Source organism: Erigeron canadensis, chromosome 1, assembly GCF_010389155.1.
Source record: "Erigeron canadensis isolate Cc75 chromosome 1, C_canadensis_v1, whole genome shotgun sequence".
Lineage (NCBI taxonomy): Eukaryota > Viridiplantae > Streptophyta > Magnoliopsida > Asterales > Asteraceae > Erigeron > Erigeron canadensis.
The window spans coordinates 2,213,567-2,274,015 of NC_057761.1; the positions used below are offsets into that span (position 1 = coordinate 2,213,567).

General features: G+C 33.7%; 6 protein-coding genes, 1 long non-coding RNA gene and 1 pseudogene across 7 annotated transcripts; 4 read left to right on the plus strand and 4 right to left on the minus strand.

Annotated features, from left to right (window-relative positions):
* The first annotated feature begins 3,761 nt into the window (after positions 1-3,761).
* Positions 3,762-6,662, plus strand: LOC122604901 (probable pectate lyase 5). Its single transcript, XM_043777762.1, has 4 exons — positions 3,762-3,913; positions 4,745-5,485; positions 5,985-6,123; positions 6,203-6,662. The coding sequence occupies exons 1-4, from the start codon at positions 3,810-3,812 to the stop codon at positions 6,422-6,424; spliced, it is 1,206 nt and encodes a 401-aa protein (XP_043633697.1). The 5' UTR covers positions 3,762-3,809; the 3' UTR covers positions 6,425-6,662.
* Positions 6,663-17,025: 10,363 nt separating this feature from the next.
* Positions 17,026-18,144, plus strand: LOC122585343. The gene is made up of 2 exons (XM_043757472.1): positions 17,026-17,413; positions 17,573-18,144. The coding sequence occupies exons 1-2, from the start codon at positions 17,026-17,028 to the stop codon at positions 18,142-18,144; spliced, it is 960 nt and encodes a 319-aa protein (XP_043613407.1).
* Positions 18,145-26,148: 8,004 nt separating this feature from the next.
* On the minus strand, positions 26,149-27,308 carry LOC122586003. Its single transcript, XM_043758118.1, has 2 exons — positions 27,180-27,308; positions 26,149-27,098 (listed from the first exon to the last, which is right to left on the minus strand). Exons 1-2 carry the CDS (start codon positions 27,186-27,188, stop codon positions 26,604-26,606), a joined length of 504 nt encoding a protein of 167 aa, XP_043614053.1. The 5' UTR covers positions 27,189-27,308; the 3' UTR covers positions 26,149-26,603.
* LOC122585353 (TMV resistance protein N-like) lies at positions 27,301-29,193 on the minus strand. Its single transcript, XM_043757480.1, has 3 exons — positions 28,986-29,193; positions 27,433-28,052; positions 27,301-27,319 (listed from the first exon to the last, which is right to left on the minus strand). The coding sequence occupies exons 2-3, from the start codon at positions 28,029-28,031 to the stop codon at positions 27,301-27,303; spliced, it is 618 nt and encodes a 205-aa protein (XP_043613415.1). The 5' UTR covers positions 28,032-28,052; positions 28,986-29,193.
* A 3,707-nt stretch (positions 29,194-32,900) lies between these two features.
* Positions 32,901-33,509, minus strand: LOC122585363 (disease resistance protein Roq1-like). The gene is made up of 2 exons (XM_043757494.1): positions 33,050-33,509; positions 32,901-32,936 (listed from the first exon to the last, which is right to left on the minus strand). The coding sequence occupies exons 1-2, from the start codon at positions 33,452-33,454 to the stop codon at positions 32,901-32,903; spliced, it is 441 nt and encodes a 146-aa protein (XP_043613429.1). The 5' UTR covers positions 33,455-33,509.
* A 7,409-nt stretch (positions 33,510-40,918) lies between these two features.
* LOC122585823 lies at positions 40,919-45,812 on the plus strand (annotated as a pseudogene).
* A 1,286-nt stretch (positions 45,813-47,098) lies between these two features.
* LOC122600079 lies at positions 47,099-47,921 on the minus strand. Its single transcript, XR_006324005.1, has 2 exons — positions 47,792-47,921; positions 47,099-47,687 (listed from the first exon to the last, which is right to left on the minus strand). It is a non-coding gene; the product is annotated as an uncharacterized LOC122600079 (long non-coding RNA).
* A 9,574-nt stretch (positions 47,922-57,495) lies between these two features.
* Positions 57,496-57,951, plus strand: LOC122585392 (prostatic spermine-binding protein-like). The gene is made up of 2 exons (XM_043757524.1): positions 57,496-57,724; positions 57,824-57,951. Exons 1-2 carry the CDS (start codon positions 57,496-57,498, stop codon positions 57,949-57,951), a joined length of 357 nt encoding a protein of 118 aa, XP_043613459.1.
* The last annotated feature ends 2,498 nt before the right edge of the window (positions 57,952-60,449 follow it).

Sequence of the window (60,449 nt, forward strand, 5' to 3'; positions counted from 1 at the left end):
ACATATTGATATCTAGCCTATAATATAAAAAGAATAATTCTTACGTTGAAAGTTACATTTTGAAAAATGTCTAAAATATCGTTGATGATTATATTATACTACCAGTCAATTATCTTTCAAAATATCTTCATTAATCGTTTACATCAATTATACACATCACTCGATGCCGCCTCTATCACCAACAGTCGTCCCCCACAATCAAATCGTTGCCGCCACGAACACCGCCGCATTGTGCAGATACCGTGCTAGTTCAAAGTAAATGATATATTGTTATTTCATTATATAGTATTTGTTTAATATTTATTGATTTTGTAGACTTGTTTATAGCACATTGCATGCTCGTGCGGTCGTGGGTTAAAAAAAATACGAAATTTCAAAACGAATTGGTCTGTGCCTATGCCCTCATCTTTAGACTTTAGTGTAATTCGAGCAGTTGGTATGATTTTGATTTGAACTTAAGTTGCATAGTGTTTACTTTTAACATTTAGTACTCTGTTTTTTTGCCATGAATTACTTATAAATGTCAGAAGATCTAACATACATTGTTTTAATCAGATTTGTTTTAAAGAACACATTCGATTAACAAATCTCCATTAAAAGCTTCCAAAAAAGAAAAACTTACTTTGTCAAGGCTCGACTATGAGACCTTGAAAAATAATACTCTTACATGACTCATTTTAAAACAATGTAATGTCTAATCCACCTGAATGATTTGGTTTATAAGTTACTGATTGAATCTATTTTTCCATTTGTACGGAGTATATCAAACAATTAAGCATATATATATATATATATATATATATATCTCAAAATCTATGATTATTTATGCAAGTTAAGTATATAAAATAGTAGTATTAATATTTGGAAAATGATAATGACAACCCTAAGGGCTGTCACTAACAACATATTATATGCTTAAAAACTTGTACATTATATATTAAAAACCGCCCTCTGATTTTTCTAACAGCAATGTACAAATTTTAATGCACCCAATTAGTTTTTACTGATAACCCTAAGGGCTGTCACTAACAAAACCCTTAATAGTTTGGTTTTTAGGTACGATTCGTCGATGTTTTGGTTTGGGAAATTTTTTTAACACCCCTAATGTGAACCTACATAAAGTCTTACAAGGTCGTTTTCAGTTAAAGATACCATGGCCCCTCTGCCTCTAAATTTATTACATTTACAGTTCGCCTATTTAGAAATTGTTCGTTATTTACCTTTTTTACAATTTTTTATTTTGGCGCTTTCATATGTTAATGCCAAATCGCCAATCAACCATTAAACAGTAGTTTCGCTTTTATAATATTTCATGTTTATTGTCAATTCATGGTCTAATTAGTTAATTTGAAGAGAAATTAATAGTGTGTATATGTTTGATGGGGAATTGATTGGTGCTATAGTACCACTATTGCACATGGGTTTTGTTGTTAATTTTTTTAGGGATAAGTACTCAGAAATGCAGTCAACTAATGCTCAAAAGTTATTGTGTGCACGAACTTTAGATAAACTTTATTGTATTCAGAAAATTTGTTCAATAATCCTATAGCATGCAAAAGTGACCGGGTCAAAAGTTAGCCGGTCACCGCTTTCATGTTGACCCGTTGACTGCTTATGTGAAATGCACACAATAACTTTTTGGGATTAGTTTATGCACACAATAACTTTTTGGGATTAGTTTATGCACATAATTAAAAAAAAAACAGATTATTTTTTTCAAACTCGCCGGAAACTGTAAATACTCGCCGAAAAAACTTAAAAATCCGATTAAACCTTCGTTTCTTCGAATTATAGAACGAAATTGGCACCAAAATACTCAAAAATCAGTCGCGAACAAACCCTCGACAAAAGTTAAACCAATTGAGACTCACTGGATAATTCATCAACTCTGCGGAAAATTTAAAATCACCATAACTTTGTTGTTTCTTTGAGTTTCGGACAACAATTTTGAGCAGTTTGGTGTTGGTTTCAAGTCGAAACTCGAATAAACAACAAAGTTATGGTGATTTTAATTTTTCCGGCGAGTCGGTGAATTTTTCGACGAGTCTCAATCGGTTTAACTTTTGTTGAGGGTTTGTTCGCGGCTAATTTTTGAGTATTTTGATGCGAATTTCGTGGTCTAATTCTAAGAAACGAAGGTTTAATTGGATTGTTAAGTTTTCCGGCGAGTATTTGCAGTTTCCGGCGAGTTTGAAAAAAAATAATATGTTTTTTTTTAATTGTATGCATAAACTAATCCCAAAAAGTTATTGTGTGCATGCCACGTAAGCAGTCAACGTGAAAGTAAGTGGTCCCATATAGCCATAATCCCGTTTTATGTTCACAATAACCAAAACTTCAAGTTTTGTGAACACAATAAAGCTAACCTGGAGTTCGTGCACACAATAACTTTTGAACATTAGTTGACTGCATTTTTAGGCACTTATCCTATTTTTTTATTACATAAATTTTCGTTTGTCTCTTAACGTTTGTTAAGTTGATGTATATATGTTTGATTAAGGGGGAAATTGATCGGTGTTATAGCATCTGTTTCAATTCCAAAAATTTTTGTTTGTCTTTTAAAGTTTATTAAATCTTCAAGAAATTCTACAATTACAAATAAATATTTACAAATAAAATTTACAAACTCATGTGGATCAATTAAATAAGAAAAGAAAATGAAAAAAGAAAAAAGCAAAACAATTCTACTAGTTTTGATTGGTCAACATGAGTTTGTAAATTTTGTTTATAAAGATTAGTTTATCATTGTAGAATTTCTCTAAATCTTCCTTGTGAGGCAGCAACACCTCTGCCAGGTGCTGTTGCAGATCAGACGATTTCCCGTTGATTTGAGAGACGATGGTTTAACAGGCCTTAGAAAATTTAACATTTACTTAGACCAATAGTCTAATAATTACTTAACTTCTCCTAAAACTAACAAACCAAAAGTCTAATAATTAATCATATCAAAATGATTGATGTCAAATTTAATTCGACACTAAAGATATTGACATGATACTTAAGCAAAATGACATGCAAAAATAATGACATGATACAAAAAGGAAATTTGTTTAACTACCTCAATTTGTTGGCATCTTGTCTATGTGACCAAAAACCCGCACACACCACGAAAATAACGAACTAATCAACTGTCAAGTTGTTTGATACTCCCATATCTTCCAAGAAGTTAAGAAACAAATATATTGCATCCCACAAGTCCACAACTATATACCACGTACACTTGATCGAATCGGCATAAAATTCCCTTCAATTAGTATATCAGCGTTTCGTTGTAAGCATCCGAAATCGGCCCACCTTCCATTCGATGACAAACATTACATATGTGTCACTTATCTTGAACGCTAAAACTTTTACCAAAATCTCAACATTAATTGTCTACACTCTATCTACAACCAATTAAGTTCATGAAAAGGCTGTTTTATACTTTATTGTCTTTAATACACACATGAAAAATTAAAAGATGCAACATAAGTGTGTCACAACTAAAACAATTCGGAAAAGTTGCAAATCTTTCACCCCATTTTCCCAATAAATACGCACAATTCAGATAAAAAACAGTTATGACTGAAATCCACATATAGCTAGTACTACTACTACTATGGTAATTTCCAATTTTTATTGGGATTATTTAATTTTTTACATAAAAATTTATGATGATCTTGAATGAGTTATGATTGCATGAGTGAAGTACCATGTGCCTTTGTATGTACTCTCAAAATCTAGTATTAATAATCTCATTCACTACACACTTTTGACACACATTCTTTTCTTTTTTTCTTTTTCTCATTTCTAAAGAGAGAAAAAAAACAATGGCATTGCCAATATTTTTTCTACTTGTTGCTTTTCTTGCTCCTATATCAACTCTCTCTTCACAAACACAAGATCCCAATCTTGTTGTAGAACATGTCCACAGGTACATTGGCTATCCCATTTCTTTTTCATATATAAATTCTTCTTTTATATATTTTTTTCATTCATTATAAAAGAACGTTGAATATTATGGATATAAATCACTCTTAAAACAAATGTGTTTATAATAAGTTAGTAACAATTAATTTCTAATCTCGTTAGAGAAATAAATGCGTGTATGTGTGATTGTGTATGAATATTTGTGCCTTTAAAAAAAGAAAATGTTGGCACAAATATATTTGAAACATCATTAGTGTAATATAGCATAGTTTTCGATCAATAATAATTAAGGGTATATTCTTATGTCATAATCGAGTGATTTCTTAAGTCACGTTTAGTGTCTTAATTTTTAATCATTATTATTTTGTGGGACCCTATTTACATTTCTCTCAAACAAAGAAAACTTTTTATAAAGCTTTTCGTTACATCACCTAAAAACTTTTTTGCCCGATAGATCGGAGTACTTTTAAAAATAGCTTTTCGATCTAAAGCTCTTTTAACAAGAATCATTTTCACTAGAGATGATATGTACAATCAAGCATTATTCGATCTCTTATTTTAAAAGGGTTGGATCCTTACCTTATATAAAGATGACCGGGGCTTTTTTTTTTTTTTATTAAGTGTTAAATATATTAAGTGGCCGAATGTATAAATAATGTACCTATATATTAAATAAAAAAATAGGTAATTAACGATTATTTTTATTTATTAAGTTATTAAATCTATTAAGTAAAAAAGGAACGGAAAGTCCTCCCTCTCTAAATATTATGTAGTAGCTAAAGTTAATTATTGTTGCAATAATCCAAATAAGTTAGTCTTTTAATTGGCAATGCAGGAAATTAAATGAATCTAGGAGGAACATGGGATTTTTGTCATGCGGGACCGGAAATCCGATCGATGATTGTTGGAGATGTGACAAAAGTTGGGAAAAGAATCGTCAGCGATTAGCAGATTGCGCAATCGGGTTTGGCAAACACGCAATTGGTGGACGCGATGGTAAAATATACGTCGTGACAGATTCCAAAAATGATGACCCCGTTAATCCTAAGCCAGGAACTTTACGATATGGTGTGATACAAAATGAACCACTATGGATCATTTTCGCACATGACATGACCATTAAACTAAAAGAAGAACTAATGATGAACTCATTCAAGACTATTGATGGCCGCGGTGCCGATGTTCATATCGCGGGTGGGCCATGTATAACAATCCAATATGTCACAAATATTATAATTCATGGTATAAATATACATGATTGTAAACAAGGAGGAAATACTGATGTTCGCGACTCGCCTGACCATTACGGGTATAGGACGATATCGGATGGCGATGGGATCTCGATTTTTGGGGGAAGTCATGTATGGGTTGACCATTGTTCGTTGGCTAATTGTCATGATGGGCTAATTGATGCAATACATGGTTCCACAGCCATTACTATATCTAACAATTATATGACACACCATGATAAGGTTATGTTGTTGGGACATAGTGATACCTTGACTCAAGACAAGAATATGCAAGTCACAATTGCATTTAATCATTTTGGTGAAGGCCTTGTACAAAGGATGCCAAGGTAAGATCTCACATTATTATTTTATCTTATCTTATAATAAATTTATAAAATTGTATTATATATAGCTATAATAATAATAATGATAATCAGTATTACATTATCATACACAATATACATGTTTTTCAAGAAGTAATTATTTTGGAGTTACTATTCTAGGTTATATAGTTGTTGAAGGTTTTCATTCTTTTCTATATTATATGCAAGAGAATATTTACCTTAAATTGTTTTTTCTCTTGCGGTTTTCAACATACCGTTGATTGGAAACTTTTTAAAATGTAGTAAAATTATTTCCAAGTATAGATAAGCAAGAAGAAAATGATTCCTTTTATTATTGAACTTGATATACTTTAGTGGATATAGTGTAACTAATTATTTAGTTGTATGCACATGTACAACTATTGTACAAACCATTGTGGTATGAAAAATATTAAATTAATAGTAGAAATAATTTTTGGTCTTTTTTTTTAAGTAATACTGAATTACTCTCTGATATATGTAGATGTAGGCATGGGTATTTCCATGTGGTGAACAATGACTATACTCATTGGGAAATGTATGCAATTGGAGGAAGTGCATCTCCAACCATCAATAGCCAAGGAAATAGATTTCTTGCTCCAAATGATCATGAAAACAAAGAAGTAAGTCTTCGAAAACATAAAATTTAAGAGTATTATAGTTATTTTACTTGGCTAATATTTTTTCCCGTTCTGTTTTTAGGTGACAAAACGTGAGGAGGCAGGGGAGGACGAGTGGAGGAGTTGGAATTGGCGTTCGGAAGGAGACCTAATGTTAAACGGTGCATATTTTACACCATCGGGTCAAGGGGCATCCAAGAGCTATGCAAGAGCATCGAGCCTGAGTGCAAGACCATCTTCGATTGTGGGCTCAATCACGGCTAATGCAGGTGTGCTCGGATGCAGGAGAGGTTCACGGTGCTAGTCATGAACCCCCACAAAGTCATTTTGTTCTTTTTAAGTTAACAAAAAAGCGATATCGTGTTTATAATTATATAATTAAGTTACTTTTATAAGCAAAGAATTTTGCAGCTTATAGTTAGCCTGTTTCTCTGTATCTATGTAACAAATTGCCACTTTAGGGAGTTCAATTTATGAACCCTTACTGAAGCAGATGAATCAAGAGCTAAATTTGCTATGTCTTGGTAGCTTTAATTGGTAAATTATGTTCCAGCTGTTATACTAAACAATCACTTAATGCAAGCATCACTTAGGCCTTTTTTTTTTTTTTTACTTAATAATTAGGAACGTAATTATTCAATCAAATATTAAGTTTATTACTGACTTTAATAAACAAAAATAACCGTTAATTATGAATATTTTACTTAATATTATTTGTTAGTTAAGCCACTTAATATGCTCAACACATAATGACTTAAAAAAAAAATAGACCCTTAATTAAATTGGTGGGATGCAAATGTATTGTGGGTTTGTATACGGTTACAGGCAAAGTGTGTTTTTGGGTTTCCGAGCGAATACGTTTGGAATTTTGGATAGGGTTCAAAGTTTTGGGTCTTTCGGTTGTTGGGTTTTGATTTGTGTTTGTAATTTTGTTTTGGTTAAAGTTTTTCACTTTTTAGATTAAGTATTATGTGATTTAGTATAAGTATTTTGATTGATATATTGATCTACGTACGCTTTTTCGTTGACATTTTCGGCCGGTTGTTGATTTAGGTTATGAAACCAACTTTTCCGGGCACATTTTCGGCCATACATTAACGTAGGGGCCAATAATACAATAGATGAAATTACGTAATTACAGGTCACGTGCCGTTCACGCAATCCGCTTAATGAACTAAATTTGGACCAACCATGAAGCCACTTAACTAGTATTGGTGGCGGCTTAAGGTTTTTGGATACCTTAAGCGAGGTCACTTTTAAATGCCTACTTCATTAACATATAAATAAAAAAAAAAGAAGGTAGTTTGACTTATGTTATTGAGATAATACTAATGAAAAGATACAGATATTGATGCAAAAACTAGTAAGAGTGTTACTGTAATTTAAATTATATAATGATACTTCATCCAAAATATCGAGACCCTTATATTTTAGGGGCCTAAAGCGATCGCCTAGTCATACGATACTGTTGAGCCACCTATGACTAGTATAGTAGCCTTCAGAGCGAGAGCCTTTGGGATCTCTTGTAAACAAACCCTTTCAGCTGGGGGATGTCTTAGTATGATAAGATCAATCTCTTTTTATATGCTCTTTTATGACACAGTTTGGTAAGGGGCTTTTGAGTGATTTTTGGAACTTAAAGCCCCAACTTTTTAAAAACAAGTCCGTTTTATAATAACAGATTTAGTAGCTTTGTTTCTAAAGATAGTATGAGGAAAAATCTACGGTCCAAAAAGCTTTTAAAAATCTGTAAAATCCTTTCAAATATATAAAAGATTATGTATGAAAAGTTGAAAAATATAACACTTCCCAGCCCAAACTCCACTATAACTAAAAAAAATGGATATATATTTGTCAAAACGAGAAAAAGTATCCGCGTGTTACGATGGTGAGATGTTCGGAGTGATAAGTCATAGGAGGTGATAAGTCATAGAGTGATAGCAAATGTTTTAGCCATACGGGCTTCGCCATCAGATTTAAAAATACATCGAAAGTATAACGAATGACATATCTAATGAAAGAGCATGAAATTTTAAGAACACCCATACAATTTTTATAATCTATCGATATACGGTTTTTGAGATAAAGGAATTTGAATAAATTAGAGGAATAAAATGATTTATGGATGAGAGAAAAAAAAATGAGTAGTTGAGATTTGATGAGAGAGAAAACAAAATGAGTGGTTGAGTTTTAAGAGTATTTTATATATATTAGGTAGAGATGTTTAAATTTGTAAATAAAGAAGAAAGGTGATTTCGATAGTTTAAATTACCTTTTGAGATTTTTTTAAAAAAGTACAAAATGCATTATAAAATAGTAAAATAAAAAGAATAAGGATTCTCACAAGTTACTTTCCTAACTTGAATCAATTTAGGAAAATTTTAATTTTTTATTAAAATTAAGGGTAAAGATTCATAAAATCCAATAAAAAAAAACCCTCATAAAACTATTCATAAAATTTATAAAAAAAAAAAACCACGTGACTTCACAGGATAAATTCTCCGATGAATCACAATCACATAAAAGTGATGACACTAAAATTTCCATGGATAGTTGTGTTCTATTATTTATTATCTTCATTATTTATGTTCTTACGATATAATTGTAAGAATATACACATATTAAATGGTAAAATTACATGATATGTTACTATAATCTATTTATGGATAGACTATTTTTTGTTTTTCTAAAAATCTTTTCTGTTATCAAACGGTGACCCCATGTGGGAGCTTAAACAATCACTAAACTACACAAAAACAACATAATAATTCCCAAATCCTCACATGAAAATTGGATAATATGGTACAAAAAAGGTACTCAATAATTGAAAATGAAAAACTCACCGACTCATGATTTGAACAACAGGAAACGCATTTTAGAAGTACAACTTAAGAAACACAAAGTTACAACCATTTAATGCACCAGAAAAATGCATTCATTTTCAGTCATAAAGACCCCTTCGTATCGGTAGACGTAAATTATGACCAAAACCAATCAACAAAAACAAGAAAAAATAAATTGATGTTGATATGAAATGAAGTACAATTTTAGGAGCCCAAGGGACATCCGTATATTGCATAAGGAATGCATTCAATTCTATCATAAAGAAGAGCCCATGAGTTTGGTAGACCTAAGTTTTAACTACCAACAAGATAACTGTTATAACATTGACAGAATGAACTAAAAGCAATTTTGCGTTATCTAAGATGGTGATGTAGATTTCAACTTACACTTAGACCATTCATAGCGTTTATATTCGTACCGGTGAATTAGGTCCAACACACCAAGACCCATGTTGTTATTAGGCCATTGCTTATAAACGTCCCCATGGTGCGTCCCAAGCACCAAGGACACAAGACATTAACGGCATGGAGCGTTTGTAGAGCATCTTCAAGGGAGAGTCCTCCCGAGGACTATTAAGAACAACGAAAGTGGGGTTGCTGCAGGGCCTTTTTTTTTATATGTGTGTAGTGTGTATATATATATATGTGTGTGTGTGTATATTTGTGTATATGTGAGATAAATTATAAAATAATTGATGGTGTGGAAAAAAAGTTCCAAGAAGCTTGTCTTATAGACAGGGGAAGTTCTGAGGGGAGTCAAAAGTGATGTGATACTGAAGTGGCAGTAAAGAAGTCCTGAGGACAGAGTCCTTATAAGGAAAGGCCTTATGAGTTAGTTATGACATAGAATATGCTAACGGGTGTGTTGGGCCCAGTGACGAAGCCACTTACGAATTTTAGAGAGCCATGGCCCGTCCAAAAAATTGTTAAACTCTTACGAGTCATGAGTCAACTCTTACGAATCGGGTCGATTTATACCAAAAATGAGTCGACTTGTTAAGTGACTCGTTTTTGTCCAGAATTTTACGAGTCGTCGTGTGAACTTAGACCGAGTCACGAGTTGTAAACTTATAAATATTGTAATTTGATATTTTGGTTATATATTATATATTATACTTAACTTGCTACATTATTTTGTGTGTTATCTATATAGTTTTGATCATTTTATTGCGAATTTAAAGATAAATTGTAAGTTTATGTTTCAAAACTATTAATTATGTAATATTTTGGTAAATTTAATAAGATAACGAACTTATATTTTGTTTCTAAGGACGTCACATATTATAATTATACTATATTATGTAGTATTAAAAATGTCCTGACTCTTACGAGTCGACTCACGTTTCAAGTCACAAGTAAAAAAATCATCTTTTCGAGTCGAGTCAAAAGTTACGAGTTGACAACGACGAATATAGCCGTTTAATACGTACTACTTAAGTTAGTTTTGATCCAATTGAAACATTTGTCTCATAGAAAAAAAATCAAAAGATGACTTATAAAAAGTAAGGTTTTATTTTTTTTTATCTTACAAGTAAGACTTATAAAAATTCAAAGTTTCTAACTGAAAAAACGACTATCAACTTTTAAAAAAAAAACAAATTTTTTATGTTATCTTACTCAGGGCCGACAAGTGAATTTCGATGTCCGTGTGCAATATCGAATTTAAAAAATGGGGACCAGTATAAAAAAAAAAGATATATATATATATTATGATAATTACTATAAGTGTAAAAAAAAATATTAATTGCTTATAAAATTCTTTAAGCACAAAATGTTCATATCATAAAGGTAGTTAGAATTATCATTGAATATCATTCTTGGTTTAACAATGTCTTTCTTCGAGTCGTTTTTGAAGCAAAATCATTGATTAAACTTTTATAATCATCAATACTATTTAATAAATCATTCTCAATTGCTATTATTGACAATCCATTCAACCTCTCTTATGACATTGTCGATCGCAAGTATGACTTTAATAACTTAAGTTTTGAAAAACTTTTTACCACAGTTGCCACAGTCACCAAAATAATCAACAAAACTTTATATTGCAATATATGCATTAGGAAAACAAACCACCCGTTTTATATAGAACAATAATTTTATAATATATATTTAAATTATATTAATATAAAAATAAGAATTTTTAAAAATGGAGGCCCGTCTTAAAAAATTGGGTCCGCTTTAAAGTTGGGGCCCTCTGCGCTGCCCTACATACACATGCCAAGATCCTCCATTCATCTTCCTCGCCAAAACTATATACTTACAACTATCATTTTAATCACAACAATCTTAAAACTTTAACATTTACATTTTACAAGTCAAACAAAAACACATTTACAATAACACGATGGGTTAAAAATTATCTGCTCATACGATAAAGAGATAGACATCACGATCTTCGAAAAGATCTTGCACAACACGTCTAAGAGTGACATAATCTTAATAGTCATTCCAGTTTGTAAGTTTTTTAACTTTTTTTTTTCTTTTTTTAAATTTTGTAGTGGTTTTTATTTTTCTATATTTATCATATGAGTTTTTCATTAATGTAATTGTACTTATTTTTAGTATTAAAGAAATGTATATTTTAAATGATGATATGATGACAATAAATAATAATGTCATTCAATGGGTTGGTGGCCTATTAAAAAGGTATTAGACCTTATAGAATTCCACTAGGGTTGAGATTTATCTCAGACATACATGACTTGAACTCCGCATACTGTCTAATTGGATATCTTGATGTCTCGAATGCAAAATATTATTTACTGACTCGCTGTTCAAAATTAGAGAATAAAAATAATGCCCGAAATGATCCGGGAAGGATGGTCAAAAGTTTAAATGCCTTTCTACCCCACATGCCCACAAGGCCACAAGACGAGACAAGTAACATGGCTTAAGAAAGAAGCCCATGAAAAATCAATGAGAAAAACTAATTAACCTGTATCCTGTTTCCACATCATTTTTATTTTATTTTATTTTTCCTAAAAGGCAGTGATATACGTACATTAATGAGAGACTACTAGCCAAGACGCAAAGTAGTCCAAAGAGTACATATACAAACAAGAAAGCGAAGAATCCACATTTGATACACCCATTTTGTCTGGACTTTAATAAGTGTGAAAGAATTAAAATGGATGAGAAAAACTTAGAGGACACTAGGAAAAAATCTCAAGACGAACATAAATACATAAAACTATTAGTTTTAGTAGTCTAGTTGTTGGTGACTTGGTTAGCTCGTTTTTGATTGCTCTCCAAGCAAGCCCGAACCAACATTATACTATACCCCAAAAGCAAGAAAGAAACAAAGTAAGTCTGATGTAGCCCATTTAACTTCCATATAACTATTAGTTTTATTCTATTTATAAAAGAAATAAAGTAAATCTGATTAACGGGGGATTAGTGTAACAAATGGTACCATATGGTACCATGCTTTTATCTTGTGCACCGTTCCCTCTCTGATAGCGAGTCCATTGTTCTATTCATATATTTCATGCCTCGAAATAAAAGTGTTGAGAAGGTGATCGCGTTTCTTTCAATCTTAGCTTTAGCTCGATACCTAAAGATAGCGTGTTTTATTGAGATAATCAAGTTGAAGGCATAAAGTGTATTTTCTATGTAGATGAGGGATCAAAGTAGTATGGGTTATAACTTCATTATACCCGTTAGTTGTACTGGATTTGAGGTAACGGGTCTTTTCTTCCCCCTTTATCAAGACATAGTAGCAGAACAAAAGAACACACCTTTTTTATTCACTCTTTTTTGTATTCAAGAAAAATAGATAGCAATGTAGATCGTTTATGTATTGTGTGTTCACAATCTGATTTACTATTCTCAGATTTGTGTTTTTTGTATTAAAACCTTTATAACTCAATCATTCAATTTTTTCATTATCAACTTTCATTATATGTATTCATCATATGATCTGCTCGTTAAAAGAATGCTACCATTGTTTTGTTTTCCTTTCAAAAAGACACATATTCATGTATTCTAAAGGAATTAACGGAGAAGCTTTTCTTATTTCAAGCCATTAATTAGTGGACAACTTTTTGACTTTTTTTTTTGGAGTTATGTCAAAAGTAACATATACTTGTATGATATATGTACGAAATTTAAGTGTTACATAGTCATATATATAAATGAAGAGAAATCTCATAACATATATAACTACGTAAAAACTGAGATATTCGTAAATGTTTTTGTCTTAAAATCTCTTAGTATCGATATGATAGAATTAAATTTGAACCTCAACATGAATGTTTAAAAGCGTTTGTTGAATTAATGAATTTGACGTTAAAAGAAATAACAAACTACAAAGGAAGTTTGTCGTTGCAAGTTTTTCTAGTCCCAATAAATGAGAACGAACGGGTAGATATAAATGTGTCACAACTCTCTTACCACATGCTCCCTGGTCACTCTTCAAATAACCGGTTACTTAATGAAATCCTCTTCTTTCTTTCCATGTGACTCTACTGCCATGTCAGGAAGGTTTCAAAGTTTTCTTTTTATCATTAATGAATTCAATATATACATAGTTACATACATATATCATGTAACATAAACAGTTGGACCCAGTGCCGATCCTGAGTTATCTAATGCTCAGGACGAGATAAGCAAATTATGCCCATACCAGATGGATCAATGATTTTGTCAAAGTTTATAATGACAAATATGTTACTCTATATTAAGTTGGTATATTATTATCTTACAAAATTTTAAACTTTAAAATAACACACTTATACATCATATTCTTAATTTATTATTGGTTTTTTATTTGACAAAAACTTATAAACGGAGTTTTACATAATTTTAAGGGTAAAAACAAATACATATATGTCTTAATAACTATGTAGTATGTTTTAGAATGTGAATATTTTCGTTAAATAAAATCTTGATATGAATTTATAAAGTACTGGAAATTTTATTTGTGTTCCATTGTTATATTAATTTGGATTGTGTTTAAAAATGTTGTTTTCATTTTATTTTATAATTAATGAATATTCAAATATAATTTATTTTAAGATAAATTTGATTGTTTTAAATTTTTAAATTTCAGGACACGTGGTGTATGGTTTATAAAAAAGCATAGATGACAAAATATTTAAGTTATTCTAAAAACATATTAAAACATATAAGGTTAAAATGGAAAAGCTTTTAAATGTGAAGGGTTAAGTTTAACAAACTAAATAATATAGGATTGTAAGTGAAAATTTAAAGAAAGAAGCATCATATTTGCCTTTGTCTTCCTCGAACTAACACCCTGACCTGCAACAATTTCCGCCATTAAAGCTCCGAGACCTTTTTTTTAGCAGCATCTTTTTATCATGTCTAAATGGATCTTATATGAAAAGTTTTGATGCTTGATTAACCTAGCATAATATAATTTCGATATAATTTTTTATACCCATAATTCTTTCGTTTTTTTGTTGCTCCGGGTTGTCGCTCTCTTCGCCGGATAGCAGGGCCGGCTCTAGTTGGAGTTATATAATCTCAAAGATAAGTTAAAGATGGTAAACTACACATAAATCATAGAGGCAAGAAAAGCTTAATTCTACATAGTGATCGAACAACCTAATATAAATTTATGCCAATGTCATTTCAATATAGTATGAAAATGATCAATGTCATTTCCTTATTCCTTTTCTTTCAACTACTCTGTTTTCTGTCGAACCTCTTTAGTTCTATTTTTTACTTCCTTCATACATCGAAGCATTTGTATTTTCAGACATATATAACCGATTTATCCTCAAATAAAAGTATGATAGTTTACTTCATACTTTCGTGATACACCGTCTTTGACAAAATTCATTATCATTGTTGCATTGAAGCCTATATATCAAGTTATACTTCTTTTGAGTTATTAGCCAAAATGGTGTTTTTATAAAAAATATTTACTAAAATGGTGTGTTTTGAAAAATATCTACCAAAAGGGTGTTTTTTTAAAAAAATATTTACAAAAATGGTCTTTTTATAAGTTTTTGTATAATTTGTTTAAAAACTCAACTTCTTAACCACCTTTCTTTCTGTCTCGCTATATTCTAATTGATACTTATAAATTCTAAATAGTATTTTATGGATTCTAGTTCTAACCAAAGGTATACTAGAAAAATATCGTGCAACAATAAGTGTATCATAGAAAAATATCGTGCAACAATATGTATTTTACTGGACTTGGAAAAGGGGCAAAGACGATTTTCAAAGGAATTATTTTTGTCTCATGTTGGTGCATTTGACGGGCAAGAAACAATAGAAGATTCAAGGAAGAGAAGACTTGTGCCGAAAAGGTTTTTCATGAGATCAAGACGACTAGTTTCTTATGGTTCAAACATAGATCAATAAATTGTACTATTAGTTGGGAAGATTGGAATAACTTCAATGTGTATACATAACTTATAATTATCCGCGCCGCTCCTGTTTTTTTGTGTGAGTTGGGCGCTTTTTTGAATAAAAGTTAACTATAAAAAAAAAATAAATCGCGAAGGCATGAAATAATGGAGCAAACGAAATCCTTTTACTGGTTACATAAACCAAAAGTAGTCAACTAAATTTAGCTTATAATAATCACTACAAATTATGTTGCATTTGTCTACACTTTTAGTTAGTGAGAACAAATAAAAAATTTTGTCACGCTTTTAGGTGTGTAAAGTTATAAAGAACTAGTGTGTAGAAATTTCTTTACACTAAAAAGTGTGTAGAACTAAAAGTTCACACTTTTTAGTGTAGACTTTCATAATTATTTTGTTGCATTCCATTTGTGCATGCTAACTTTTTAGTTAATGTGGACAAATGAGGTGTTACAATTTAACTATGAAAGTTCATACTATAAAGTGTGAATTTTTAATTCTACACACATTTTAGTGTGGTGACATTTTTACACACGTTTAGTTATATATATTTTTACACAAAATTTTTAATTTGTTCACACTAGCTAAATTAAAAGTGTGAACAAATGAAACATTATTTTAGTGAATGTTTAACCGAAAGTTCTATTGAAATAAAAACACCATTTTTAAGTATTTAGTATATAGGTTTTAGGTAAAATAAAACAACTATTAAAGTAAAACAAATAAAACAATAGGTTTTTCTTCAGTGATAATCACCTTGCATCATGAAAATCATTTTACATCAATTTCTTCGTGACTCTTCGTGCATCAATTTAACCATGATCTAAGAGTTAAGATCTTGTCTTATTTGTTTTACTTTAATACTTGTTTTACAATACCTAACCTCTTAGTATATGTTATGCGTGCTTCATTCTTTAGATGAAATGCATAGCCAGAGCTCTAATTCAATGTTATATTTGGAGCTTGGCATATCGCATATGGCACAAAGGCAGTCCTCTATACAAACAAATACATTGTTTCTAGCCCAAAGAGATAAATCTATCGACGGTTTTTAGTTGGTGTCTTTTTAACTTTTTCACATCCTAAGTTTTTGGTTGGCTATTATAACATGGTTAGCAGGCATAGTATACCATTTAGGGGGAGGGAGCCAAAAGCGAGTTGGTTGGCAAGATGGAACGGGCTGCAGCGAGGTCGGCGAGCTTCGGTTGTCATGGGAGGGAGATGGCAGCGAGTTGGGACCGGCGAGTTCATTGCTCGCGGAGAGCTTAAGGAGACAGGGAGCAAGGGTGAAATATTTCAAACGGTCACATGACCGTTGGGAGGACCAAAGTTGTAAACTGACACACTCCGGGGACTAAAAGTGTTAAGTCTGCCAACCTTTTTTTTTTTTTTTTTTGAATTTCTACATATATGGCCGAACCTATTATACCAAAAACACAACTAAACCCCATTTTTACTCTATATTTCTCAATTCAAACACAAGTATTAACATATTTTCATCATATGAATCCATTATCTTCATCATCTTCATCATCATCGTCGTCCGAGATATTTCTTTGGCTTTGGAATTTTCAATTCTTTTGTCGTTTCCGAATTTGTCCACGGGTAGTAGCCTACCTTTTTTGCAAAGTGTTATTGACGCGGTTGAAGACGACACGACAAGCTCAACCGAAACCCGCGCCTACATCGAGCGGTTTCGGGAACGAGCTCACGAAACGATTATGCGTGCCTACTTTGTTGAAAACTCGAAGTTTGCCCCGGTTTGGTTTCGTGAAAGATTTCGAATGAGTCAAAGGTTGTTTTTAAAGATAGTTAGTGATATTGAGCAACGTTTTGTTTACTTTCAAGAGCGTGTAGATCGGTCGGGGAGAAAGAGTTTTGCTGCCATACAAAAATGCACATCTGGGGTGGAACAACTCGGAACGGGTAACCCTCCAGATAACTTTGATGACTACTTGTGCATGGCAATGAGAATTTCTCGCGAAAGCCTTGATCATTTTTGCAGCGCGGTCATTGAGTTATATCGTGACGAGTACTTACGTAGGCCGACTAGTCATGATGTTGCCGGTTGTATGAAGCGCATGAACGGAGACACAAGATTCCGGGAAGGCTAGGAAGTCTTGATTGTACGCATTTTGTTTGGAGAAATTGTCCCACAGCGTTGAAGGGACAATACAAGAGAGGTGATCATCCATACCCCCACGGTTACGCTTGAAGCTGTTGCTTCACAAGACTTGTGGATTTAGCATGTTTTTTTTGGTCCTCCAGGGTCGCTCAACGATATCAATGTCTTGAATCAATCGACATTGTATATGAGGGAGCAAAATTCGACGGCTCCTGACGCATCTTTTACCGTAAACAACGGTCGTTACAAACGGGGATACTATCTTACCGATGGAATCTATCCTAGGTGGGCGACTCATGTCAAGGCAATGCCATATCCGACTGAAACAAATGACAAGAAGTTTAAGAAAGCTCAAGAATCAGCAAGAAAGGATGTAGAGCGAGCTTTTGGTGTTTTGAAAGGAAAATGGGGTATTTTGAGTCAGTCAATGCGAGCGATGACGGTCGACAAGATTACTAACATCATGCACGCGTGTATTTCATTGCACAACATGATTATAAAGTATGATGGAAGGGCAATATCACCGGTTCGTATTGTGGATACGGGAGTTCAAGTGGTTTATAACCACGATGCAGTGGATGAGATAGAAGATGAAGATGAAGATGTTCATCATCGTCTTCGATATGATCTTACAGCGCACGTTGGGAGACAAAATTTATTCCATCTCGACGACCCAACGGCTCAACTTACACCGATTGCCGATTTGTTTTTGTAGTTTTTTTTATTCGTAATAAAATGTATGTGTTTTATTTTAATTTATGTCTTGTATCTTTAAATTTTTAATCGCTAAATGAAATGTATGTGTTTTCTTTATATATTTGGTTGGTTATATTTAAAAGGGTTAATTATGTAAGTTTATAATGTTAAGGATAAATTATTAAAATGTGAAGAAATGATTGATAGTGATGGTTGCCACTAAAAAAAGGTTGAAAATAAGATTAAAGGGTTGAAATGATGTGTAGTAATTTAATTGGATAGTTAGAGAGAGATGAGAGGGATGAACGTCCCTCTACACCCTCCACCGTTAGAATCTATAAGATTCCATTAAATATAGGGAGAGAGAAAGAAAGGTGGTTAATAAGTTGATTTTTAGCCAAAGTATACGAAACTCATTATAACACCATTTTTGTAATTTTTTTATTTAAAAAAAAAACAATATTTTGGTAAATACTTTTCAAAACACACCATTTTGGTAAATACTTTTTATAAAAACACTGGCATTCAAAATATAATTTATCATAAAGTTTTTCTCCCATTTTATATAAAAATGAGATTAATTTCCGGGAATGTAAGAAACTTTGAACAAATGTCTATAGTAGAAAATAACTAAAGTTGTGTGTATTGGATGTAAGCAACTCGAAAAAATGTTTATTGTATGTAAGAATTTTGTTTCAACTAATTAAAATCTGACAAGTGACACATGTAGATGATTGCCACGTATGTTTTCTTACATACAATAAACATGTTTTCGAGTTGCTTACATACAATACACACAACTTTAGTTATTTCCTATTATAGATATTTGGTCAAAGATACATTTCAAGATACTAATCCCTGTAAAAATTATTAGCTCTGCCATCTAAACTTTTACATATTCATCACGTTTAAAGATCCAAACTATAACTGCTGAAGAAGTTTTTATAATTTGGTCACTTAGCCAATAAAGGGTAAGTCGATCAGGCCGTTAGATAAAGTTTATAGTTTGACAAAGCAAGTGTATTGAGTTCAGATTTCAGAATTATTGACAGGCAAAAATGTCCACCGCCACAAGCACATGCGTAAACACACACCATCCAGTGCCTTTTCCAGCAAAAAATGTGAGCAAAAACATAAAAAGGTACAAAACCAATTCTTTAAACACACCACAATCCCAATTATTAAGGGGACGTTTGGTTGTAGAAAACAACCTCTGTTTTCCATTTCTGTTTTCTAAGAAAACATGAAAAACAGAAAACGCGTTCTAATGATAGTTTTCTAAGAATGTTTTCTAAGAAAACAAAAATAATGTTTTCCATTTTTTCATAGATAACTTGAAAACATCTTTTTCTTGTTTTTCATTTTTTATTTCATTTTCCATTTCATTCCTCCCCTCCCCTCACATTTCTAACATGTTTTCTAATTTTCTAATTAGAACGCGTTTTCAAATTTTTTATTTGTTTTATAGGAAATAAAAACTCCTTTCATTTTCTAAAAAATTATAAATGAAAAACTAGAAAACATTTTTTACAACCAAACGTGCCCTAAGTTTCTTTAAGTGTTAAACCGCTACATCATTAGAGCTAGCATTAACCACCAGCATAGTCAAGATGTTTTTCAAACCCCATTCAACCATACACTTCTCAATTGCTCTTCCAATTAGCACCCCCAAATGATGGATTATACATTATCGATCGTTAGGGATGTCCAAAATCAGAAAATTAATGAGATTAAGTGAAGTTACTTAATTTTTAAATTCACGGCTTTTAGAGTGGTCGAAAAAAACCTTTTTTATAACCTTTAAAACAATTTTTAAAAATGTATTTGTGTACATTGTACTAACAATCAATGAGCCATGCACCAGGTTTCAAAGCGTATGGTGTTTACTTTTCAAACTTAAAAGAAGAGAATGGAACTTAGTTAAGTTGATCAACACATATCCAATCTCCATCTCTTGGGCACACATTATGGTTATTTCTAAGAATAGCATAACATCTGAAGCTAGTGTGACGATGTTGAGTCTGCTCAATCCGAAGCACTAAAAATGAGTAATGATATATCAACCTAAAAATCAACCTAATAATCAACCTTAAGCCTTTATTACATGACTAGTGTATTCCACGCATTCTCTCTTTCAACCTTTTCTTTTAATTATGTCAAGTGTCATCATTATGTTATTAGATTGATTTGGTTAGATTGATAAATCAATTTCCATTATTTATCCATGAGTAAGCTAACTATAAAATACTATAAATACATACATAAAGATACACAAAAATACCAAAAACTAAAAATATGAAGATGATTATAAGCCGTTGCAATATCACAAGCTTCTTTGGTTCTCTTAATGAAGCTTCTACACCCAATATCTGGATCTATTCACAAAAACATAAGCTTGAAACCCCGGCCAGGTCATGGTTTGGACCATAGATTTCAGTCTAATAAGATGTACATTAATCAAGTAAATGTGTTTCCTTTTTTCCTTTCAGTTCACTAATATTAATTGGTGATAGTTTCCGGATTGAGTTATACTTAGACAAAGACCAACATCACAAAGACCAGCTTGCATGAAGAAGCGAATACAAGAACAATTCGTTTTAGATGACTTTTTTGCGAGGAGATTCTTATCTCTCCACAAAGTTTTGAACCTTTTAATGACACTCACCTATCCAATAATCTGTCCTTCACGTGATGCCAGCCCTTGTCTAAGTATAACTCAATCCACACACAATCTCTAAATGTATCCTTCTTTAGTGAAATTGAAAGGAAAAAGTGAAACATGCTTTACAAGAAAAGATTAATGGAGATGTACATGATATTGGATTCAAAATCAATTGTCCAAACCAATGATCCAAGACGTAAAATAAAGCGGAAATAAAGCAAGCACTACACTGTCCAACGATTACTTCCTTAAGAATCTCCTCGCAAAACATGTCACAAAAATCGACTTGTCCTTGATAAAAGAGTGTATTTGCGTCTTCTTGTGAGGTGATGACCTCTATATGATTGTCTTTTCAAAACTGAGAATTGGAAAAAATTTGGGAAGATTACAAAGATGTTAGATCCAAGAGACAAGTCGCATATGTTGGTTTTGGCTATTCCTACAAGGGGAAGGAAGACCGGAAACAGATAAATAAGCTTAATTATGAGACCATGATTGATGTGTTCCAAAGTCCAAACATTAATGAACTTTGATAAAAAATGCAAAAGTGTGAGACAATGATGATAGTGGAAGCTACAAGAAATGACGGGATGGCAAGTAGAATAACCAACGTCATGAATGAAACATCCATTCTATCGAAAATTTTTTTGAAATAGTAATTTATGGAGGGTGTTTTGTCAAACAAATTTTTAAATTTTTTTTTTTATAGAACCAGGTAAACCGGCTTTTGAAAAGCCGAGTTCAAAAAATTAGGCTCGAAACCGGCTTTCCAAAAGCCGGGTTCAAAAAAGTACAATCGAAATCGGCTTTTCAAAAGCCGGGTTCAGATGGAGCTGACAAGTTGCAGGCAATCTTTGACCGAACAAGAGGACGTGATGGTGTGACTAAAGCACTCGAACCCGGTTTTTCAAAAGCCGGGTTCGGCCTAACCATAACACGTGTCAGAAGCTCACGAAACCCTAATACCACCTTGTAAACCTAATTCATTATTTATCTATATATAGTATATGTGATGTATCTTGAATGATTATCAGTATTTCAACAAATATTTTCAGATAACATTTCAAATACTTTCATAGTTATATTTTAGAAAAATGGCATCTTCATCATTATTCAACCCAATTGTAGTTCAGTTAATATGGGGTGACTGTGTATCATTCGTAAATGGGATCCTTCAAAATAGAGATCCATCGTAAATGGGATCCTTCAAATATTTTGCTTGTGTGCGTGAACATCTCAGAATATATGCATGTATATATATAAACGAAGACCTCAAAAAGCGTTGCATGCTTTTTTGTCCTTTTCTAAACCGGGTTTTTCAAAAGCCGGGTTCGAGTGTCAAGTCACATCAACGTCGACATCGTCCTGCAGCTTCACTGTTCCAGTCAAAGAGCTCAGAACCCGGCTTTTGAGAAGCCGGTTTCGAATGTACTTTTTTGAACCCGGCTTTTCAAAAGCCGGTTTACCCGGTTCCATAATTTTTTTTTTTTTTATAACTTGTTTGACAAAACACCCTCTATAAATTAATATTTCAAAAAAAAATTCCATTCTATCCGCCACCCAGTATTTTTTGCGACTTCTACTACGAATAAGAAAAAGATCTCCGTTGCATTTTTCACATATTGTCTCATGCTTTTGCATTTTTTTTTATCGAAGTCCTTTAATGTTTTGAATGCATCAATCACGGTCTGGTACTAAACTTATCCATATGTTTCCATTCTTGCTTTCCAGTGGTAGGAATACCCAAAGCCAATATACGCAACTGAATTGTCATCTGGATCCACATCTTAATCTTCCATATTTTTTTTCCATTCTCACTAGCTAGCTTGTTGAAAGGGCGATCATATAGAGGTCATCGCCTTGCATGAAGAAGCGAATACACTCTTTTCAAGAACAAGTTGATTTTGGTGACATGTTTTGTGAGGAGCTGAGATTCTTATCTCCCGACATTGACGTATATTCTATCCACATTCGATCTGTATGTCCTTCAAGTGATGTCGATAACTGTCTAAGTGTAACTCATTTTAGACACTATCTCCATAAGTATCCCCCGTTATCAAACTTGAAAGAAAAAATGAAACACCATACAAGAAAAGATTATTGATGTAGATGTACCTCAGTGCATGTTAATAAATCTAGATACTGGTGTAGAAGCTTCTTTACAACACTTTCATTATTGGAAACAATTCTTCGAACAGATCTTACGACAGGGGAGTCTACAAAATTTAAACTGCCATCATTGAATGAGCTTTCGATCAAAAAAATTGTGCACTTTTAAACACCTGTGACGGCAAATGAAAGGATCTTACGAATGATGTATCTGAAAGACGAGAGATAGTACCCGTGCGTTGCGGTAGCGAGATGATGGGGATGATAGGTCAAGTCATAAAGTATACGGGCTCTGCCCTCGGATTTAAAAATTCGTCGAAAGTATATATCAAATGAAATCTCTAATAAAAAAACATGAAATTTTAAGGAAACTAATGCAGTTTTTATAATTTATCGATATATGGTTTTTGAGATAAAAGATTTTGAATGAATTAGAGGAATAAAATGATTTATGGAGGGGAGAGAAAATATGAGTGGTTGAGATTTAAGGAGAAAAAGAAAAATAAATTATTAAAATTTAAGGGTATTATAGGTATATTAGTTAGAGATCTTTACATTAGTGAATAAAAAAGAAAGATAATTTAGATAATTTAATTACTTAATTGAGATTTGAAAAAAAGGGCAAAATGCTTTATTAGATACTACTAGATAGATAAAGACTTCGACCATGACGGAAATGTAAGTTTTTAATATAATCAACAACTAGCGTCACCCACTCACCTAAGAAAACACCAAAAAAGTTTATTAAGCATGGTAAACAAACAGAGAATGCTTGTAAGCAAGGTTGAGAAACTCGTAACTCGGGATTGGATCGGTGAGTGGGAGAGTCGTGAGTTTTTAAAAACTCGGATCGGAATCGGGGAGAACTCGGATCAGGTTTGTATATAGAAAATTTATATTTTTTAAAATTATATGGAATAAACTTCAAACTTAAAACATAATTGTTTAAAAACTTTAATATAATTCTTCAAAGTTCAAACTTCATGCATTAGAATCAAAAACTTAAACCAATTTAGGATTTTTTTTATTTAAAAAAAAAATAAAATTTGACCAAAGTTGACCCGAGTTTTGACCCGATTTGGCCGATTCTTGACCGATCTACCCAATTTTTTGACCGATCCGGGCGAGTTTGACTGAGTTTTACAAGCGACCAAGTCGTTGACCGAGTTTTGAACTGATTCCAGCCAACTCGACCCATTTAACCCCCGATTTCGATTCCGATCCCGAGTTTCCGGCCGAGTCTGCCGAGTTTTACAACACTGCTTGTAAGTCAAGAGTACACAACTCTATTTATATTCATGATTATAAATGAAGAGTGTTAATGTTGACATCATAGGTGAGTGGAGCATGTAAATTACACTAATAATTATGCGATTAGTATTTAAGGGAATATGTAATATTTATTTTATTAAAAATAAAGGAAAAGTTGACATGTTCCGGTTAAAATACGAACATTTAAAATTTTGTGTAAAAGCAAAAGGGGTTCGTTTGATGCCTAAAATTTAAAATAAAAACTTGAATACAAAAATTTTAGAGGTCGAAACTTTTAGTGTAAATAAAAACAAAATTTAGATATAAAATAAGAAGAGGACAAAATGACAGTAAATGATTTAACAGAAAGAAAAAACATAAAAAAAAATAAAAATAAGAAAGTAGTATGGTAACAATTTAAATTATTCATTTTCATAGTTTCCATTATTGTTATATTATGTTTGTAGCACATTTTCTCATTTTTTAAGAGTGTGTTACCGATAAATATATTTATTGTTAGACATATTTTGTTATTTTTATCAATAACTTTTTTTAATAAATTTAAATAACATAATTATATTAAATCAAATCACAAACATAATATCTCCCGGAAAAACTTGTTCTTTAATAATTATGAATCCCTTAGTAGCAATTGTGACGGAGCCGCAACAACATTAAAAAGGTCTTTAAACATGTCAATTGTGGCTAAATAAAAAAGGAAACATACCTCATGTCAATGAAGCATCTAAGCGAACATCACGAGTATGGTTCCCCAACATATAATTGGTTTGATGCCTATTCATTGTTTAGAATACATTTTATAAATAACCGTTGCAACAAAAGAAACTAAACAGACAATACTTTTACATTCATTAGCTAAATCATTGTGTATAAGACGATTAATACATATATATTTAAGTTACATGAAAATATCCATTAGTTGGGCACCATGAAAATAAAGGCCTTCTAAATCGACTCTCTTAAACCACCACAGGCATAAACAGCCATAAACTTCAAAGAAACCGCCATAATCATACAAATACTTACAGTTCATCACATGATCAACCAAATATTCTCAGAGGATAATATCACTAAACAGATGGTGGGCAAAGCAAAAATGCAAGTGAACCAAAGACAGAGTAACCACCTTTGATTGACTACAACGTTAAAACTTACTTCAAGAGTACATCCATTCCCTTTTTTCCTTAGAGACTTCGCTTGGCGGGCTCGAGTTTTCTCCCCAATCGCCTTTTGCAAGCAAAAAAGATTGCTTTTCACTTTGTCAGTTTATCATTACATGACTTACTATTGACAGGGCCAATTATATATGCTAGAAATACTAAACAATGATTTATATGACATAATTGACTCTTCAACTCTTTCCTGTCAATGGAAGCATTGAAAGTGCCATGAAGTTGACGGACCTATCAAGGTGCTTGTTGACTTCGGGAAAGATATTCACAAGTTTATGCTTGATTTTCGGTGAATTAACAGTTAGTTCCTGCGGGTACAGCTACAACCACAAAGGGTTGTGTAATTGAGTTCACCACATCCGGATAAAATCACCAATGTGGCCTTCAACCAAGGTAACAGGCAGAACTACGTACTTTACATATGGTGAGATTTAATTTCTCCATTCGGTAAAGGATAACTACTTCAAAGAATTAATTCAGATGGAATGTGCTCTCCTCTTTACCACACACTAAATTAATTAATTGAAAGGATTGACTACTAGTGATCAGTTGCTGATAATATCACACTCTCACATACGCAATCATTTTCATGATTCTTAATACGTGTGATGATCTTGTCGATCTATTATGTGTAAACAGAAACAAGACATTTCACACAAAATAATCGTCAAGACAGCAATGCCAAGTTAGCGGTGATCAAGTTTTTACTGATGGTGGTGTTGTGTCATGTTTCTTTTAATCTAGAATTCGCAAATTAAAACGAAAAGAGAAGTCAAGATTAAACTACACTCATACACGTATGAGTTGTTGGATAAGGAGACTCGCCCCCTTTTGCTGCAATGGGTGATTTTGCTTCCGACAACATAGCCATTTGCAACAAGCATAACATGGTTGGCCCATTTCCAACATCTACAACAACCCTGTCATCTCAAGCAAAACTACATTAAAATTTGAATAAAGGACTTTACTCAAATACATGGCCACTATGCACCATCAAAAAATAATTACAACAGCAGAGAAGATATTTATATAAGACTATTCCATAGCATCCCAGCTTTGTTGAGAAATTTCGTCAAACAGTTGGTGGGCAAAGAAGACATGCCGGTGAATCATATACCAAGTACCATAAGATAATAATTACAACCGCAAAACTTAATAAACACGGATTACAAAACATATTTAATGTCCATAAAAGTATAAAGAAAGAAAGAAAATGGAAATAAATTCAACTATAAGATCGAGTTTCACCTTGCATAAGCTTACTCAAATATATTTTAGAATATAGCACTCTAAAGTAGACTTGGAATCATTTTCGATTCTCAATGTACATGTATAGTCGTCGTCAAAGGAGGGGACATCTGAGAAACTTGTTGTTCCACACCACCAAACACGTGATTCAAATTCAAACTGAATAGCAGTGGATGTTGGATCCCACCATAAAGTGTTTCTCAATGACCCAAATGGAATATACCACACATTTACGCATGTTTTTTCAATATCATCTTCCGGGCAATCGACAACAACACTCTTATTATCATCACCACCCTCTAACTTGTCATGCGTCATTTTTAACTTCGTGGAATAATAATTATAGGTGGAAGCTGTGCAGAATAAGAATCCAGAAAAGTCATTATACCAATTCTCTGGAAGTTGCATTCTGTATCTTTTCTCCCTTCTAAGTAAACAAGGTCCAAACACCCTGGAAATCGCGACCCCACTTATGCAAAGTGTTAGGCACCCACGTTCAACCAAATTTCCCTAATAAACATTCCCATTTTAATTAAATACGTATATAGTACTTTATAATGGCATGAACTTACAAAAGGAAAAAATATATACCTGAAACATGCTTTCGATTAATCTCTCCCCACCAATTGGATTACTTTTAGCGGTCGTAACGTGTATTGATACGTAACGTAAGCAGTTAAAATTTATGGGAATATCATCTCTGATGATGGCTTCAAGTGACTTGCAGTAGTCTGCAATGAGAATCGTTAGGCTGGATGGGAGCTCAGGCAATTCAACAAGATACATGCAATTACTCATTTTAAGATATTTGAGGCAAGTAAGTCTTGAGAGGCTGAAACCTAACCGTGTAAAGTCATTCTCACTTAGATCTAGCTCTTGTAAGCCCGTTAACTCACCAACCTCGTTGGGTATTCCTCCATCTTTCAAATTACAACTAGACAGATACAACTTTCTTAAGCAACCAGTTAACATAAGTTGTTGAAGATTATCAAGCTGTGTAACTAATATAATAGCAAACTTCTCTAGACATTTTAATGCATGAAAGTTGCCTTCGATGCTCTTTAAACTCATGCAATAACTCAACTCTAGCGAAATAAGGTTCGTACAATATCTTCCTACTGATGAGGGTAGGACTTCTATCCCAGCTCTTGTCAGAGATAACTTTATCAACCTGTCCATCTTTGCTTCAATCTTTGGAAACTCAACAAGTGCACCACATTCTTCAATTTCAAGCGTCTCCAGTCTGTCCATCTTAACAATGGGCGGAAACCTTCTGAGCTTTTTACATTTCGTCACATGTACTTGAACAAGACTTGAATGATTTCCAAGTGATTGATGAATCTCTTCTAAACTTTCACATCTCATGAGTTTCAACTTCTGGAGACATGGGAGTCCACCAATATCAGGTGTCGTCACTAGTGCTCCCATGTCAAAGAGTTCCATCTCTTTCAAACATGGTAGATACTGATGCATATGCAAGTAAAATTTACGAAAGTATTAGTTAACGTACACCAGAGTTATGTATGCTATACAGGGATGGAATAGCATTCTTACACATTACATACGTACATCTCATACACATATTTTAATGTCCTAGCACTAAGTGAGACCTACTTTCTAGTTTCTATAGAGAGGATACTTTTTTTTTTTAGAGGATACTGGTTGAGAAGGCAACGACTCTTTCGTGTATATACTACAGTCGGCGGTGGTGTTACCGCATACCCTTACCTGCTTCCCACTCCCACCCCTCTAATATATACAACGGACAAGTATATATGCTCATGACAAATAGTTTGTTATATAAGTTTGATTTGTGTCGTCTCTCTAATAAAATGTGAACGGAAACAAAACCTTGTATACCCTTCCAAAGTTATATTTGCAGGCTGTAATAATTATGTGAACATAAACCTTTAGAGAATATACCTCATGTCATACACATATCTTTATGTCCATCGTATGGAGGATAGTGATTAAATAAGCTAGTAACTCTATAGACGCATTCTTATGCCCAAAGGCTTCCCTATTTTTATAAATTAGTCAATTACCAAAGATTGAACCTTGATAGGCAAGACCACCTACAAAGTGAGCTAAACCCACATTGGCAAATCTGATCTTTGTGTTATCCTTCTAATTATTTTTGTGTATAATTAATACCGGGAACATAACAGCTGACATATTAATAAACGGAAATTAAACCCAACCTTGTGCAAAGTAAAATGGGGAGTTCCTATTTCCTAATTTACTTGAAATGAAGTTACGCCAATATTTAGTCAATTAGTTTCTATGCTCTATGTATTAATTAATCTATCTACAAAACTTTTTTTAAGCTGTTATTCATCAGTCAATTAGTTTCTATACTCTATGTTTATATGTTAATGGAAAGAACAGTTGAAGTACCTTGCAACCCTTCCAAATTTCTTTCTGCAAGCTATTTGTCAATTTTAAAACAACCAACTTCCTTGGTTGAAAACTTTCGGGGAAGAGACTCGCAGGATAACCATCCCAGTGTATGTACCTCAACTCATTTGCAACAAAACTAGGCCCTTCATCAAACGAAGTGGTGATCACTTGAGGAAATCTTGGTTTCTCCGTCTTTGAGTTATCAATTTCCTGCAATAATAGAAAAAATAGTTACTGTAAATATTGAGTTGGAGTATCTTATTAGTATCTGTGTATTGTATGTGGGTGTATCACTCATTGTGCATCTTGAAAAGCAATTGTGTAATAATTACCATTGTTGTACTCCTGAAATATCGGTCTTCACCTTCAGCAAAACAAGTGGTTAGTTTTTTCATCTTTGAGACAAGCATAATGATGCTTGATGAACAACCAGGATGTTGACGAACATGACGTTCTATATGAGGTCGTTCTGTGGCTTTCTTGTTATCATTTTCCTACAATAAAAGAAAAAAAAAACTATTAATGTTATTGAACATTAAACCAAATCTTTGGTTTAAATATGTCAAGTTAGAATATATAGTGTGCATTATGTAAATAAATAAAAGGGTGTGACTCTTGGCAAGAGACACAACCAAAAGGAAGGGACACACCGATACATCAAAGGTTGTCCATTAGAGTCAGTTATTGTCGGTTGGAGTCGGTTATTAGAATAGACACCGTTTCATGAAAACACACACTTTTTCATGGTGTCTTTTCGATATCTATATATATGGTCAAGCGTCTGTAAATTTCGTATGAACAAATATTGCAAGTTACGATCTAATAGAAAGTATATTCATATATTACCTATGATTTTGTTCATCATAGTAAGATTAAAACCCAACAACTGGCATCAAAGCATCAGGTTCGATTCAAGGGAATTGCAATCCTTTTACCGCAAGACGAAAGAAAGAGGGGTGTGATTCATTCTTATAAAACCACCACAACCGTATATTTCAACCAGACACCACCGGAAAGAAACAACCGCCGATCTCAGAACAGAGGGGATCGAAATACCCTAAATCGATTTGGTGTTTTCTTTTGGTGACCAGAAAGGACAACCGTTTTGTGTGGCTGTGGAAGAATAGAAAGAAAATTGACAGTGATTGTGAATCATCTTCATCTCTATTGCAATCCGAATAAAGGGGCTTAACCGTTATTGTGTTTTTGACCTATTGGAAGCAAAAAACAGGAGACTTGGTGGTATTGCTCCTTTAAAGAAAAATATCGGAAAGAAAGAAGATAAGGAGTGATCGATTTTGGCTTTACCAATTGTATGTGATTGTAAGTAAAAGTCAACAAGTGGGACACCATTTATCTCTTTACCAACAGAAGACACAATCAAATTTGAATAAGTCATTTTCTCTTTCACTTTATATATTTCATTATTAGATTAGAAATTTATAAATTTGAAAGATTTAAAACGAAATCTTGAATTAAGTTATTTAATTTTAGGATTAGTAAATTTCCAATTGATTGGGGTTACAAAGTAAGAACATAAAATTAAAGTTATTGTATAATTTTTATTTAAGGGAAGAAAATCATTCCTTTAAATTAGGAATATACAAAACTAGAAGTAAGACCGAACCCTCGTGGTTCAAAAAGTAAGAAGTAAGACCGAACCCTTGTGGTTCACAGTAAGAAGAAACCTATCGTTTTTTAGGAACCTATTGTTTAACGAAACCTTCGCGTTTCAAAGTAAAGTAAGAAAACTCTAGTGTTTCCTAAGTAAGTAAGTAAGAAAAACGTTAGTGTTTCAAAGTAAGTAAGTAAGTGCAAACTCTAGCAATTTCAAAGTATGTTAGAAAAACGCTAGTGTTGCAAAGTAAGTAAGAAAGATCATTTTTGGTCAAAGAGACACTTTAGTGTTTCACAGTAAGTAAGAAAGACCAACTTTGATCAAAGTAAGAGATCCTTTCGAGTTTCAAAGCAAGTAAGAACTGATCGTACGATCACACGTAAGAAAGAAAGCAAGTAAGAAGGCAACAAGCATGACAACAGGAGAATCATCCACACCAACTTGAGAGCAGAATATAGTACTTCAATGCCCGAAACTGACCAAAACAAACTACACAACATGGGCAATCATGATGGAAACAATCTTAAAGGCTCATGGTTTGTTTGAAATAATCAGTACCGAAGATAATGTGGATGAGAAGAAAGAAAATATAACAAAGGCAATGTTCTTTCAAACATTGCTACAAGATGTCTTAATGCAAGTTGCGCAATACGAAAGTGCAAAGGAAGTATGGGATTCGATCAAAGTCAAGTATCTGGGAGCGGATCTAGTTCAAAAGGCACGACTGCAAACTTTGAGGAGCGAACTAGAGATGCTAAGGATGAAGGCAAATGAAAAAGTAAGCGACTATGGAGGAAAGTTAAGTAGTATAAAGGCCAAGTTTAAGGGCCTTGGTGAAACTTTGAAAGATAAGGTGCTAGTAAGGAAACTACTTAATTCTATTCCAAAGAAGTTTCTACCTATCGTGGCGTCTATTGAACAATGTCAAGATTTAGACAAAATGTTGTTTGAAGAAGCCGTTGGAAGAGTAATTGCTTTTGAAGAACGACTCAAAAGTCAAGACGAACATAAAGAAAATTATCAAGACAAACTTTTGATGGCAAGTTCAAGCAATCAAGGAAGAGGGAGAAACTTTAACAAAGTAGGAAAGGGACGAGGAAGAGATACGAAGCAAGGAGAACAAGGCAAGAATAAAATGAGATGCTATAATTGTGGTGAATTTGGTCACCTTGCTTACGAATGTATCAAATGGAAGGAGAAAGACAAGAATGAAGTATCACACCTCGTTTATCACTCCGATGAAGATTCAGCCTTGCTGTAAAAAGCAAGATCCAAGCAAGATTGAAGACCCGTCTTAAACCAAAGTTTAGTTTAAGGGGGAGTATTGAATATATAGTGTGTATTATGTAAATAAATAAAAGTTAGAATATATAGTGTGTATTATGTAAATCTTTGTTTTAAATGTGTCAAGTTAGAATATATAGTGTGTATTATGTAAATAAATAAAAGGGTGTAACTCTTGGCAAGAGACACAACCAAAAGGAAGGGACACACCGATACATGAAAGGGTGTCCATTAGAGTCAGTTATTGTTAGTTGGAGTCGGTTATTAGAATAGGCACCGTTTAATGAAACAACACACTTTTTCATGGTGTCTTTTCGATATCTATATATATGGTCAAGAGTCTGTAAATTTCGTATGAACAAATATTACAAGTTACGATCTAATAGAAAGTATATTCATATATTACCTGTGATTTTGTTCATCATAGTAAGATTAAAACCCAACAAATGTAAGATTGAGTTGGAGTATCTTATCGGTATATGTGTATGTGTATGAATATCACTTATTGTGCATCAAGAAAAGCAAATGTGTAATATTTACCATTGTTGCACGGCTGGGATATTGCTTTTGAACTTCACCAAAATCGGTCACTTCAAGAAATCTTAGTTTCTCCATCTTTGCTACAAGCATAATCAAGCTTGATGAATAACCATGAACAACACATTTTATGGCTTCGATTTTATCATATTCCTGCGATAAAGGGAAAAAAACTATAAAGATTGAGCTTGTTAGTATTTGTGTGCATGTGTGTGTATCACTCATTGTGCATCTTGAAAAGTTAGTGTGTAATATTTACCATCGTTGCATTCCTGGAACATAGGTCTTTAACATCTTCTTCTTGCCAAATCCTGCTATGTTTTTCGGGATTGTTGGTATGTTTTCCTTTAACGATATAGTGTCCCATTTCTTGTATCAGATCATGCATATCAAAGTAACCATACGAAGAAACAGTTATTAGAGCCTTTTGTATCAACACCTGTACCCCTATTTTTGGGTAAAGACCACAAACATCAAAAATCTCCATTGCGGCATGATTTTGCTCTCTCCTGTAAAAACATGCAATATTCAAGAATAAATCTTTCTCCACTTGTTTAAGTCCATCGTAGCTAATTTTAAGCTTTTCCACAATATCCATTTCAGGATGCTCTTTTAGTCTAACCAATGTACTAAGCCACGCATCCTTGTCTTTGTCATACAAAAATGAACCCAAAACAATCAGTGCTAAGGGGAGCCCAGCAGCATAAGTAACAACTTCTCGTGAAAGCACCTCATAATCTTGTATCGGGTTTTTCGCGTTATATGCACGCTTGTTAAAGAGACTGGCAGCTTCTTTACGTGACAATAAACTGATAGGCAAGACCTCGGTCTCATCTACAGATGTCAGCAAATGTTGATCCCTAGTGGTCATTATTACGCGGCTCCCATCACCAAACCATTTACGAGATCCAGCTAACGCCTTGAGTTGGTCAAGATGATCGACATCATCAAGAACAATCAGTACTTTTCTATTACATAACATTTGTTTAATCTTGTATTTTCCTAATTCAACACTCTCAACTTGCATTTGTTTTCCAAAAACAATTGAGAAAATTTTTTCTTGCAGACCTTTTAAACCATGTTTTTGGGTTTCTTCCCAGTATATTTCTTCCCAGAGATATTTATATATATATATATATATATACAAGGTTGCGGAAGTCGCTAATCGTTCTCAAGTCGGTTGATAAGTGAGTTGGGAGTACTCGGGTATATGCGGTGAGTACCCGGGGGTGAAAGTGGTCATGTCGGGAAGTACTCGGAATAATCGGCCGACTCGGATCTACTCGAGACCCTACTTTTTAACGAGTACTCGGAGAGTATTCCTCACTAGTATTCAAATGCTAACTTTGGGTCTAAGGACCATGGTTCCTATGTAGATGTGGTCAAAGGAGGCTCTCAACCGAATAAGATTATAAGGTAAAAGGTATTTGTTGCCCATGAATCAACAGATGTTGTTGTTGAATCTTATGTCCTACTTGGAAAGGTAAAAAATCCTTCTTTGATTCCTCATATCTATCAGATTTGCTTTAAGGAAGGTTTTAGTAATTTGAACTTTAAGTGTGTGTGTGTGTGTGTGTGTGGGGGGGGGGGGGGGGGGGGGTGTTTGGGGGGTTAAGAGATGATGGATCATTTCAAGAGTTGTCATATTGTGATGTCTATTTTTGAAGAGCTAAATCCTATGGATCGTTGGTTTGTCCCAATGGAAAATTTTATATGGCTACAAGTCTTTGGTTTACCTTTGGGTGGGTGCAATAAGGAGACCTTAATGAAAATTGGTAATCTTTGGGGCAAGAGCTTGTCTGTACAAGATGATCGGGATGAACCATTAGCATTAGGGAAAGTTTGTGTCTCAGTTACTCCCCAACTCCACATTAATGAGGTAATAAAGGTAGGTGTTGATGGGATTATTTTTCAAGCTCTTGTCAAGGAACACTCGACCATTCTCGACCCCAAAGTCCCATCGGATTATGACTCTGAAGAATCTTTTGAAAGTGATGATCAATTTGAAAAAAACATGTAAGATGTGGAACGGAAATTATTTGAAGATATGAATCAGGTCCTCTCACGAATAAAAGCAAGTGTACACTTGGATGAGATTATGAGAATGTGCTCAAGTAACCAAAAGATATCACCTCTACCAAGCGTATTGTAAAAGAAATGGATAATGATGTGAGTATACCTCATTCTGATGGCCATGTCCATAAACAATCAACAACTAGTTCTTCTCACATGTCCAATTCGGTAGCCTCTGAAAGTTTATCTAAACCTCCTGGTTATTCTAAAAAGATTCGTGATGAATGCGTAGACGATGCAGATCGAGAAGAACACATTGGAAAATGAGGATGTCTGTAGTTCTTTTACTTCTAAGTTATCCTCTATTAGAGGTTTCCACCCAATTATTGAGGACTTTGAAAAAGCAAAAGATGTTAGGGTAGATATGGGCTTAACTTTCAAAGGTTCTAATTTTGAGCTCTTCTAGTAGTAAGGATGTTGTTTTCCAATGAATGTTTTGTCCCTCAATATACGTGGAATGAGAAGTACCAAGAAATGTAATTTAGTCAGTTCAATTCTTTCAAAACACAAAGTTGTATTAATTTTTTGGAGCACAAGAGACGTTTATCGCAACGCATGATATTTCCCGTATTCGGATGATTTGGGGAAACAATAACTTTGATTTTGCTGAGTCATTGGCTAGTGGGCACTCTGGTGGTTTGCTTTCAATTTGGGACCCTGTGCTTTCCAGAAAATTTCGGTCATTTCTAATAAGAATTTTTTAATCGTTGATGGCATTTGTACTTTATCTAATACTCATTGTTCTTTTGTAAATTTATATGCTCCACAAGTTGAAGCGAAGGGGGCACGTACTCTGGAATCGGTTGCTGAGTTTTAAAGTCACTAACCCGGCCGGGGAACTACATTCTATATGGAGATTTTAATTCGGTTAGGTGCAAAGAAGATAGACTGGGTTCCTTTTCAACCAGCTTAATCCAACCAATTTTAACAATTTCATTCTCAATGGCGGATTTGTGGATTATCAGTTGGGTGGTCACATATTTACTCGTATTTCTGCTTCGTGTAATAAGGCAAGCAAGCTGGACAAATTTCTTATTTCTAGCGAGTTATGTGACCAGATGGAAGACTATGATGGGATGATCTTAGATGATCTTATCTCTGACCATAGGCCTATTCTGATTGCTCTAAACAATAGTGACTTTGGTCCCATTCCTTTTAAATACTATAATTCGTGGCTGGAGTCGGAGGGATTGAATAAATGTGTTACTGATAGCTGGGGAAAGGTACTGCCAAACAAGCCATCTAACTCAATGGTAATGTTAAAACTTAAGTAGAAAAGGCTAATAGCTGATGTAAAATGTTGGAGGTCATAATACTTATGTAAGAGGCCTAACCGAGCTGAGTTAGTAACTAAACTAGGTAATATAGACCGCTCTCTTGCTGACCAAGCTAATACAGCACGCGAAGAGTTAAATGCTAACCGATCTGCAATCATTCAAACATTGCATAATCTGGATCATTGCATGAATCGAGACCTGGTCCAAAAAGCAAGGAGGGGGCGAAAACGCGAAATTTTTTCATGCCATGGTCAAGAAAAAAAGAAGAATTTTATCAATAAGGGGAGTTAAGGTCGATGGTCGGTGGCTAAAGGATGCTCCTTCGATAAAAAAAAAAAAAAGAAAAAAAAAAAAGGCTTTCAACAATTCTATTTGAAAATTTTTCAACGATTTTGCACTAATAAATTTTCCTACCCTATTCGCTTTTTTCAACAAACTGTCATTGTTTTCCACTTGTGCTATTGAAGCTGAGAACCAGAAATAAAGAGAGCAGTATGGGTATGTGGTGGTGACAAATCTCCGGAGCCTGAAGATTTTACTTAATTAATATATAAAAAATTCAACTTAAAATCTCAATAAACTAACACCGTAAATTTCATTAATTTTCCTATTTAATCTTATCTTTTGATAAAATTTTTTACATGTATCATCTTATGATTAAGTTGATTTTTAAACATATTAATTTATCATTACCAGTTATTATTTATTTTCCTATTAATAAAATTATAAGTTGTATTTTTATTCCCTTTAAAATAATATTCATATGATAAACTTTGTTTTTTCTTTTTGTTTTTTTAATTACTTTATAAAACAAGCTCTTCTCTCATTTTCTCAAATAATGATTCACTATACTTAAAATATTCTTATCCTTTATTCATTAATTTACTTGTCTTCACGTAATATATATGTCATAAAATTATTTACAGCATGCACCATCAACCTTAAAATAACTATAAACCCCTTTTTACATAAAATTATTTTTACATTAATAACCACAAAACTTACCACAACCGTCGTCAGCACCACCGCTAACCGCCAATCACCGCATTACACAGGTAAATCTCTACTATTGTTTAGTATGTATTTCGTTAAATATATACTCCGTATCTTTTTAATTGCTATTTGTATTTAGAAAGTTTACCATTTGTGGGTACTAATTTTTTTTCTATCATTCTTTTATGTTTGATGCTTGCAATAATTTCTGCTTCTACTATCTGTAACTAGCCAACTACTCCGCATCTATATTTTTATTTATTTTATCGGTGTATGAATGTAGGTATGTTCTTTTGGTTTCATTTGATATTGGTTTTGAAACTTTGTGTTATTTAGTTTATAGTTTTCTAGAAATCAAAAAACTCATACAAGATAGAATTTTTAAAAATTTTCATTGGTCATGACTCATAAGCAGCCTTATAAAAAAACCCGTTTTTTTTGTTCAACCAGAAAAAAAAAAAAAATTTGTTCAACCAATCAGGGTATTTATAAATAAAAATTACTACTAAAATTATTACAATCCAATGAAAATAGTTTCAAAAATAATACAATTACAATCAACTTAAAAATATTATTAAATATTTTTAAGGAGAAAAAAAATATAAATTTTAAACTCAAACTAAGTAAAATTAAAACATTTCTATAAAAAATTATGGACTTTTGGGTATAAGCTCATTTGTAGGCTTCTTCATCATGGGCTAAACAAAAACAACCCAACAGGAAAAGCTGCTACTTATATGAAAAAAAGAAAAATTAATTATAAATGTTGCTATTTGATAATTCCAAAATGAAAACAATGGCATTATTTCTTGTAGCATTTTTTCTCAATTTCTTTTGTTTTAATTTACATTAAATTTAACTAGAAACATAAACCCCATCAACTTTTTTCTAGGGAAACTATAACAATGATAATATCAAACTCAATCACAAAAGAGATTTAACCATGAAAACCATTATAATCTCCTACCTCGTAGTACAAACCTACTAAATCCTTCACGGATCTAAGGTGAATAATGGTTTTCCCAGAGAAATGTATCGATCTCTGGAGGATATTAAATGTTGATGATTCTGGTGATTTTGATGATGATCAATCGATAAATTTAGAGAGAGAGTATGTGCGCGTAAATATGATGAATGAATATTGAATGTCGTATTCAATGTATTCTGAATGAATTGACATCCAATGATTACAAGTATTTATAAGCAACCAATTAGGGTTACATTGTATATTGGGCCTGTCAGATGTGGGTCTGGCCTCTAAATATAAAATGAATGTAGAAGAATAGAACCTTCGAGATAATGATGAATATAACCTTGGACTTATACCGTGATTGGATATCCCACCTTCAATCATAAGTGTGAAATTTGGATATTATATGTGGACTTATAATATACACATGTTATTATAGTTACAATAAGATTTATACATCTTTGAAGAAGTTTTGGAATTATTCGTATGCTTCATGGCTTAGTTCCATTTCAGTCTCGACCAACTCTCCCGGAGAGCAGCTCTCGACCATCTCGAGCCACATTCTTGAATACCATTGATGGTGGGCCTGGATTTTAAATCCGTTACATATTCATCAATTGGGCCTTAAGCTCCTTTTAAACATTTATGGCCCAATCTCGTTATGTTGAAGCAAAGGTTACTCTCGACAGAAGCTAACTCCAGGAACATCTCTTGACCTGAAGTTATTCTCGTTCCTCTCTCCTCCCCAAGGAGAGCTCTCGCTGGGTCCATCTTATCACTCTCAGATTCTCACTCCTCTTCTTTACTTCTCAGCTGGGGCCCACAACTCTTGACATATATATATATATAGCTCTCGGCTCTTTCTTCTTTCTCTTCCTTCCGAGTTAATGACTAAAATGATGTATTTGGGAAACTTTATTACTATGTTGTTCAATAATCATCCTTGTAAATTTCCTAGCAAGCCAACCGGCCTAGTACTTACGTTGCAATATTCCTCTTTAAAATCTATAATAAGATTGAAAAAATCAAAAGAAAAGGATATGATCATAAATTATAGTGGCTCATATCATTGCACTCTATAATATACTAACGAGTTTCAAGTAATGATCGATGTCAACAAAAGTAATGATGTTTGGGCTGGAACTTTGTTTGGCTAAGGGCAAAATATCCGTGAATCGTCAATAGTAAATAACAAATTAATTTAAACCAATCAGTACGTTATAACAAAATCAATTTCTTCATAGAAAAACTTATGCCTTCAAAGAAAAAAAACACCATTTTTACAGATATATTGCTGTTTTACTAAGATATATTACACAATGAAATGATAGCCATGAAGGTTTGTGGTTTCATTTTGATAAATTCTTAGTTTATGCTAAGAATATTCAAAACTATATATATGTTAACAATAACAAATATATTGTTGTTTTACTCATGTAATATTTTTTTTCACTTATACTAATCACGTTTGCAATATATTTTGAAATTGATGGAAAGAAAGAGAAGTTTAAAAAAAATAAACAAGACACCATTTTTATAGACATTCTCTTATAAAGAACACCACTTTGGTAAATACTTTTAAAAATATACCATTTTTATAATTAAATTTTCCAAATACACCATTTTGGTCATTAACTCCTTCCTTCCTTTCACTCTCGGCTGTGTGGTCCCCGCAACTCACTCTCGTTTCTCTCTCCTGGAGTGAGCTCCGGGTTCCCTTTTTGAGTATATTCACTCTCGAAATCATATATATATATCAATTCGCTCCTTCCTTTAGGTCTCGTCAGATTCAAAGATTTACTTCCTTCTCTTTCTTTGTGCTCTCGGATCTCTCTCCTCCTGAGCCTCTCGATCCTCTCTCTTCTCCTTGAAGTCTCGACTGAAATATCTCTTTGTTTACTTCCAATTTTCTCTCTTGGAGGGGAGTTCTCCTATCTCGAACTAGGGTTTATAAATTAGGTAAGGGATTTCACTCCCTACCTCTTTATGGGTACAAATCTTTTTTTATCATTCTTTTATGTTTGGTGCTTGCTATAATTTCATATCTGCAACTAGCCAACTACTCCGCATCTGTATTTTTATTTATTTTATCGGTGTATGAATGTAGGTATATTCTTTTGATTTCATTTGATATTGGTTTTGAAACTTTGTATTATTTAGTTTATAATTTTCTAGAAATCAAAAAACTGATACAAAGATAGAATTTCTAAAAACTTTCATTGGTCATGACTCATAAGCAGCCTTATAAAAAACCCGTTTTTTTGTTCAACAAAAAAAAAATATTGTTCAATACTTCAACCAATCAGGGTGTTTATAAAATAAAAATTACTACTAAAATTATTACAATCCAATGAAAATAGTTTCAAAAATAATACAATTACAATCAACTTAGAAATAATATTAAATATTTTTAAGGAGAAAAATATATTAATTTTAAAGTCAACAAGTAAAATCAAAACATTTCTATAAAAAATTATGGACTTTTGGGTATAAGCTCATTTGTAGGCTTCGTCATCATGGGCTACACAAAAACAACCCAACAGAAAAGCTGCTACTTATATGAAAAAAAGAAAAATTAATTATAAATGTTGCTATTTGATAATTCCAAAATGAAAACAATGGCATTTTAATTTCTTGTAGCATTTTTTCTCAATTTTTTTGTTTTAATTTACATTAAATTTAACTAGAAACATAAACCCCATCAACTTTTTTCTAGGGAAACTATAACAATGATATAAAGAAATGAAGTTCATTTCAACCGGAAGTTCCCAATTCCATTCAATTAATCCTCAGGTCCGTGCTTTTGTTTTTAAATTAATCCCATCAAGATTATGCATTTTTATTTACTTATTAAGTTATAATTATATTATAATACATCTCTATGAATTATGTATTGGCGATAATATTAAGTAAAACTGCGCTTATTTTCACTAAAAATGTATTAAGCTTTGACACATATATGCAATGCTATTCTTATCTTCCTTATAAGCTTCCCAAGTTAGGGTTTAGGGTTTAGTTTGAACATAGGATAAGATGTGGCAAGAAAGGTAACATATTGACCAAAAGTTTACATTTTGACGCAACCGGCAACCCCGGTCCGGTAGTTAAATGGTACTCCTTACATCCCATAATAATCGTCTACATGCAAAAAAAAATGTTCGTTTTAAGATAGGTGTATATAATGAAGCTTTAATATGATAAATGTCAATATTTTTTATGCATATAATAAAGCACATTTACTATTACGTGGAGAAAAACCTCAGATTGTAACCGGATACAATTTAATTTCCATGTTATATGGAAGTGTCACTTATGTTCCAAGATCTTTATACACAAAACAGGAAAGAAATGCTATTGTCACATGCTGATTCTTTATGGGGGAGGGTTGTATGTCTTGATGACTTAATTAAGTCTGCAAATATAGATCATGTGCAGCATTCGAATTCAAAGAAGATAGTCATTGTTAATGAAGGTGCAGGAGATGCCATTGCATTGCCTGGTAAGCTTCATGTTCAATATCTGCCACTATGGAATTTAAAGAAGCATTTATGATTATATGTGGCAATTTCAAATCATTTACTTATTCTTTAATTGGGTTGGGACATATGGATTCATTTTTATCCGAATTTTGTTCAATTAGAAAGAAAAAAAAATCAGCTATAAGGAAAATTGGTTAAATGGGCAACTTGGGCAAAGAGAGTTGGTCAAATGGGTAAAAAGGTGCCCTTAATCTTTAATGCAGAGAACTACCTGTATTGATTTACTGATAGATTATATTATTGTTATAGTAAATTTTCTTTGTAATCGTAATTAATCATCAAACATTTGTCATTTTCTGAACCTACTTGATTTGTATTAATAGGCTTGATTCGCCTTGTGAAGTACCTGTCACAAGATCACATATTTGGAAAAATTCATCATCTGAAAATTGTTGTGGACGCTGGTACTGGCACTACTGCTATTGGTTTAGGAATCGGAGCCTTATGTTTAGGGTATGTGCTTATTGCTTAAAACAATTACAGTTTCTTGTACGCTTGTATATTCTTTAGGGTTAAGTACCAAACAAAAGATACTTTTTTTTTTGTTTTTATAAAGAGACCGATACCTCATCCATTTTATTAATACGAAAGACTAATTACAATACATCAGTACTCATCTATGGTGAACATGTTCACCATTTACAAACCTTCCACCAAATCTACACTATATACTTTTATCTAAACTCTATAATCACCAATCATTCATACTAAATACAAGAATTACCTAGCCGTACCTGATTAGTAATACCTATTCATGCAATAATAGCTGCACATCCTTCATAATAGAAAAACACAATATGCCCAGTTACTATCTCTTATTGGAGCTCCCACTTCTCCCTCAATTCATCATATGCCTTGCATCGTTTAAACCTTAGACTTACCAACCTGAGTTTAATGCCTTCCAATATTTGATCCTTTAACTTCTCCTTTGGCAAGCTAGCATTTTTAAACATTCTTGAATTCCTTTCCTTCCAAATCAAATATACAGTGGCTGCAAAAGCAATCCTTCGTATTATATTCCACACCTTTTTGGGACACTTTGTAGCAATTAACCAGTTAACAATCTCCTTCCATGCACCAGGAATATCATGACCATTAACCTTATCCCTTATTTCCTGCCATATCCACTCAGAGTATTCACATTTAAAAAACAAGTGATCAACTGAGTCCTTTGGCCCCTTACAAAGTGCACATTCATATTGCTTCATAGGATACCATTTTATAAGCCTTTCCTGAGTATTTAACCTGTCCTTTATGGCCAACCACACTATAAACGCATGACTAGGTACACATTGACTAAACCAAATCAGTTTATCCCATTTGACTTTACTTCCATACTCTCTTGTATCTTTCCAAACATTGCTGATACTAAATTTCACTTCAATCCCTTCTCTATTTATCCAGACAACTCTATCAGCCTTATGCTCATCAACGTTCGGCACCTCAATATTGCTTAGAATAGCAATCCTTCCATACCATTCCTTGGGCCAGGTCCAACTTCCATTACTTATCAAATCTGCCACCTTAGTTTTTTGACTAAAATGTGCAGCACTAATCATGCATATTATCAGATATATACTCACTTAAAGGACTTTCTTTACACCAACTGTCATACCAAATTAAAGTAGTAGTACCATTTCCTATTCTACTTACACAATGCTTCCTTATTCTATTTCTAACCTTCAAAATTCCTTTCCAACTCCATGCATATTTCCCATTTTCATTAACCCTCCAAACAGATTCGCCTTTTAACCTGTTGTTGAATATCCACTTAACCCATAATGATTCTCTCCTTATACAAATATCCCATAAATGTTTTGTTAACAAAACCTCATTCCAATCAGACAAAGATTTTAATCCTAACCCTCCAACCTCCTTAGGCTTGCAAACATCTTTCCACGCAACTTTAGCCTTTCCTTTAGTCAAATCTCCCCCACACCACAAGAAGCCTTTAAATACTTTCTCAATCTCCTTGATGACTGTTTTGGGTAGCAAAAAAAGAGATGCCCAATAAATTTGCATAGATGATAACACCGATGTAACAAGTTGTAATCTTCCAGCATAAGAAAGGCACCTATTCTTCCAATCCAGAACCCTATTTGTGACTTTATCAACAAGCTCTTTACCATCTTTATTACCCAGACTTTTAGTAATTAGTGGAACTCCTAGGTATCTTACCGGTAATTTCCCTTCCTTAAATTGAAGAGCTTCCAGGATTTGATCTTTAACATTCTGCTTCACATTCCCAAAGAACACAGAGCTCTTCCCAACATTCGGATACAGACCAGAGCACATGCTAAACTTATCAATTGCAGCTTTAATACATTTAGCAGATATAAGATTCCCATAACAAACAGCCAATAGATCATCTGCAAAACATAAATGGGTAATACCTAACTCTTTGCAACCCCGATGGTACTTGAATCCATTCTGCCCCTTGACCACTCTTTTAAGCATGAGATTAAATACTTCCATCACTAAAGTAAATAGGTACGGTGACATAGGATCACCTTGCCTAAGCCTTCTGGCCCCACTAAAATACCCCTTTATCTCCCCATTAACATTAACGGAAAACTTAGTTGTAGTGACACACCTCATGATCCAATTCCACATCTTATCTGGAAATCCAAACCATCTTGGTATATTCCCCAGAAACTTCCAACTAATGGTATCATAAGCTTTCTGTAGATTGATTTGCATTGCACACCTTGCCATCCCACTCTTCTAATCATAATTTTTAAGAAGCTCCTGAGTAAGCAGTATATTATCAGTAATGTGCCTACCGGGAATGAATGCACTTTGATTTTCATCTACAAGCTTCCCCAGTACACTCTTGATTCTGGTAGTTATAATTTTACTTATAACCTTATAAACCACATTGCAGCAAGCATTAGGTCTATATTCAGAGACTTTCAGTGGTGTTTCAAACTTGGGAACAAGTGCAATAACTGTAGCATTCACGCCACCCAGTTCCCTACCTGACTGAAAAAACTCCTTGATCGCATCACAAAATCCTCTTTTGTTATATCCCAAGCTGCTTTAAAGAACTTAGCAGTACAGCCATCAGGTCCAGGAGACTTATTATCATCAATTTCATCTAAAGCTGTCTTAATCTCAGCACTAGTTATATCAGTAACCATACCTTCCTTATCAGAATCATTCACAGTGTTATGAAATAATGCTTTTGGATTTTGTACCTCTTTCACATCCAGATCAACACCTAAAAACTTTTGGAAATGGTCTACAAATTGATTAGCCATCTCCTCTCCTTCAAACCTATCACCTTCCTCATTACAAATTGAAACAATTTTACTCATATGAGCTCTTCCTTTAATAAGTCTATGAAAATAAGCCGTATTTTTATCCCCCTCATGTAGCCAATCAACTTTTGCTTTCTGAAACAGCAATCTCTCTTCATCTTTGCAAGCAGACACATACTCTTCAAGCTTCTTTGTTTGAGCTTCTCTATGCTCAATACTAAACGGAGTGCTATCAATCATTTGTTGTAATCTTCAACTTTTGCTTTTTGCTATCAAACAAAAGATACTTACTTTAGGATATTAAGCAACTTTATTTGCAGTTATTAGCCAATTTGACAATTAGCTGTAGCCAAATTCAAGCAATCAGCATATTCACAATGGTTCTATCTACTGGCAGGCTCCCATGGGAAGTAACTGCAGTGATGCTCTCTGACACCAGAGAAGGGTACAGAAACAAGAGCAACGTTTGATATCTGAGTTATGTCAATGTTTTGACTTACCTATTACACACACTGGACTTGTAAATTGGGTGGAACGTCAGCTTCCAAGGAAGTATGTTCTGTTCACATTCAAATATGTTCTTTGGACATGAAATTCTTATGTTATATGTGATTATGTAAAGCATTATTCGATCCGATAAAGAACACATTCATTTTTACAAAGACACGATCTTTCTACTGTTCATAGCTTGACAAATGATCCTTTTTGTGTTGCTTTAAATCCAGATTTGGGAATGTGTTGAAAGGGGAAATAGAAGCATGCCAACAAATTGCTCAAGAGACTGGTATTTTAGTTGATCCGATATATACTTTGGCTGCATGGGAGCTAGCAACTCAACTTAGTCAAGAGGAGAAAATAGGTGTGAAAGTGGTTATGCTTCACACTGGTGGTACACTTGGTATGTTTGGGTTAGCTCAGCGATACAAGTCTTACTTCTAGAGTTGCTTTCTCAAGACAGGCATCCCAAGTTAGCAACAGTTCTCATTGTAATGAAAATCTACACATTTTAGAATGCAAATTTGGAGGTTGAGCAGCCTGGTTTGATGTGATGGAGTAATGGGTCAAAAGGTAATTTTTGTCTCAGTAGCAATGAGCTGCCCAGATTGATGTGATGCAATCCTTGTTCATATATCATTAATAGTTGCGTTCATATAAATGTTTTTTACATGTCTTTAAAACATTTTATATCATTAATAGTCCAGTTGTAGTAACTAAAGATTGGAGGTGCATTAACCATACATTTTGGGCAACTTTTGACCCATTTGACATGATTTCTTTTTGCTACTCTGTTTTTTATTCATTTTAATCGTATGATCTAGTTGAAATTGAAGAGGACCTGAATCACCACATTCATAAGTAAAAGGTTCGACATTATTGACGGTAAAAGCTGTCCTTTTTTAATGAAATGTATCACATAGGCAACATCTTGCAGGCATCGTATTCTGATAAAATTCTATGATTAAAGCCTTGACTAGTTAGGCATGGCGAAATGGGTGGGTTGGGTAACTAAACAAAAAGGTTGTTTTTTTGATATATGAATGGGATCAGTTTTTGATAACCAGACTGAGGTTAGTGATTCACTGATTACGGTTAAAAAAATCTGTAGTTGAATCAGTCGAAACCAACAAGTTTGTGAACCGGCACAAGGCTTTTTGGGTCATACTTATTGAAACTTGGCAGCCTTGCACTTCTATAGATCCTGCGGTCTGCAAATCATCTTCAGATGACATACAAGTAATATTATATGAAAATGTCTTTTAATAAATCTTGAAACTGATATTTCTTAAATTGATTGATGCAACTTGATTTGACATGAAAATGACATGGTATTTTCAGGAATAAATTTATTATATAACTGTTTCTTTTCAATTATTAAATATAAACAACTTCTTGAAAGCAACATTTTCTTTTAGTTAATGTCACCCTACAACTTAAAAAACTAATAACAATGACTAAATCCACTCATAAATATGACCAAGTTTTTATATGTTAACTACCAATGATTGGAACTACTAAGATTAAATCAACAACTGATACATTAATATTATTTATATTAAAATTGATGAGAAGCTTATAGTGTTTTTTCCATTGTCTATTGATGAAAGTAATGTGATAAGTACAAGTCCAAGAGAAACAAGACAAAGATCAAAGTCTTGAAGCAGCCCCTCAATAGATGAAAGCGATTTATTGGAATCCAAAGAAGTTAAAACCAAGACAATTAGACCCGAGGTAGAATCTCCGTTCTTGTTACATATAAAATGTTAGCGAATCACTAGTTCATGTGAGAACCATTTGAAATGGAAGAATTATGAGAACTTTTAATTTATAACTTGATGTTCATATGCGAATTGTTATATATGAACAGATTCGTTAACATATGAACTATAAGTTATGCTTAAAGTTACTCTATGTTTAAAAGGTTATTAAAAGTTCTTGTTTTTTAAAGAGTTTTTATAATAGCCTTTCCCTATAATAATTTATTTAATAATCATAAAGAGTAGAAAGAAAGAAAAAAAAGTAGAGGTGAAGAATTGAAAGCAACAAAATAAAGAGGAAATGTGAATTCAACTTCTTGTGAAGTTTCACTATTTAGGATAAAAGGTTACACCATCTTGAATTACAGCTACGTTAAACTTTAAAGCAGACTTGGAATCTTCTAGGATATTCAATCGACATGTATAAACGTCGTCAAAGGAAGAGGAGGAGGAGGAATCTGTGATACTTGTTTCACTTCTCTTGGGAATCAGTTTATATCCACATACATTACAATTGTGTGGGTCAAATTGAACATCCATGGAAGTGGATGTTTGATGATCCTGCCACCATAAAGTGTTCCTCAATGAACCAAATGAAATATACATCAACCTTGTGCGTGCGTAATCTATGTGCTCCGGAAAATCAACACCACTGTTATCTTGAGAATCCTCCATTCCGTCGAACCACCGTCTAACTTCTCGTGCTTTATAGTTATCTCCGGGCAATGATAGTCATAGAAAAACGTGAAGAATAAGAATCCAGAAAAGTCATTGTACCAATTCTCCGGAAGTTGCATTCTGCATCTCTCCCATCTAAACAAACGAGGTTCCAACACCCTAAGAACGTACCCTTGTAGGTCAACGTGCATACACCCACTTTCAACAAGATTTCCCTAAAAGAAAAATTAACACAAATTCTTAATTAGTGAATTAAATATACTTTATAACTGTATACAATAATCTTCGTACCAACATACACAGAGAGAACCACACATACCTGAAACATGGTTTCTATTAGTCTCTCGATACCAATATTAGAACGCCCCAATCCGTGTATTGATACTTGACATAACCATTTATAGTTTATGTGATTATCATCCGTGTATTCAAAACGGCAATAGTTTGCATTGAAAATAGCTAGACTTGGGAGGCAATTCAACAAGACCCCAGCAACTATTCAGTTGGAGAAGTTTGAGGCTAGTAAGTCTTGAGAGGCTGAAATTTAATCGTTTAATCATGTAATTCCCACTTAGATCTAGCTCTTGTAAACCTGATAACTGACCAAGTTCGCTGGGCACTTCCTCATCTTTCAAATAACAATTACTCAGATCCAACTTCCTTAAATAACGAGGCAAGTGAGAAAGAATAAGTTTTTTAGTACTACTACTCAAATAATAGAGGTCTAAACAAAGCTTATTTAGATTTCCATTGAATAGATCTTTTGGCAACTCCTTAAGCTGTGCGCAACCACGTAATAAAAACTTCTCTAGACATTTTAATGCGTGAAAGTTTCCTTCTATTCTCTTCAACTTACCACAAATTATCAAACTTAACGAAATAAAGTTGGTACAATATTCTCCGACGGATGACGGTAGGACTTCTGAAAGTCCCAAGTTTACAACAATCAAAACAGATTAACTAAAAGATATACGATAAGAAAGTAAACACGTTTAACTATATGTATATTAATTAAACAGTGAATACATGGTTGGTTTACAAAGAAGAAAAATTGAAAAATACTTGTTAAGTTTTTGACACACAAAAACTTAAATGTTCTATAATAAGAAACACACACAAAGTGACAATTGTAGAACTATACCAACCAGAGTTGCGGCTAGGTCAAGTGATTCCTTATATAGGCAGAGATGGGAGTCACATAACAACCCAATAGATGTTGACACCTCAAGGTTGTCAACCATCTATTGGTGGATCTCTCAGATCTGTAGGGTCCTCTGTCTTCATCTTGTTTGTTTCCAAATCCGGTATGAGAGAAAGACCCATGTACCGTTTTGGTACATGGTCACATGTCTTCAATCTTCTTGATCAAAACGTGTCTTTGGGACCACTCTTCTTATCTTCATTTTCCCGCCCATATTTGACTTGCAAATATAACGATGAGTCATTGAACTTATCCTTTAACTTGAAGATAATATCGATCGCTGAGAGATCGCTGGAGAATCTACTCGCTGAGGAAGAGACTTGCTGAGTCTCTCAGTGAATCCATAACTCAACAATCTCCCCCTATTCGCTAAGGAGACTTAGCTGAGTAGAAGGTTTGCACTAACAAGTATTTGACAAAAGATCTTTGGTACAATGCTGATTTTATATATGACAAACAATTTACAAATACAGCAAAGTAAAGATTACAAATATTGATCTACTCCTACACAGATTCTTGCTTTGCTTCAATGAATGCCTTATCCTTTTGTCTTTCGGACTTCATTAATTCTTGATCAATTAGCTTGATGAATCTTGGATTGTTTGAAGTCCTTGAGCAATACTTTCTTAATTTAACAAGGAATCCAGAGGGAGCGATGGGAATTTCACTGGTCCTGGAGAAGAGTTCATGACCATGAACATTATAAAAGCAGAAACCTCCTAGATCTTCACTGTACAATCCTTTCGCAAACAATAATCTTGAAGGCATGCGAAGGTTGAGCAATGATTCCTCCCCAATATCGGTAAGTTCCTCATTCACAACCTGCTCACTTATAAATTTCTAAGAGAGTTCTTCTTGTAATTTCTTCTTCTTTTGTTCTTCTTGAAGAACTATCTCAGTTGGCGTTAATTCAGCAGTTGTTTTAGATGCTGGTGAAGACTTAGGAAAGGCACCAGACATCATCTTTTGTTGTTGTTCCCTTGCTGAGGAGGGAACCTTTGGTGGCTTGCTCTTAGTGGTCACAACTGCTTTACCATTATCAACATATTTCTTTTCAAGGGCAGCATGGAATTCAGCAGTTGGCTTGAAGCTGGAAACATTTATTGGTCTTGCTGGCAGACTGCCTTCAGCAACTGCCTCATTCACCGGTACTTCCTTAGCAACACTTGGCTCATCTACCTTCTTAGGCTGCTCCCCCTCAACATTTGCTGCAGGTTCTACAACCGTATCAACATGGGGAGCACATTCTCATGCTCATCACTTTGAGTTGTTGGGGCCTCCTTTTCAATACTTTTCTCCCCCTTAGAAGTAGCTGAGGGACTAGCCACTTCCACACTTCGCTGTTTTAGGAGCCCCAACATTTCTCCCATCATGCCTTTAAAAGAGGCAACTTCATCTTCCAGGTGCTTTGTCCTGCTAACGGATTCATCAAGCAACTGTTTGTCAACAATAACCTGGAAGGGAGTACGAGAAAAGACTTGATTCTTGAGAGAAGAGATTTCAGTAGTGAGAGTGGAGAGGAAGTTGTCTTGAGTTTTTGAAAGAGAGGAGATAGAGGAATCAAGCTTATGAAGTTGTGCAGTGAAAAGAATGTTTGATTGTGAGAGTTGGTTGAGAGAGGATAAGAGTCCAGACACTTCAGTGACCTTCGCTGAGTTTGATTCAGATGTGAGTTTGTCAAGCGAAGCAGAAATTTGAGAGTTGGAAGTGCTGACTCTCTTCATACTTTGATCCAACAATAGTTGGTTTCTCTTGAGAAGAGTTTCATGAGACTTGTGTTGATAGTGATGCTCCTTGATGATCCCAAATACTTTGTCTTTCAATTCAGCCATTTCATCAATCATTTCATCATTTCCAGTGATCAACCTTAGAAATCGAGCTTGAGCATCAGCATTCAATGCAGCAATCTTGTCCACTAGCCAACCATATAAATAACCATGTCTGTTCCTTTGGCTCTGGCAAATTTGCACCCTTCTTAATAATTCATGCAACTGGCAGGTTTATCCATAATCGAGGCCAGGCACGTTAATGGCAGTGAAAGCAGTTTGGAGATCTTCATCAGCAGAGGGAACCTTGAGAGCTTTTAAGGAAACTGGGTATCGAGTACAAGGAACCCTGAAGAAATTCGGATGATGCAATGGAGGCACTTCCATAATAAGCTCGTCATGTAGCTCCTTAACCTCAAGAAAAATCGTTGTCTTGAGTCTTTGAAGATGACATAATTGTACTCTTCGCTGAAGCTCATCATCATTTAGTTCAGTTGCATATTCTCCAAAGTGGCCAATTTGTTCATGAGTAGCTGTGGGCCTTGGAGAATAGCTTGAAGAAGGATGCATATCACTTAATGCAACTGGGGTATCCTCAAATTCAGTGGGAGGAGAGGAGACCAAGACATATCCCAAGTCTTCTGACAGGAGGCCACTAGTAATCACCTCTTCCTCACTTTCTTCAGCAGCAGTGAGTTTGATTTCAGCATCATCATTTTGGAGGTCAAACTCACTGCCCAAGTCTTCATCACTTACCAAACTTGATTCAAAAATATGGGTAAAGGAGCCTGGTGCCTCAATCTCAGTGTGTTGTTCCATTGGGATATCATTGGCCGTAGAGGGTGTTGACTCTAGCATCACCTGTGATCTGGATGCTGTCAACGACTCAGAGGGTATATAAGAAGAAGAGGAAGTATTTGGGGGTGGATTTGGACTTTGACCTCTAGTGGGTTGGGGTGACCCAATTTCTTCACCAGCCTCTCCTACAGAAATTTGAGGTGGCTGCCTGCTATTCCCATTTAACTCGTCAACAGCCTGTTGGGAGGCTGCTGATGGGGTAGCTTGGGTACTAGTGTCCTTGGGCGTAGAGGACATCCTAACCTTTGGTTTGCCCTTTGGATCACTCCGCTTTTGTTTTAGGATGACAGCGGAGGGTGAAGATTGTAGATTTTGTGTTGGGGACGCTGCCTTAGGATTACTTTTGGTCTTTTTAGAGGCTTTGGAGGTCGTTGGGGAGTTTATCAGCGAACCAGCCTTAGAAGGCATTTCGGCGTCCACAGCGACCGTATCAGCCACTTCATCAGAAAGAAGTGCTATCTCCCAGTCGCTGTCTTTAGGGTATAAAGAAGAGTTTAGAGAGAAGAGTACCTCTTTCATATGTATAGTGAGGCGAGCAACCAAATGTTCAGCAGGTTGCTTATAGATATTGCTGCCGACCCTTGCTACTTGAATTGTGGCAGCATGTGGCAAGTCATATTCATCACCCAGCACCTCTTTGAAGACAAGAGAGAAACTTCTCACAAAAGGCACTGTGTGAGATCTGTTGTTCAGAGTGATCTTGTGCTTCATATCATTGAAGATCATCAAGGCGTAGTCCATGAATCTTCCTTCAGCAAGAGCGTGGATAATAGGCATCGAAGTTGAAGACGCCTGATTATAAGATCCAGAGTTTCCACCCATATACTGGATCACATGTATAAATAGAACTCTCCAGATCCCGGGGAGATTTTGTTTCAAGGGATTGCTTGGGATCGCCGGAGGGTTCCTCAGGTTATGATTATACCCGATTGAAGGCAGCCATGCCTTCCATTCATCATCTCCAGCAACTTCCACAAATGTGTTATCATTATTCTCTTGTGGGAAGCGAAGAGTTTGACGTAATGATGCTGGAGTGATGGTGATGGTCTTTGTTCCTTCTCGAACAGTGCCAAAGATCGACTAGGTGGACTCATCATAACTACATGTCCACAAGAACTCTCAAAGAAGATGAACATAAATCTTCTCCGGATCTGCCATTATACAGTAACTGGCAGGGGAAGCATGGATGAAATCCAGCATAGGCTTATATCCTTTTGTACCTTTTGGTACGTCAAACGAGTCGAGATGGTTATTAGGTTTAACAACCATCTCTGATGCAGCAAAGGAAATTTTAGAAGATTTAATGATATTATAAGAGGAAGAATAAGTAGAAGAATTTAGATAGGATTTCAGAGTTTGTTCGGTGGCGGCGGAAGGGGATGGAGTTTCATATGATGATGCCATTTATGAAGTTTGGTGTGGAGATTAAAAGACGTAAAGATCAAAGGAAGTAGATAATATGATTTAGAGGAGATGAACAGTTTGAGAGATTTTAAGAGATTTGAGAGAAGATGAATAGTTGAAAGAAAGCGTGAAAGTGGGAATATGAGTATAAGTTTGTATATATAGGGTATGGTGATGGAACATGATTGGTCAAATGAAAAGACAAAAAAAGTTTTCCCTCTCTCCTCGTTTTCAAACTGTACAGTTGTTTTTAACAACTGTCAAAGATATATGTGTATAAAAAATAACTTTGTGAGTAACGTTTTAAAAAATATTTTACAAATACTTGAGTGTGCGCCATATGCGTCAGATAGAGCCAGACCTTCAGATGCATAGTAACAGTCTCAAGTGGACAAGTGACGTACTCAAGAAAACAAGTGGGTAACTTTTTGTTGTAAATTATATATCATATGGCTCAAAAGAGTGTCACGTCACCAACATAGTTGCATCCGAAATAGTTAGTTTCAGATGTAGTCCTATGTTTTATTCAATGTTGAAAAGATAAGTATGAAAATGCTTCAGCACCTCTTTTTAAGAGAGGGATTTAATTTTGGTGCTGAGACAGATTATAGGGAATGAAGGTCAGCGATCTTATGACTAACATAAGGTCGATGGTAAAACAATTTTTGGCAAATTGTCAGCCATCAACGGATTTTATAAGTCTTTACCAACAGCCGTTTGCTGTTGGACTAGATGAAGACTTTTAGCTCTTCATTGCTTTTATTTTGGTTTTTCCTAAAGCAACAAGGATCAACGGATTTTAGAAGTCTTTACCAATAACCGTTTGCTATTGGACTAGATGGAAACTTTTGACTATCCATTCACTACAACAAAATGGGGTTTTTAGGACCCTTTGTGTAGGACGCTTTTAAAGTAGTGTCCTAACAAAGTATTTAATAGGACACATGAGTGTTTGGGTATATACACAGTTAAACGAGTGTCCTAAAAAACTATGTAATAGGACGGATGAATATTAAGGGTCCTGTTATCATATAATTTAATAGGACACTTAAAATGTGGATCCTTATATGGTACATTAAAGGATGTTTAGTAATTGATGTCCTATTATATGGAAATGTGATAGGACACTTGATCATCGAGGGTCCTATTATAACATAACCTAATAGGACACATGAAATTCAGTCATAAAATATCAATGTAATAGGACTCTTATTTGTTGGAGTGATATAATAATATAATTTAATAGGACGTTTGGTATTTAAGTGATAAAAATTAGTGTAATAGGACCCTTATTTGTAAGAGTCCTATTAGAATATAATTTGTAGTTCAATTGTGTGGTCGTAAAGAAACATGTAGTTACTATGTGATACGAGCTTTTAAAGAAAATGATAATACTCACATGAACATCCAAAAAACTAGACAAAGTTTTGAGTTGCATTGATTTCAAATACTGAATGAAGCAGGCTGCGCCAATTATGAGCATAAAATTGAGAAGCAACTTAGTCACAGCTTGTTTTCATAAGTTTATCAATCTCAAAATTTGTAAGAAAGACAATTCATTAATAAAATGAAAGTTCAATATTTGCGGAAGAAATTGATAAAAGATATAACTGTTAGACTTGATTCAAGAAAAAAGAACCCATGCTAATCAATCTCAAGAAAAGAATAAGAGCCAAATGTTGCATCTACAACGGATACTCATGAGTAATTTAAGTAGATATAAGCTCTACATTTTTCAGAAAAAAGTTTAAGTAAAGGGTTACAATTAATAGCATCAGTCGGACAATCAAACAAGACATAAATCTACACAACCCTATTCTGCAATTTGTTTACAATTCTTGACTTGCTTCTTGGTTTCTTGAATTTCTTGTACATATATCTGATTTCGTTGCAAGTTATGCTTAATTTCAAATTAAGCAGATTCCAAATCCAAAACCTTAGCATACTTTAGCTCAAGCATATTCTTAATCAATCCATCAACCGATGTATCTTTTTTGCCAATATCCTACCATTTTCTCTACAGCTGCAAAGCATGAACAAATAAGATAAGCAACAAATGATTGTCATTAGAATCACATTTAAAAAACGATGGCATGCTAACCAAATCCTTCAAATTAACTTAAACACCTGCATATTAAGTCTCAAATTAACTTAAATCACACTTGAGAATTCAGTACATATGAGATACATAAGCTTACACAATAGAGCTTTTGGAAATAATGTGTAGCATCATAACCAAAACCGCTCAGTGAATAGCTTTCAAATCAACTAAAAATCAATTTGAGATGTTATTAGCAAATGCAAGTTCACAGCTCATAATCTAGACTTTGCAACATCAAGAAACACTCACAAGTCGTCATCAACTGAATGTTATAGAAAGCATGTTGTGTGTATCCAACAGATGCATGTGTGAAATAAGTAGTTTTCAAAGTTAGCTTGAAAGACGCTATTAGTAATAGATGTATAAATCAGTATATACATATTCATAGCATCCTAACCCGGAACTAACGCCTAAATATAATTACTTGCAATTCATGATCATATTATTGATTTATACACAGATAGAGTATAGAATTGTAGATACTAAATAACTCTCCATTTCACGTATATACAAAAAGTAAAACTCAACCCAAACAAAACATTGCGCTCAAAAAGTTCCAAAGTAACTTAAATCATTTTATTGAATCTCGCTACCCAATAGATGTATAAATCAACATCATATAGCTTGTCTGGACAACTTTAGCATCCTAACCTAAACAACTACAATTAGAGCGTCTACACTTGAAGGTCAACAAAATCTGACCTTTGTAAAGTCGAAGGTCTGGTCAGCTCCGGCAACATGGTTTCATGCCTATAAAAAACATAGATACATAAACATAAACTAAATCTATACTTACGAAACAATTGGTATGACTTGCCTTTCCTCTTGCTATTTGGTTATAATTATTGTTTATTCCGATCACACATGTAGAACTGCAATAAGACCAGATTAAAATCAGAAACACATTTATATCAATGACTCAGAAACACCGATGACTTATGGGAGATGACAAAACTACCTGTTTACCTAAATCGGGACATCTCCCTCAACGGTCCACCATTATGCATCCCACATCCACAACCTTCAGAAAACCATAGCATCTAACACTTGCTATCGATTAAAACTACACAATCAATTAGATTGCTATACAACTAAGAAATGGTTGTTGACAAATTAAAGGAGAAAAAATAAGCTAAAACATGCATGAGATATTCTTACAAGTTGCAAGATAAAACAACCAAAAGAACCCACTAGTAACAAGTTTAAAAAAAGAGAGCATATTACTATATAACTAATTGAAATCAGGAAGCAACTTCAAATAGATCTTCTACTCCATCATAAGCTAAAGCATTATTGTCTACAACAGTCCCATTTAAACCCTCTCTAACCTATTCAATATTCATATTTTCATCAGGTTGAGGACCCATAGATGTGTTTCCACATCATCAAGACCTGCTTGTTCATTCATGTTGTAGGAATCTCTAACATTACAGCTAACTCCCATCAATTCACATACTCCTTTTACAACTTATACAAAAAACTGATTATTTTTACCAAGACTCATGAGTCGTGACCAAGTAAGCCCTTTTTGTCACCTCTATGTAGTCCGTTTCATAGAGAAAGTGTCATTTTGACCAAACTTGTAGATTATGGGAGATTTATGTCGATCAAGGGTATTGTTGTGTTGAAATTGTCACTATAACTATATCTTTATCATGCTCGTCTTATGCGACTGTTTTCAATGGCATAGTTGTTTTGATCTTTTTACAGATCCATGACCTAAAATACTACGATATGTTGACTCACATAATAATTGATTGTGTAAAAATTCTAGTGTATTATTGTTTTACCTAGCACTATAATTTATATATTACATGTACTTTAGGCGCTGATGACTTTACTTGCAACAGATCGCTAATGGACAAGCAAGATCAACGCTCACATCCAAATGATTATGAGAATAGCAGATATTTGAGGATTCAAGAGAACAAAAAATGATTACAAGATATGGGAGTGACAAATATTGCTAAATGCGTCACAAGTCTAGTAGACAGTCACAAAACAAAGAAAAATAAACAGAAACCAATCGATACTAGTGACCCTGACTTTGATGTTGAAGGTGAGCAAGACTATGAAGAACAACATGCTACAAGAGTTAGAGTTTCTAAAAAGGTACCGATATTAATAAACAAATTCTGATTATATAATTACTCTGCATTTATTTACTAAGGACAATTCAACTTTATACAACAACCTCGTGCACAATACATTGCGCCGATGTCAATAAAAAGATGTGCTAATATGGCAAAGCATCAAGTGATTGCTCGAAATGTATCCCAAGGGTTGCACAATGGACAACTAATTAATACTAGTAAAGCAAAAAAAAGTAAGGTACAAAAGCCTTTGGATGGCCAGAAGAGAAATCATCAACAAGTTGATACAGATTCAACAAAGCAAAATCACTGAAAAAAAAAGTTTCCACGGGTGAATTGGTTTTACATAAAAAAGGGTCACTACAGCAAAAGAACAACCTCCAACAGAATATTAAAAGTTCCCTTTTTATCGCAACACGCAAATCAGGTGTAGGAAAAAGAAAGTCTTTTGTTATTGAAAATGATCAGGAGGACGAAGAAGGTGACACGAGATTTCGTGGTACATAAATTTTGTTTCAATATTTTATATGTGATATTTGATAAGTTTTGAGTAAGATTTAATTAACGGGTTTTATTACTTACCCTTTTCAAACTACATATATGAATGAAGACCTAAATGATGTTGAAAATGATGATACTGAAGACACGGAGCATATGGTACATGAAAGTAATGAAAACGATGATAATGATGACATAGATGATGACATAGATGTGGATGAAGCTAATGAAGCAGGACATGGTTTCGAAGATGATGGTGATGAAGACATGAATGATAGCGAGAATGATGTGGAATATGAGAATAATGAACTTGGCCAAGAAGATCATGCAGGTACTCAACTATTAAAAAAAATGTTTAATTTAACTAATAGATTGTGTTTTTGGTTGGTTTTGTAAATTGTACTTATCATACATCTCTTTGGAGTTATAGCTACAGATAAAAGATTGGATATGGGATGTAGCAACACTTTTGGAAACACTAGCCAACAAGATCAAGATGATGAAATTAGTTTAGACATGGACGATTCTAACTATGATCAAGGTACATATATTCTTTGATGTGATATGATTAACATGTGTACTATATATATACATATATATATAGGGGAAAGATAATTTGAGACCAACTAAAAAAAGTTCAAAAAAGGACCATTGATTTTCGTAAGTTACACACCACCATCATGATCTACTATGATATACAAGACTTTTTTGTAAGTTAACTTACACATGTTAACTTGTGTAAGTTAACTTACACATGATTTTTCCGTGGGCCCGTCGCTTGAAAGTCTTAGTGTTTTTACAAAAAAGTCTTGTATATCATAGTAGATCATGATGGTGTACAAAAATCAATGGTCCTAGTTGGTCCTAAAATAAGAGGTGGTCTCAAATTATCTCACCCCTATATATATATGTATATATATCCTTATACATAAGGACTAAGAAATCTGCCAAAAACATGTATACCACATAGTAACTACCTTTACAATAACAAATAGTAATGGTCGAGTCTGCAGAGTCAAAACAGCTTTTAAAATTACCTCAAAACTTGTAAATCTTGTAAAGTTGTGATCTCTTTTGTAGTTGAGAATGTACGAAAAAGAAACAGAGGACCAACAAAAATGGCAAAAATTTGGACCCAAGATAAAAGAGCACGAATTATTGTTTTAGTCAATGAACTTGGGCAACCTATTGATGGAAAAAGTATTTAGTTGACCCATTTCATGGGAACCCTTTCAAGAAGTGGAAAGTACTGTCCTGTGCACAAACCGTGGAATAAAGTTGACAAGACCAAAAAGCAAAAATTGCTTGAATTCTTAAAGGTAAATATATAATTGATTTTAATGTATGTTTATTAGTAAAATATTTGTTTCTCATGTGACATGTTTATATTGTAGACTAAATTTGATTTTCCCAAAACCGCGGAAGATTGGATCTTGAAATCATTTGGGCATAAGGTGAAGAATTGGAGGGAAAGAGTTAAGAAATCTCACCATAAGCCATCTTTGTCACTTCAGGAGCAAATAAGCAATAAGCCAAAACAAATTCGAAAAAAACAATGGAAGAAACTTGTCAAATATTGGAATAAAGAGGAGACTATGGTACACAATTTTTATGTCTTTAAAGTACATTAATTTATTCATGATTATGATTTTTCACTTATATATGTAAGAGGGCTAGTGAAAAAAATAAGGCTAATCGGAGAAAAAGGACGATGGTGCAAGTTACGGGTAAAAAGAGTTATGCTGGAGTACATGAAGATTTAAAGGTAATTGGATAAGATAAGTTAAGGTTTAATATTGTTTATCAATGTTAGTTGCTAATACTTATATATTTTTGTTAAAACAGAAATCTTTAGGACAAGAACCAAGTTGATTCGAGATGTTTCGCGAATGCTTCTCCAAAGATGGCAAAACAAAAAATGTGGAAGCTGCAGATGCAATTGTAAGCAAAAAGCTTGTATATATTCATATAAATATGTTTTTTTAATGCCTAAACAAATTAGATTTTTTGTAGCAACTCTAAACATAAATAGCAGTAGTAGCATAGCATTTAAACCTAGTAATTGTTTATCAAACTTTTTAACGATGGGCTGCCACTCTCTGATAATCTGAACATTTTTTATGTAAAATTTTTAAACCTTGAATGTACCCTGTTAGTGTTCAACAATGAAAAGCAAAGAACCTTAAACAAGCTTTTCTAAATTTTAATTTATACCGTTCTAGTTATGGACTAGACTTGGTTTTAGACTAGATTGAGTTGTTAATGATAACGAAGTCCACTAGTTGTTCATGAGTTGCTGTAATGTTTATTTCCGTTAAAATATAACATATGCTCTAAATTCTTATCAATATTTGATATGCTTTCCTTCTATTTAGGGTAAATTTAAGAACTCTAGTTTAACATATTTTGTATGCATAAACAGCAAAAGATGAAAGAACTTAAATCTTTACTTCCCAAGGATTCAGTTGACAAACCTGGACCAAATGATATTTTTTGAAAAGTAATGGGTAAGGACCGAAATGGAGACATGTTTGGTCTAGGTGTTCGTGGTTCTTGTCGTAGAGAGAACATCGAATTAAGGTCCCGGTCTGAAGAACTTAGTCAAACAGTCGCCGAGTTAAGAGCACAAAAGAATGGATTAGGGAATCATTCTAGTGTTCAACTTCTACATCACAACATCTCACTGTTGTAGCCAATGGACCTCAACCTTTACAGGTATGTTTCTATTGTGTATGTTACTTATGTTATCTTTCTTTTCTATAGCAACATTTATATTACTCACGTAGTGCATACAATAAGATAACTATTGTATTACAACATGAACTGTAGACAATATATTATTTGTACATTGATCCTATTGTCATTCAGTGATCTATCCTAAAACTGGCCACTTTTGTTATGTATGTATAAGTCGGATATGTATATCCTACCATTGTTTCGCTTATGTTATGGATGATATGTTGGATTAGTGAAGTATGATGACTTGGCTACTGGCAAATTCGGCGGTCGCCTTGGGATTAGTTGATTAAAAAAGTTGGTCGAATATCCAGGTTAAC

What these genes read in the sequence shown, in the direction of transcription:
- LOC122585353 (XM_043757480.1), bottom strand. Translation starts at nt 28,031, where the DNA reads ATGGAACTCTTTGACATGGGAGCACTAGTGACGACACCTGATATTGGT.
- LOC122585392 (XM_043757524.1), top strand. Translation starts at nt 57,496, where the DNA reads ATGAATGAAGACCTAAATGATGTTGAAAATGATGATACTGAAGACACG. An exon ending in TGGCCAAGAAGATCATGCAG is followed by an intron (nt 57,725 to 57,823) that starts GTACTCAACTAT and finishes TTGGAGTTATAG; the next exon opens with CTACAGATAAAAGATTGGAT.
- LOC122585343 (XM_043757472.1), top strand. Translation starts at nt 17,026, where the DNA reads ATGCGTGCCTACTTTGTTGAAAACTCGAAGTTTGCCCCGGTTTGGTTT. An exon ending in AGACACAAGATTCCGGGAAG is followed by an intron (nt 17,414 to 17,572) that starts GCTAGGAAGTCT and finishes TTGGTCCTCCAG; the next exon opens with GGTCGCTCAACGATATCAAT.
- LOC122585363 (XM_043757494.1), bottom strand. Translation starts at nt 33,454, where the DNA reads ATGCAAGTTGAGAGTGTTGAATTAGGAAAATACAAGATTAAACAAATG. An exon ending in ATGCGTGGCTTAGTACATTG is followed by an intron (nt 32,937 to 33,049) that starts GTTAGACTAAAA and finishes ATGTTTTTACAG; the next exon opens with GAGAGAGCAAAATCATGCCG.
- LOC122604901 (XM_043777762.1), top strand. Translation starts at nt 3,810, where the DNA reads ATGGCATTGCCAATATTTTTTCTACTTGTTGCTTTTCTTGCTCCTATA. An exon ending in CTTGTACAAAGGATGCCAAG is followed by an intron (nt 5,486 to 5,984) that starts GTAAGATCTCAC and finishes TGATATATGTAG; the next exon opens with ATGTAGGCATGGGTATTTCC. An exon ending in ATGATCATGAAAACAAAGAA is followed by an intron (nt 6,124 to 6,202) that starts GTAAGTCTTCGA and finishes TTCTGTTTTTAG; the next exon opens with GTGACAAAACGTGAGGAGGC.